This window comes from Lathyrus oleraceus, chromosome 3, assembly GCF_024323335.1.
Source record: "Lathyrus oleraceus cultivar Zhongwan6 chromosome 3, CAAS_Psat_ZW6_1.0, whole genome shotgun sequence".
Lineage (NCBI taxonomy): Eukaryota > Viridiplantae > Streptophyta > Magnoliopsida > Fabales > Fabaceae > Lathyrus > Lathyrus oleraceus.
Window position 1 is genome coordinate 110,701,710 of NC_066581.1, and position 72,089 is coordinate 110,773,798.

Here is a 72,089-nt window from a genome sequence, read left to right on the forward strand (position 1 = left end):
AGGCACCAAAGAAAACTCGACCCGACACTTACTGATGATTGGGAAGAAACTCGATGTTTACTGGACATCGGACAATGATGTTGACAGGACATCAAACAATGATGTTGACAGGACATCAAACAAGGATGTTGACAGGACATCAAACAATGATGTTGACAGGACATCAAACAATGATGTTGACAGGACATCAAACAAGGATGTTGACAGGACATCAAACAAGGATCGACCAGACATTAAACAATGACTGGGAAAAAACTCGACGTTTACTGGACATCGAATGATGATGTTTACTGACACCAAAGAAAGCTCGACCAGACACTTACTGATGACTGGGAAATACTGTTGCTCCAAAATCCCGATGCTGAACTCCTCGGAGTATCGTCTTCACTGTCCGGCAAAACCAATCCTCAAGCGGTAACCACGGCTCGAATCGCGCTGATCGTGTAACCTTTCCATCTCTGCCCGACGGAAAAACTCCTCCAGTATCGCACTACTGGGGAAATACCTTTGATCAAATCATGAGGCCAAACTCCTCGGAGTAACACCTCTACTTCTGGTAAAACCACCTCTCAAACAATAACCACAGCTTGAGACTAGCTTGTGCTTGCAATATGATGCATGATTGATTTTTCTGCGTAATGCTCCATAATTATGGAAATGCTACGCGATTTATTATATCTTCTATGCAACATGCTATGCTTACTCTACATGATGAATGCATAAAAAGTATCCCCCTCAAGGGATTCTGCTGGGGAGCACGAGACACTCTGCTGAGGAACTCGTCAATACTCCAATCTCCACCCCGCTGGGGAATAATACTGCTGCTGGGAAATAGGCAACCCTTGCTGGGGAAGAACCTCCTTTGCACCCAATCCGCTCAAGAAACTGCTGGGGATAAGAACCACCAACACTCTGTGGGGATACAACAGTCTTTGACTTGCTGGGGATATCAATCCCAACTCTGCTTCGGAAAACCCTCACAGATACCTGTTGACTTCATTGGGGAAATGCTCACAGATACTCCGCTGGGGAAATAGCGACCTCCAAGCCTGTCGACTGGGGGAAGCATCAATTCTAACACCTGCTGGGGATAACCATCCTGACCCTGCTAGGGAAACGAATGCTACTCCGCTGGGGACAACCCATGCAATCCATAGGTAGAATCAACTCAGCTGGGGATGCACATATCAGTCTGCTACGGAAACTCATCCAATCCACTGGTAGGATGAACACTGCTGGAGATATATTTCGTTGAAACCCGCTCCACTCGGGGAATAGCAACCTTCGGACCTGGCTGCTGAGGAAACACCGTTTTAAACCTACCGGGGATAACCATCGTGACTCGGCTGGGGAAGTCACAGATCTGGAATCTGCTGGGGAGTTTGGTCCTCATCACTCTGCTTAGGGACCTCGCTGGGGAAATGAGAAAAGTTGGTACAGAACACCCGTCGACTCGTCGAACCATGGTATCCACCTCCCAATCTCGTACCGACTTTCCACTTTTGAGAATTCCCAGACTCGTCTGGACCTTTTCTGCTCCATCATCTTGTATTCCCAATCGCCCCGCGCTCGACGAGAAACGTACTCCTGGGATTTATACATACTTTTCAATCTTCCGACTTTGAAGAGTCTTCTTGATTAATTCCATAGGTCGTCATACGTCTCGACGTCTTCTCATCGTCGCTTCATGCACTCGTCCTTGATTGGACTCTGCGGGGAATTACATACTTTCAAATCTTCCGACTTTGAAGAGTCTTCTTGATTATCATCAAGGATCGTCGTACGTCTCAACGTCTTCGTCATTCTTTCATATTCATTTGTTCCTGAGCGAACTCTCTGGGGATTTGCTACAAAGCTTCCACACCACAACCTGCAAGTGAATGGGAATACCTAACAGTTCCTGCAAAACAGATCGTTAGATAAAACCGTGCCCCAGGCGTGTCAAGATTTCAACACTCGGGTCACTCAACCTTCCAAATAAGATTTCAAGCTTTCAATCTTATAAACATGCATTGGAAGGAACCTGTATGTCTTAAAATGCCAGATTCTTTATCAAAATAATCAGATGTTTTTCAATCAAAGTGGTAATGAAAAACAAAAACAGAATTATTTGACTGAATATGCATTTTATTGATTGGAAAAGTGTGGCTCAAATTGAGCAATACAAAGGAAGCAATTCCTGAAAAGAGGTAATTGCGCACAAAAGGAAAAATCTATCCTAATGGCAATGTGAAACTCGTGATCTCATCGAGTTCCAACTCGGTTACACCCCATATGTCCTCAGACTCTCCGTGCTTTCTGCCTTCTGAACCAGACGCTTCTGACTGATCCCTACCGGGTATTATCCATGATGCTTTAACCAAAGCGCAAACGATCATGCTAGACGCAGTTATTCGTTTTAATCCCTCTTTTGCCTGGACCGCCCTCTCGGGTTTTCAGTCCACCAGGATACCCTTTTTTGCCCAAGTCGCCTTTTCAGGTTTTCGACTTGTCGGGTGTACATTTTTCTTTTCATATCCCTAACTTTTGCCCGAACCTCTCTTTCTGTTTTTTGGTTCGCCGGGATGCCCATTTTTGCCTGGACTATTTTGTTCTTTTCGTCCAGCGGGTCTCTTTATACGAAGTATTTTTTAACTGCGTCCGCATTCACAGGGGATGGAAAATCCTCGCCATCCATGGTCGTTAACAACAAGGCTCAATCAGAGAAAACCTTCTTGACCACGAACGGACCTTCATAATTCGGTGTCCATTTGCCCCTTCGATCGTTTTGAGGAGGAAGGATCCTTTTCAGCACCATATCACCTACGTGATATACCCGAGGTCGCACCTTTCTGTCGAAGGCACGCTTCATCCTTTGCTGGTATAACTGCCCATGACAGATGGCTGCCAGCCTCTTTTCTTCAATTAGGCTCAACTCCTCATACCGGGTCCTTATCCATTCAGCCTCTGGCTATTTCGCGCCCATCAGGACTCTCAAAGAGGGAATCTGAACCTCAACCGGTAACACAGCCTCCATTCCATATACCAATGAGAAAGGCGTTGCCCCAGTAGACGCACCGAGATCCGATACCCGGTATACAAGCTTCGTACTTGCCACATTGTCGGTGCATTCGAATACTAACCGGGAAACGAAAGCTCATTCACCTTAACCTCCCCATCAGACATCAAAACCCGTTCGGATTCGGGGTCCGGCCCCTCCTCCGGGATCGGTCACTCTCAATCTTTCGATTGGAGCACCTCGAGATGTCCTCATCAGGGACTCCAAACTTCATCGGTTGATAATCCTCAATGGGTTGCAGAGAGATGTAATCAGGCAATACACCCCTTGATTGCTTTCTGAGAGCATCACAAATCAGTCAACATTCTTTTGCACTCTCGCAACCTGTCCGGTCATTGCTGGCTCTTCAAACACATACTTGATTAGATCCATCTCGAAATCCACAAAGTGGTATGAATCAGCATACTGTCTCAGTCGGCGAGCAGCCTATGCCAAAGTACATCAAGTTTTCTCGAGCAGTGAATGTATTGTTTCACAGTCGATAAACTTTTTGCTAAGGTAAATTGCATGCTCTTTTCGACAAGACTCGTCATGCTGACCCAATACACCTCGTAGACCCCTCGAAGGTCGTTAAGTACAGATTAACAATTGTTCCTTTCACAGGAGGCATCAGAATCGGAGGCTCCTGCAACTTATTCTTTTATTCTTTCCATGCCCCTTGGCAATCATTATTTCACCTGACCGTTTGATCTTTCTTTTCAACATCCTGAATATGGGTTCACCCGTGGCTGCTAGATGAGATGTGAACCATGACAGGTAGTTCAATCTTTCTAAGAAACCACGAACCTCTTTTTTTCTTTCTCGGTTCAGACGTTTCTCTTATTGTTTTTTTTTTTTTTTGCAGGATCGACCTCGATTCCTCTCTTACTTACAATAAACCCCCAGCGGCTTACCGGCCCGCATTCTGATAGTGCACTTATCTGAATTCAACCTCAGTTTGAATTATCTCCACCAGATGCCCCACTCCTGTTTGGGACTTTGCTATCATGTCATAGCATAGCATTCAACTTCATGATGAATCATCTCATGAAACAAAGTCACCATGGCTCTCTGATAAGTAGCACTGGCGTTCTGCTTCTCTAGAGGACAGTCTCCTTTCCATGGTAGCTTGTGCCCAACGTCATCGGTATCCGACCCTGGCATATCCTGACACGACCAGGTGACGGTATCCATATGCTCTTTCAACAGGGCTACCATCCTGCTTTCGACTCGCCTCTGAAACGGCCCCAATTTTCCTTCTGACCTCGGCGGTATACAGGTTAACAATCTCAATCCGCTTCACGTGCGGCTGAATCACCTTTTCCTCTTGTTTTGACAACCTGGCTAATTCCAGCAGATCACAATCTTCTTCGCCTTCTTCTTCGGCATGATAGATCGGTTTGTCGAAGTCATATGAGGTGTAACAGAATTGTTATCAACGAGATTCGGAGAATTAATTTTGAATTCGGAACAAGACAAATCAAAAAGGAAAAAAACGAAAATAAACATTGTCATTTTTATTTGTTTTTAAACTGCAAAAATAAATGAAAAACAGGGAACACCGCTTTTTGACTGAAAAACATCCATTTATTACTGATGCAGAAATGTTGCAAATTATGAACATGAGGTGGGCCTTACAATGAACCATTACGTGTCGGGCAACACGTAAGGCTTTCATGCATATAAACTGAAAACAAGAAACATTACTCTTCAGGCTGAGTGTCAGTGCTGATCTTTTTAGGCCTTCCAGCTCCCTGGTACGCACGATTTTATCCATTGATCAATCCCCCAGTCACTGTCAGTTTCTTTACCCACTGTATAGACGTGATCTGAATCTAGCATTCCGGCACTGACAAAAGTGAACGACGGACGACGTCCTCTGTTCTGCTCAGACGAGTCTTGACCTGGATGATAACCAATCCCAAACATATCCGCCTTTACCACAATGCCCATGATCTGTCCCCAGCCTGGGATCCCTCCATTTCTCACCACTTCCAATGCCTGCTTGTAAGAAGAAATGGATGGCTTTTTCTCTTTCTCAACACCAATGGCATTTTCCACCTTGACGGTTTCAGCTGCCAGACTGAGTGCTTTACACCTTACATCGTCCATTTCTGCTTTCATCATTCTCTGGACCGTTTCCCCAATTACTACACACTCTTTTGTAGCGATAGCGGCACAACAATCATCAACACGAGGGAAAGCTTCATTTTTCTTCGGGCGTTTTGGGACCACGGATATTGGCATTTTTAACTGATCCTTCTCAGTCACCTCCATCCCTTTCTTGTCTTTCGACATCATTTTTGCTTTTACAGAACCATGCCTTGGCACAGGGTTAGCACTATCATTTGTCGTCGGTGCAAAGCTGATTGCCTTAGAATCCACTAAGTCCTGGACCACATGCTTAAAAGCTTTGCAATCCTCAACATGATGTCCGGGTGCCCCAGCATGGAACTCACACCTGACATTCTCATCGTAACTGGCAGGCCTCTGATCAGGTTTTAACAGAGTCAACATCCTTGGCTGCACCAATCCAAGATCCAACAACCTTCTAAACAGAGAGGCGTAAGTCACGGGCGGCTTATTGAAATGACGATCTGTCGTCCTCCTTCTCACTTGGCCCACAGCTCTTTGTGTCCTCTGTTGAGGTGACTGTTGCCGCTGTGGTGCAGATGAATCGCCAACAGGAATGGTTAGGGTGGCAGCATAAGGGTGGTAACGATCCTTACCGCATTCTCTTTTAGTCTGCGCACCACCTGATTCAACCTTCTTCTTGGGCTGACCACTGTCAAGGGATTTCTTCACCACAGAGCCAGAGGGATTTGTTACTTCGGATGACGGAGCCTTTTCCTGAACTTTCTCCTTGATCATCCAGCCCTCAATCCTTTCTAATCTCTCGGCCATGGCTTTCTGCCCCAAGGCAAGCCCTTGCACAACACTGAACAAATCCCTCACCATCTCTTTCAGTCCGAGGATGTCGGCGTTGGGAGGATCCATCAGTTTGGATTTGTTGCCCCCAGCAGGATATCTGAGCAAACGAGCTATGCGCACCGATTGACACCTACAAAACAGCAAATGGGTTAATATGCATGAACGCAACGTCTGTCCATATGAGGAAGATTCTGTCCTTCGATTCTGGTTTCATCGAGACAGATAATATTTCACCAATAACATTTTGACATCCAGATGTCTCTCAACCAGATTCTCAATCCATAATACTCCCCATATGGCTAGACGTAGGTTTAGTGCAGATGAATGCAAAATGAGAATGATGCAGATGTATGCAATGTACTGGGCCATCCTCCAAGTCATCTGATCATTTGTTGCTCTGAATCACAGCCCTGATCTCTGAACCGATCACAACCATCTGAGGTACTGATTAACCATAAGTCCGACTTGGGAGTTCCGAAATAAACGGAAGACAGATACATCATCATCATCGTCTAACAATCTCTGAACAGATACCCACAACCATCTGAATCGGCCCGGGGAATCCTGAAATAAACGGATCCCCACTGATAAAATCGGCCCGGGGAATCCTGAAATAAACGGATCCCCACTGATAAATAACTCGGACAGCACTCCGGCGTCTCGGAAATAAACGGCCATAAATCCGACTTATAAATATGACTCTGATCCACGGAACCAAAAGTCACCATCAAGGTCACCATCTGAACATGCATCTGAAAGAATGACCCTCCCCTCACAGGTAAATTCTAATCAAGTCACCCTAAGGCGGATAATGGTCTCGACAATCGGGCAGAGATACTCAATGGGTTTGCCCTTTCGGGTGTGCCATTGTAGCTCTCCTGAGATCGTCTAAACCAAAGATCCGGGAAATGATCGGTCACCAGAGTCAACAGCTCAAATGAAGTAACTCAACCAAAGTGGGGTACCCCACAGAGGAAAGCACTATCAAATGAACCTCGTCCGGCTTGTGGTACATCATGCTGCCAGGCACATATTGACTTAACATGAAGGAGGCAACATGAGACCACACTAATCCTAGGTGTATACTCGGGCCTGGGTTTTAGCCCCACTCAGAACACCCACCCCAACACAGAGGAATCACCTGCACAGAGGACGACAACATGATAGTATGATGCATGCAAATATTTATGCAAATATAGAGGGTTAGAATAATAAATGCAATAAATAATACAACACAAGCAACCTAAACTAATCCTAGAACGCTAGGAGAGACTCGCTTAGGGACGATGGACCAGCTCAGGTCAACATCAATTCATCCCCAGCAGAGTCGCCAGCTGTCGCATCCGCGAAAAAACAACCGGCGGGACTCAAACAAAAACACAACACAGAGCCGCCACTGCGCGTTATTTATCCCAAGATAGGGAAAGGAAACGCTCAGAGAAACCTGGAAAGGAAATGGTCTCGCGACCAAAGAGAAAGGGTAAGGGAGTCGGTTACGCAAGGGGAAGGTATTAGCACCCCTCACGTCCGTCGTACTCGACGGGATCCACGTTCTAAAAGAAAGAATAGGTTGCTAAAACATAACACACACACAGGGAACGCAGGTGGGGTTAACAGAAGGGAGCTCGATAGGACGTCGCATCCTATGCCTACATATCTCGTCTGGAACGAGAATCAGAGCCACTGTAGTTCGGCTTACGCACGCCAAACAACACAAAACGCACAAACAGATGGCAAACATGGAGCCCGACAACCACTCGATGGAATTACGTCAGCATCCGAACCAAAACACACGCCAAAGGGCAAACGTGGAGCCCGACTGCCAATCACTGGACTTACGTCGGCATCCGAACCAAACACGCACAAGAAGATAACAAGTAAACACACACAAAAAGAAAAAAAGTGCCCGGAGAGGTCTCGCACGAGCTCCTGCCTACATACCTCGTCTGGAACGAGGATCAGGGCGATGTAGTTCCCCCTCAAGGGAAAGAAAAACTAGCCAGAAACCCAGGGAAGACACACTACCAGGGAGCTGTACTCGAGCCTAGTGTTGTCATGCATCGTTACCCTATGTTCAGGTTTCTACCTACTTGCACAACTGCAAGCTAATCCTATCCAGGAAGAAAGCAAGCATACAAGCATACAGGCATCAATCAAAATAAAACAAGCATTTCAAACAAATATTCACATAGCACACACTATAACCAATCAAGTGAGGCTCAAACAATGGGTTTGACTGCCGAAGCAAGTCATCTGTACATGGGTAGTATTCGCTCTTAACCTTGCCATTACGAGGCTAAGGTGAAGCAGATGAAAGGTGAGTGAAGATTAGACTTCACAGCTCTTATCCCTAACCAGGGAGAGCTTCAGACAAAGGAGCGTGGGTCCAGAATGGAGGGACCCTTCTACGCTCAAAGACTCTGACTCGATTGTGCAACAGCACAAGATCTTGGGTTTGTGTCCCAATGCATCAACACACAGCCGTGTGAGCAGAGGGACGACTCACAGAATAGTGGGGGATAGATTACATATCCCTTTGATCCACCAATTGCCTCATAGAGGTCTTCACCTGCTTGGCACAAATGTAAACAACCACAAACATCGCCTCTTAAGGAGGACTTCAGACAGTTGCCTGGCCAAGTAACAGGCCAGGTCTTCCAGACTACATGAAGAATAGAAGTCCTACCTCAAGTGGTTTAAAAACCAAGCAGCAGCAAGCAAGTTCTTAAAGAACTGTAAGCGACTAAATGTACCTGAAATCAATCAAGTATCATCAGTACTCAGACAGACAAACAATAAACAGCAAATGTTAATCAGTCAGACTATACAGACTCAGCAACACAGGTTAATGCACATAAGTGCAAGCTATAAGCTCAAGCTCAAGCTTCACAACCTACAAAACAAATTCATGTTAGTTTCCAACACCCAACAATCTCAATTTAATTGACTTGAAGCATTCTCCTTAAGCATCATGCATTTCATCCTGAAAAGTCAATCCAAATGTGAGAAACAAGACCACTAGGCCAAGCCTAGGGTCCAAAAGGGAGAAAAAATTCTAAACAGCAAGCAATTCTCAACCAAAATCATCTTAAATCAAATAGAAAGCAAATGCAATTGATCCCATACTCATACCATTCACCATATTCATTTCATGACCAAAACAAGTCAAACTAGGCCAAATGCAACATCCAATGTCCAAACAGAATGAATTCAATCAAAAGCATACCAAAATAATTCCAAAAATCCTCAAATAATTCACACCTAAACAGGACATATTCAGGGTATAGCATGTCAATTTTCAGCTCAATTGGACAAAAGGAACTAGGCCAATGAAAATCAAGAAATCCAGACACAATTATTCAAGCCAAACCATAGCATCAACACAAGCATCCACTTCAAAAATTCATAAATCAGTGAGAACATTTAAGAAATGAATAGGACCAAAACAGGGATGTCCTACAATGTGTCTACAACCAGCATACCAAATTTCACATCCATCCAAAACCATATGAGAATTTCACACAAGATATACAAACATGTGTCACACAAGCTTGCACAATGAACATACAGTGAAGCAAATTATCAATCAAATGGAAAATGCCATAGAAAAATCCAGAAAAATTCACATGACATCTCAACATATCAATGATCATCCATGCAAAATTTCAATCCAATCCAACAATCATAGGTCATGCAAATAAATTCATGAATTTGACCTAGCTAGGTGTGACACAAATTGTCACACCTAGATTCAAAAAATCATATCTCAATCATCAGGTATCCAAAAATCACAAACTTTATATGTAAATCACCATCTACATGTCCAGAATGAGCACAAAAAATTTCAATCATTTATTTAAATGTATGAGCATTTCATGATGAATTTGGCAAAACATGTAAAAAATACACACAAGTCAAAGATCCATAGTCCAGGTCAACATTTTACCATGCACAACTTGTGAAACCATGCCTATAAAATCTAGGGAAAAATTGGAATCCATCAAAAAAATCCTCACTATTTTTGGACTAGTCAATATTTTTCTATGATTTTTTTAAGTTTTGTTAGTTTTTTGAAATAATTATTTAAAGTGTTAATTTGATTAAAATTAATTTGAAAGCTTCAGTGGCACTTTCGTTATTATCTCTCACCGGTCCAAAATTCATTAATGCGCTGGACGTGTTTCATTGGCTCTCCTTGGCGGTAAACAACTTTTTGAAATGCCTGGCGATTGAAATGGATCAAACACGGGATTCTTCTTCTTCACCGCGTGGCCTATGTTCTTCATCACCTTCCAAATTCGATTTTGCTCATTTCATCACCAAAATGCACAAACGGATATCCGTTGGAAAGGTCTAAGTGTGTAGATCTCAAATATGTAAACTAATTAAGCTAACTCTAACTGTATAAACCGGATCGATCGAATTAGGTTTTGCTCTCAAATCTTTGAATCAACATAACTTATCCTATGGTTCACCATTTCTAAAACTAAAAGCATCATGATAATCTATGTTAAGCAATCTACAAAACGCATATGAACATATAAAGAATGAAGAGATTCGAATCTGAGGCACCTTGAGATAGCAGTGTCGAATCTTGATGTTTCAAGGTGTGTTGATCCAAAACAGATGGAGAAGAATGATAGGTGAGTTGACTGGAACAGCTAGATCAATCCAACACGACTCCAATTGCAAGAAAAATCAAATCACCATTGTTAACCAACACTTGAACAGTCACGAATTTGGAGGTTTTAGGTGATGAATCAATGAAACAGTCCAAGAAGAAAATCCAAGGAGGAAGCATCAAAAAGAATTTTCGGATTTGATGAAGAATTGGAAGAGTTTTCTTCAATCTTGTTCTTGTGTGTTCTTGAGAAATTTGGAGAATTGGAGGGAAAAGTGGTTGGGACTCTTGTGAAATGTGATTGTAATTAGAAGTTTGTTATGATTAGGAATATATACTTCCAACTAATCAAGCTCTTAATCACCAAATTAGCAAAATGACATGTAATTAGCAAAATTGCACTTTACTAAGCAAGGGCAAAATGGACTTTTCATATAGGGCCCATGACAGCTGTATGACAGCTCACACACTCTCCAAATATCAGTTATGATGAGTTGGCATTGGTCCCACATCCATTGGCCATGTAATTTTCATTTTCACCATGTCATGCCACTTTGTACAATTTCAAAGGCAAGTTCAAAAATGACTTGGTCAAATATTGGACCTTGACATGTTATGACAATTCAAACAATTTCTATTTTGCATTTGTGAGGTGTTGCAAAAATCCCCATGCCAAAATTCTCATTATTTCTCAACTTGGACCATTTTGCCCTTGGATTTTTAACTGTACACTTGAAAAATGACTTTTTGCATTTACCATTTTTGATGAATTCCAATTATGCACCATGAAAGTACATGTCAAATGGAGTTTGTACATAAAAAGATCACTCAATTTGGACACTCCATGTGGAAGTTATGCCCCTCTGATTATGGGTCATTTTTGAAATTGAATGGACCATAACTTGCCAACCATACATGGGAATTTCAAGTTCTTGGACTTTTTGGAAAGGTGAGACCAAGATCTACAACTTTCATGTTGAACAAATTTTCATTTGAAGCTTCCTTGGACATGTAATTTTGAGGTCAAAAACTTTCCATTTTGGGAAACTTCCATTACAAGTCACTTTCTATTTTTGGCAGTTTTTGTCCTGACTTGATTTTCTCCATTCTTGAGCTTTGAAATGTCAAATAACACTTGTTTCAACATGAATGAAGTGTATCCAACTCTCTCCCACCTCCAAATCCATAAAATCAAGCATAGTTGACCACAGTTGACTTTTTAACTGATAGATGAATTTGGCAATGCATAGATCAAACTGAACCCCAATCTCCTGATGAAATGGCTCAAGGATGAAACCCTAGCCTCAATAAGCTCAATAAAAACATAAGATGATCCCCATATACATCATAGACCCCATCTCCTGATCATGCCCTGGTTGGCCTAATGCAACTGATTAGGGTTAACCAGTGGTCAAAACCCTAATCTCAAGGAATCTGCTTCAACACTTGATGATGACAAACCATGATGATGATAATGAATCATTGTAATCAATATGAAGACCAATCTCCTTTGAGAATCACCAAACCCTAAATTGGACCTCCACATCCTCAGATGATTGATGACCAGTCCAATGAAACCCTAGCTTGCACATGACCTCCCATCTTCTGATCAAGACTTGTGAGGATGACTTGCACAATGTAACCACATGATATGCAATATGCAATGCCTAATGACCTAAAAATGATATGCAATATGATATGCTAGTCCCAAGAGAAGAGGGCAAATTTTGAGGTGTTACAGCTGCCCCTATTCAATCCACTGTGAACCTGTCGATATGAATAGCCTCGGCTTTCAGATGATCAGGATGAAGAGTGATTGAATACCAAGAACAGACGAACAATTTGCACTCTGATGGGAGAATAATTAACAACGCCTGTCAGAATCGGCGAAGAAGCAGTCTTGAAGGAAAAATCCGTCTGGTACGGAGAAAGTCGACCTGAATACCGAAACAGCAACATCGACCTGGATACCAAAATAAATGGTAACGCAGGGATAACCATGGCCTGAACACCACGTCCGCTGGGGATTATTATTCCTTTCTTTTTATGCTTTTCTTGAACCCCAAAGTTTTCTCTATTTTTTCCATTTTCTTGGACCCCGAAATTTTTCTTTGCGCAAATGATCCTCGGATCTTTGCATTTGAACCCCATTCTCTTTTTTTTTTGCCAAAATAATGAACCCCAATCTCCGATTCGAACCCCAGTCGCCTGACGATAACTCGCGATCGCCATTGTGAACCCCGTTCTCTAGAAAATGCCGCAACATCTCCTTTTCTCCATTTGAACCCCATCTCCAGAAAATGCCTCAACATCTTCTTTTCTCCATTTGAACCCCATTCTCCAATCTCTCGTGATAATTCCGCTGGCAACGTCGGGAATAACACCAAACACCACTCTGAGGGCGACATGTCAGAGGGTATACCTTCACAAAGGAAGGTAGCATGTGTATCTCTTCCTCAGAAGACACCTATAACGACCTCCATTGGCCTCAGCCAGAGTCTAAGGTGACACGTGAACAGAAGATAATCCTAAGGACCTCATCCCGGATACAATCTTCAACTCCAATCTTCATTTGAACCCCAGAAAATGCCTCAGCATATACTCTTCTCTGATTGAACCCCGATCTCCAGAAAATGTCGCAACATCTCCTTTCTTCATTTGAACCCCAGAAAATGCCTCAACATCTCCTTTTCTCCATTTGAACCCCGGAATCGCGCTGATCGCGTAACGTCTTCTGATATTATTTCCATCTCTGCCCGACGGAAAAATTTCCTCCAGTATCGCACTACTAGGGAACATTGCTGATCTGACGTCATGATGCTAAACTCCTCAGAGTAACCCCTTCAACCAGACACTGACTGATGACTGGGAAGAAACTCGACGTTTACTGGACATCGAACAATGATGTTTACAGGCACCAAAGAAAACTCGACCCGACACTTACTGATGATTGGGAAGAAACTCGATGTTTACTGGACATCGGACAATGATGTTGACAGGACATCAAACAATGATGTTGACAGGACATCAAACAAGGATGTTGACAGGACATCAAACAATGATGTTGACAGGACATCAAACAATGATGTTGACAGGACATCAAACAAGGATGTTGACAGGACATCAAACAAGGATCGACCAGACATTAAACAATGACTGGGAAAAAACTCGACGTTTACTGGACATCGAATGATGATGTTTACTGACACCAAAGAAAGCTCGACCAGACACTTACCTAGACCCATCTTCTAAGGGTTATAATACACAACAAAGGATTCACTTGGAATCAATAGAATCAAAACTGGGGCAAATATCATCTCTTCTTGAGTTCTTGGAAACTCTCTTCACAATGCACATCCCAAACATAGGCTTGGCCCTTTTGAGTTAGATGAGGCAAATATTTCGGTATGAAATGAGACGATTTAGTCGGCCTATGAACAATCACCCAAATATAATCACATCCTTCCGTCGTATTCGGAAAACTTGTCACGAAATCCATGGAAATGCTATCCCATTTCCATTCTGAAATAATCAACTGTTGCATCAGAATCAATGGATTTTGATGTTCGATCTTCAACTTCTGACATGTCAAACAAGCATAGACAAACTCAACTACTTCTTTCTTAATTCTTAGCCACCAAAATAACTTCTTCGAGTCTTGATATATCTTTGTGGCACCGAGATGAATATTAAACCCACTTCTATGACCCTCGTCAAGAATACTCTTCTTAAACTCGGGTACATCTTATACACAAACATTGTCTCTAAACCTCATCACGCCATTCTCGACAATTCTGAAGTCACCATCCTTATTTTGATTGATTAATATAAGTCAGTCAACCAATCCCACATCAGTCTTCTGACCCTCTCCGATCTCTTCAAGAATACCACTTCTTAGTTTCGACATACCAAACTTCACACTATTAAGAGTCTCCTATCATACCAAACTCATGTCTCTGAATTGCTCGGTCAACTCTAACTCTCAAACCATTAACATTGACATATGCAAAGATTTCCTACTCAATGCATCATCTACAATATTAGCCTTCCCAAATGGCAACTCAAGTCGAAATTGTATTCTTTAAAAAACTCGAGCCATCTCCTCTGCCTCATATTCAATTCTTTCTAATCAAATAAATATTTCAAACTCTTGTGATCACTGAACACCTCAAATCTGGAGAAAAACATATAGTTCCTCCAAATCTTCAACAGGAATACCATTGTTGCCAACTCAAGTTCATGTGTAGGATAAATCCTCCCATGAACTCTCAACTGCCTAGAAGCGTAAGCCACAACCTGATCATTCTGCATCAACACCCTACCTAGACCCATCTTCGAAGGGTCATAATACACAACAAAGGATTCACTTGGATTCAACAGAATCAAAACTAGAGCAGACGTCAACTTCTTCTTGAGTTCTTGGAAACTTTCTTCACAATACACATCCCGAACATAGGCTTGACCCTTTCGAGTCAGTTGAGTCAAAGGCAACGTTAACTTTGAAAAACCTTCAATGAACTTCATGTCGTTACCCACCAGTGCAAGAAAACTTCTAATCTCAGTGACAAACTTCAAAGTTTCTCATTGTAACACAACATCTATCTTAGATGGATCCAAAACTATACCTCTATAGAAATCACATGACCAAGGAAACTCACTTGTCTTAACTAGAATTCGCGCTTGGACAACTTTGCGTACAACTACTTCTCTTTCAATGTCTTCAATATAATTCTCACATGTTCCACATGCTCTTCATCAGACTTCGATATGTCGTCGATGAATACAACCACAAACTGATCTATGTATGAATTGAATATCCTATTCATGTATTCCATGAATACTTCAGGTGCATTAGAGACACCAAACGACATTACCGAACACTCGTAATGTCCATAACTTGTTCTGAACACAATCTTCGAAATATCTTCAGGCTTCACATGAATCTGATGATAAGATGAATGCAAATCTATCTTGCTAAACACAGAAGCACCTATCAGTTGATCCATCAAATCAGCAGTCCTTGGAAGTTGATACTTGTTCTTGATAGTCACCTTATTCAGTCGTTGGTAGTCAACACATAGCCTTGTACTACCATCATTCTTCTTCACTAATAACACTGGCGCACCCCACAGTGAAACACTCAGATGAACAAACTTCTTTTCAAGTAGATCTTCCAGTTTCTTCTTCAATTCACTCAACTCTGAAGCAGACATCTAATAAGGAGCCATCAACATTGGACAAGTACCAAGTACTAAGTAGATAGTAATCTTACACCTCTGGAAAATCAAACACCACTGGAAACTCGCCCAACACATCTTTACGTTCTGCCTTCATAGAAGCTAATATCCTAAACATTGCAACATCATCCTTTACGAACTCATTCCCTTCCTTAGCTGACACGAACAACTCATTAATAGCATCAAACTCTGGAATTGATACCGTTTTGTCAGAACAGTTGATATGAACATGCTTGAACTCCAACTAGATCATTCCAAGGATAACATCAAGATTTCTCAAAGGGAGACATACTAAATCCATACCAAATCTCTTACCATAAATAGTAAGTGGACAATTCAAACAAACCCATGAAGTGGTTACTGAACCTAGAGTCGGGGTGTCAATAATCATATTCCTATCCATAGAAGACAATTTCAAATCCAACCTCTTAGCACACTTAAGTGAAATAGACGAATGTGTTGCACCCGTGTCAATAATAACAATAAAAGGAATACTATTTATAATACATGTACCTCGAATCAAATGGTCAACACAAGTAATATTTGTCATATTCAAAGCAAAGACTTTCCCTCCAGACTGTGCTTTCTTCGGCTTTTGACAATTTGTACTAATATGATCCTGCTCGTTGCAGTTATAATAAATCGTCCCATGTTACATACAATCTACATCATGGTGACCTGTCTTACCACACTTGAAACACCTCGGTACATTATTCTTGCATTCATTAGCATGGTGGCCTAAATCACCACACTTGAAACACTTAACAGAAGTAGGAGTCCCTCTCCCACTTGGATTTTTCTCATATGGAGCTCTCTGATTTCCTTTGTCAGCTAGAGCACTGTATGGTTTCCTCTAAACTGATTATTTCCCTTCCTCTCACTAACGCTCTTGTAGTGAGTGGAATGAGCCTTGTAGTCCTCATCATAAATTCTATACTTGTTCACTAGAGTAAGAAACCTACGAATCTCTTGGTATCTAATACCCTGCTTTATCTTAGTTCGTAGTCTGATCTCAAACTTAATGCATTTTGACCCATCCATAGTTGCACCATTGTAGTAAGGGTGGAACTTCACTAGTTCTCAAACTTGGTGGCATACTCAGCAACCGTCACGTTTCCTTGCTTAAGCTCAAGAAATTTTATTTCTTTCTTGCTACATACATCTTCAGGAAAATACTTCTTAAGGAATTGCACCATTAACACAACCCAAGTGATCTCAGCACCAACCAGTCTTCAGCTTCCTCAAACAACATGTGAGTACCAAACAAAACCTTATCTTTCAATACATGCCATCACTTGGAAACTTTTCTCGATCTTTCGGAGCCACACCTGAGCACCCCCCAGATCATACCTACTCTTGAACATCGGCGAATTATTTCTCTAAAATTTTCCCAAACCATAAAACTCACCACCTTCCTAATTTTGTTATCTATGTAGTTCATGAGCCATTCACTCTAAAGCATCAACAATAGCATGATCATTTTTTCCAGCCATTCTTCACATCATAAAACTAATATTATAAAAAATAATGGATCGACAATGTACACACACATGTCGCAAACTAGAGGCTCGATCACATTACAAAACCTGGCTGGACGGATCGACCTGCTCAAATACCACTATGTAACACCCTACACCCCGTAACAAATCAATCATAGAATAATTCAAGCATTGAACATAATGCACACATTTAGGATGCCACTTGTCAAAAAACAACACTTGTCCTAACTAAGGTAAAACATTCTAATACACTTATCATTGCATGCTGTCGTACCTCAAAAAATGATGAGAACACGACTTTAAGCGAAGCGCCATCACACGCTCGCAATGATGGACTGAACAGAGTCGCCACCGAACTTTATTTATTCCTAAAAAGGAAAGGGGAAATATCGATAAAACCCAAGACAAAACGATAATGATTATTGATCGTCGCAACCAAATCAGGGTTCGGGACTCGGTTACGCAAGGGGAAGGTATTATCACCCCTCACGTCCGTTGTACTCAACGGGAACCGTTTAGTTAGTTTCATTTTGACTGTTAGCTTATGTTAGTCTTCCCAAGTTATAATGAGGGAGAGAATGAATAGAAGAGAGAAGAAATGTTTTTTGGATTTTTGACGAAGGACTAAACCTAAGTTTTTTATTAGTGGGCCTGACAAGATTTACAAATCCTACTCCTACGTATCTCAATAGAGAAATCAAGGCTTACGTAGTTCTGGGTAGAAAAATGTTTGTTTGTTGGTCAATTTTAGCGAAAGCTATATTGTATTAATCGATGAAAACATTGTTTTACCCAAAACAGATGAGGAGCGGACGTATACCACACATCGAATGGATTTACAAATCTACATTCGGAAAAGCGTCACTTATCTCGACTCAATAATCATGGCCGAAATATTATTTTGCATCACCTTAAGACAATATATCTTTCGTTTATGAAAAAGGGTTTTTCTAATTAATCGCACGGCGGCGAGAAAGAGTTTGATTGGTTGGATTTATTTTGAGTAATGGCGAGAACTTGGATGAGCGACATATCCATCTCGAATCCTAGTCTCAGGAATGCACGGTATACACCATGTTCCATTTCCATCTTTATTGAAAAAAATGTTTAATAAAGATTAAGTATTTTTAGGTTTGATTGAGAAAGGATTTGAAGAAACCGCATTGACAATTTTAGACGATGGCGAGAGCTAAGATAAGCAAGGCATCCACCTTGAATCTTAATCTCAGGAGTGCACGGTATACACCATGTTCCATTTCCATCTTTATTGAAAAGGTGTTAAGGTAGGAATTAAGTATATATTTTTTGGGTTTGGAAAGACGGATATTTAAGAACAAGACATAAGCCTTGAGATTGATAGTTCAGGGTTCCACCGGAATGCTAGATTCCAATGGTCCTTTTTCATTTGAATTATTTAAGAAAATTATTTAATGGACAACGAACACTTGATGAGAATCAAATATTCAAAGGGTTACGCCAGAATGCTTGATCCCAACGGCCCTTTATTTTTGTCCAAGTTAATTATTAAGTATTTTAAGAATGAAAGAAAAGAATGAACGGTTAATCCAAAACGCGTGGCTCAGGACTGATTATTCGAGGGTTCCCACCGGAATGCAAGATTCGAATGGTCCTCTTCTTTTGTTTTTTAAAAAGGAATTTAATCGGGTTGTAAAGATAGTTTAAAAATAAAATTGTAGGAATAAAATTAATTTTACAATTTTATATGTATATCGAATTAATTTTATATATATAATCGAGTTAATTTTATATATATAATCGAGTTCCCATCAAAATGCTAGATCCAAATGGGAGGAAAAGAAATTAAATGTTGAAACTATGGAAAGTTAGTGAAATTTAAATCAAAAGCTAGTGAATTTGAATATGATTATTTACATGTGTAAAGGTATGAACATAGATGTTAATAACCGAATTAAATTAAGGGTAATGCTAACTTGTGCCCCTAGGGCACAAGTTAAGAAAACCACTTATAGAAAATTTGTATTGGAAAAAAAAGTTAAAAAATTAATTTAATATTTTTATTAAAATCAATACACAATTTCCAAGATAACATTTCTTCATTTGGTTCTTAACTTGTGCCCCTAGGGCACGAGTTAACATTACCTTTAAATTAATTAACGCATGGAAATCAATTAACCGTACCAAATCCCAAATCAAAAAAAATCAATAATTAAGAAAAATCTAAAAAACTAAACATTCAAAATCTAACAACTAATTAACAATTAAGTTAAATTAATCCAATAAATATATTAAAAGTAAAATAAATAGTAGAAGTTATAAAAAATTTAAATGAAATAGCAAGCATAAAAATATGAAAGATATGCTACTCCTAAGTATCGAACCCATCCCACTAAAGAAAATGAAACTGCTCTCTCTCCACTAGGCCACTTATGGTCATTTGTTATCTTAATAACAACTGGAATATATAAACCAGAATAGATTAAAATAAAAATAAAAATAAAAAACTAAAATGAGGTGGTCTGTTAATGGACGACTAATTAAAACAATGGAGGAATCCCAAAGGACAGACCCTAGCCGCCTGGCTGTTGGGTGGAAAATAACCATGCATTAATACCAGCACACAAAAATTAATAAAGGAAATGCCAAGAAAAACCAAAGGGTAGGTGGTTTTTAATTAGGTTTTAAATACTATTCTTTGAAAATAAATAAAAGAAACAAAAACAGAGACTAGTGAAACAAAACAAAACTCATTCGTCTTCCTCACGAAGACCCACTCTCGTTCCCTCAATCTCACCCGCCCTCATTCGATCTCTCTCACCCTCGACATCATTCAAACTCCCAATCTCTCATCATCTCTCAATCGCTTGCACCAACCTCACAATACCCTACTCTTACCCCAAATGCACAAATCCATGACTTTAAAGAGAATCAAATAAGAAGGCTCACCTTCGGCAGTGGTTCGGCGACGACGGAGAGCTTGTGTCTTCCTCTCTTCGCTAGGTTTTTCACACCGTTTCTGAAAATTAGGGTTTTCGTGGTTTGGAAAATTAGGGTTTTCTTCGTGGCCGCCAAGGTTTAGGGTTTTTTTCCCGTCCCCCCTTTCTCGCCTCCGCTTCCCTCCTTTTATATCCATAACTTAGGGTTTTTTGAGTTGTCTTATGGAGATCCAAAAGGGCATCTCCTGTATTGCTTTAAGGCGCTCAGACTTTGGTCTGCCTCATTTGGCGCTCGACCTGAAAACGGTAATGTGAACCTACGCTTTCTCGCTCTATTTCATCTTGATTCTCTTTTGGGTTACTTTTCGAATTTTTACAGCCTTGCTAATTACTTGTGTTTTACTGCAGTGAAAACATGGTGAAAATTCATGAGTGGTTTGATGTCTTGTTGAAGATTTTTGCGGAATTAGGCTTCCTACAGGTTATGTTGATTGTGGAATTCTGTTATGAATGTTGAAAACAGTTAAAATTCTTGTATTTTTGATATTTCATCAGCCTGTGAGGAAGGGTACAAATGGTGGTGTGACAAAAGCAGGACTTCTAGCTGCTGCAGCCGGTGGAAGTGTCATTGGATTATCATATGTTCTTTTAGAATTTTCGACAATCAAGTGCGGGTCTGATAGAGTTCTCAAGCAACTACTGGTAATACCCATCGCTACCACGGCAGGACTAGGTGGGAGTATCATTGACTCTCTATTGGGTGCAACCTTACAATTTAGCGGATTCTGCTCTATTCGCCAGAAGGTAAATTCTGATACACATTTCTCTCCTATGAAAGATCAATGAAAGATCCAATGACATTGGGTATTTGATTATTGAAATTGAAATTTCTCACTCTATGTTGTAGGTTGTTGGGAAGCCAGGACCAACCATTAAAAAGATTTCAGGATTCAGCATTCTTGACAACAATGCAGTGAACTTTGTGTTAATACTGTTAACCACGGTTTTAACTTCAATAGCTTGTTTGTGCATATTCTAGTTTCGTCACGAGCAGCAGTTCTATGGAAGATTCATGGGCTGATAGCTCTGGTTTGATGATCGTGTATTTTCCAATCAGTTTGCAACCCTTGAACGTGGTGATGGGCGGTAGAGATTCTTCATTTGTTGGTATACCCTCACCAGCGGGTTCAAGATTTTGGAAAATACAATTTGGTGCTTCACAATGGGTTGTCTCTACATTGGAAGCCTGTAGCCCACCCTTTTCACCACCAACAATAAGCGAGAGCGGGTCATCCATCGACTTTTTTTCTTCTTCAGCAAACCAATTGAGCAAGCTTCGAAGATAGGAAGGCATGTGGACTCCATGCCTCGTCTTCTTTATGATCAGACTACTCAATAATACTAGTAGATATGCCACTGTTTAGCGTTATCAAGAAGCTTGTATAGGATAAACTCAGAACTCTCAGGATTGAAAGCTGACTCTATGGCCTCCTTTCCTTTTACTTCAGCCTTAAGTTGAACAAATGTATTGTCGTTTGATGCTTCCAAGGCTTCCGAAAGAGCAAATCTCTTTCTTAGTTGATCATTAATTCCAATTTTAACGTTGGGGATATCCACAGAAGGTGATAACTTAAAAGTTTTTTTCTTTCTCATTGTTGATTGAAACATTTATCTCTGCCCCTTTGAAGATTCTGTTGATTGTTATCCACTTGCATGATTGATAAGTTTTCTTTATTAATTTCAGGATTTATACTGAATACATGGCTATCTCAGGTATCTCCGGGTTCAGGTTTCCCAGCCTCTGCTACATGAGTGTTAGAGGATATTTTGGTACTCATATTCCTTTCCAATATTGCATTTGCGAAACCAAGGGCGATATTTGTAATAGTTAGAATTAACTCTTCATTTTTCATTTCCTGCTGAAATTAATATGCACCAGGTATGATATTGATGATGATGATGCATTGGTTTAAATGCAAAGATCTATTGCTGATGAAATTGTTATGTTGCTGTTATGGCAGTGCATGTTTCTTGTGTATCAACTGAAAGTGTCAGTGTTTTTGGAAGGTGGTTAGAAGCTGTTATGAGAGTTTGTTATTTTTATTGTGGATTTGGAGTCCGTTATAGGTTTGTTAAGTTTGGAATTCTGCACGAAAATGCATTGGCCGCTGGTTGATTTTAATAGCATGTGCTTTCTATTCCATCCACAAGTTTCCGTTATTTAGAAATTCAAGTTACCGTCCCCTAAAGGTTTTCTATTCCATTTACAATTTGTTAACGGTATGATGGCTTTAATGTTGCAGCAACAAGTCTGAATCCATTCACGGTTGACAAGGACAAGATGTACTCTGCTGTAAGCGGCACGAATTGGTGCGAGCTCCAAAACCTGGTGCTACAAGGCTTCACTTGGTCTATGCTTCTGTTTCGGCACGATGATGCAACATGTTCGGTTACATCATAATGCTTGTTCAGGATCTTTCCATCAAGGTCAAGAGAGAACAAATCCGAATGACAAATCTTGAATCTCTTCATTGGCAGCGGTAACCGTGTTGTCGGGACAGAAGTTGCTATTTGGACTTGATAATGATGTGATGAGGATTAAAACTTCCATTTGCACTGTTATGTTTGTAAGATGCAGGTAATGTGAATTGTGTCGTTTTCCACATCAGCGACAAAGCTGTCCAGTTCTCTTGCTGCTGCAATCTTGACCAAAGGATCTTATTTACAGCACTCGGTACAATCCATGCCAACGCTACACAAGCACCAAATAAATGGAATTGCAAATCCGTCACTATAGCCACAACAACGCCAACCGATACCACTGTCAATGCTAACACCTTGGGAAGAGATACTTTCTTCCTATACAATACAAATTCTGCAAAAACTATCGATGGTGTCACTGCAATCTTTGCCATCTGATAGAAACCAATGCTATTATACTTCAAGCTAACATTAGCGAAGCCAGTAGATAGAGACATAACAAATCCAAGGGTAAATAAAGTTGACATTCGAGTTGATTTAGAGGAAGGAGATGGAGGAAGGAGATGGAGGAAGGAGAGAAAATGCTTTTAGTACTGCCATTAAAAACCAGCTCACTACATAGTGAATTAGTGTGAGAAGTATAGGGAATTTGAATTTAACAGTTTGAAGCACCATTTTGTTTACGAAAATAATACCAACTACAACCACAAAATTGAAGGTGAGTGCAGTAGCTGGACCACATAGACGCCGCTGTTGACATTTTGCACCGTCGGAGAAATTAAATTGATTAAAGATAGAGGCCCTCAAGTCTTCCAAAGCCCTTCCTTTTTCACCAGCATCGCTATCTTTGCGCTTGAGAATCTTTCTAGCGTCTTTTCCGGTTAAGAAACTGAACATTGTATTTGTTTGTTGTATAATTATGAGTGTAATGGGATGTAACGTTAAATGTAGAAATAATCATGAATAAATGTGGATTTTATGGAATTGAGATTTAATTAGCTTGTGATTGACTTTGAAAACTATTGGATTTAATCAAATGGTTTTAAGTTCGTGATAGACTCAAAGTTTAGAATGAATTTTAAATAGAATTTTGGATGCTAGCAAAGGTTTTCTTAAAGTATTAATTGAATGGATTTAAGAAAGTTAATTAAAATTTTCACAAATGTCAATTTGGAAAGTTTCTCTTTGAAAATCAATTGAAAATGTTTTGATTAAAATGTTCACAAATGTTAGTTGAAAAGTTCCCAAAAATGGATTTGAAATGATCAATGTGGAAATGCACTTGAAAAACAAACAAATGAAACCTTTTTATGTGTATGTAATGTTTTGAATTAAATTGGATTAAATTCTACATGAATGGATTAATGAATTAAAGTTGAATGGTTTGTGGAAAATTAATAGATGAAGAAAAAGATGGTTTATAGAAAATGGAAAAAAATGTCTTAAAATTGTTAATGAACGGTTGACAAAGAAATTAAAAACGTTATGGAAATTCTTTGAATTATGAATGAATGAGAAAATGAATATGAATGGAGAGATATGGATGGAATCTCCGAACCTCGAATATATGAGAAAAAGAAAAATGAATGACGGATGGGAAAAAATTTTAGGGCCAAAATCGGGGTATGACACATGCTCACCTTGACTTAGGGTATCATCACAGCAGAAATCATCAAATAAGCATGCTTCACAATAATTAAGTCTCAATAAAATTCCGTATTTGAATTAAAACAATGTGGAAAAAATCTACATTATAACACAAGCTCAAAACTCCAAGAGCATAACATACAACTCTCAATTAGAAAAACACAAACTGAATAAAACAATCAAACATTCCCAACCCCGATGTTACAGGATCAGAGCGAGAATTCTAAAACAGCGAAGAACTAAACGAAGTAACTCCGAGAGCTAACTTCCACTTACTACAACAAACGCTACTCCCGCGTATCTGCAAGATTTCCATTATGGATAATATCAAAGCAAAGGGGGTGAAAAACAACAAACCAATATAAATAGTGTAAAGAATGCTAAGTTAGAGAATACACAACAAACACATATTTATTACACATCCATCAATAACAAGTTCTCACATCCAAATTATGATAACATTTACATATTCACATAAAATCAACAACATCATGAACAATCGACTACATATGCATTCATGTATACAAATATACTCCACAACTGACTCCTTATGCATGTGGTACGATTCATGAACACTCAAGTTCATCTCGCTCCTGATCCCCATCATAGGACCATAGGACCAGAGGACACCAAATCGTTACCATCACCATTGATAATGTGTCACCAACTCCCAGCTGAAACCGGCTACTCGCTTCGATCCCCAACATAGGACTAGAACACACCAAAACTGGACCTAAGCTCGTACACCATGATGCATGACTCTCAATCAGCATGCATTATCATAAAAGGTTCACCAAAAGGATCCCCATACACATCTTACCATTTATATACCACATCATTCATCATACACAACAACCAATCCATGACACAACATCAATAAACAATAACAAACAGTAGCAGCTCAACAAATGTAAATTCATAAGCATTCATTCATGTTACTTCACCAAAACAATAACACATCATCATATAATCATAAAGATTCGCTAACCGATCATACAAGTCAGCATAAACATTACCATAATAGGTATATAATTATAATTCAAACAGTTCACCAAGAATCACCATGTGATAGCTTTTCGTGTTAGCTTTCCAATTCTTCAAATTGCGCCTCAATCCGAGTCACGAAACTCAAGTTACGATGAAAACAATTGGAAACAAAAAATCAGCATTTCCGCACTGTGCCTCCTTGATGAGCGAAGCCTTTTCTCCCCAAAAGCGACACATCTCTCGCTAAGAGAAAGTTATAGAAAACCAGAAGCATTCCCTATCACGTTCGCTTCAGCGAACACAGTAGCTCGCTGAGCGAACTCTCGCTAAAAGAAATCACCCTCGCTAAGCAAACACATCTAGACCTACAAAAATGTAGAACACAATTTTCCTTTGCAGCAACCCCAAAAAATCCCAATTCAGCCCCAAACATCCCCAGAAGCCCAAAAAATTATATCACATGTTATAACACCATTAGGACATGTTAAATCACAAATTTAGGTTTGGTGAAATAAGCAATCCACATTAGATTTAATAAACTCAAAATTGTTTTATCCCTCGATTTTATTATATAACCGAGGTGAAAATGTGGTATATTCGTCGGTAAGATTACAAAACCGAGGGGACATATGTTTTCGCCATTTCAGAATTCCAAAAACGTACCTCAAAGCAAACCGGTTGAAGAACCAGAAAAAGCCGACTCTAAGGTACTTCTCGATTCACCCCTTATTCTCCTCTTTGTACCTTAGGCTTCAACTCATTATTCTTTCCTCTTTTCAGGGAACAACATAAACGAACCAAAATGAGGCAGAAAATCCACCAGGTATCCCTAGTTCAATTCCTTCTGATATAATATCTCATATCCATTGGTCAGATTCCCTTGATTCTATCACTTCTTCTATTCATCCAGACAACCAACCCATCAATAAGACAACAGACGCTTCTCCACAACCTGAAGTGGAATTCAACATCGACCAACATTCTCCACAAGGCAACATATTTGTGTGAATTTAAACCTTTGAACACCATGTTATGATTGAAATCGAAAATACAATGTGAAACTTTGACAAGACTTGGAATGTAAAAGATTTTGAAGATAGAGATAACTGAAATCAAAATGTAAAAATGAAGATAAAATGATAAATGATCGAAATGTAAATGAATGCAAAAAAAGGCTTGAATGTAAAAGTGCTTAGAAGTTATAAATGTGGAACGCATACATACATTTTCTTCACTCGTTTCTCAATTACGGACCCCTATAATATAAACATGTGTCCCCTTATATATTAATCTAAAATAACCACCTACAGATGGTCGACTAAACAAATCACGACACGTTTTACTTTCATACAACCTTTATCTTCGACGAGCCTCCACGTGTTTTTGAGTAACCACATGTTCTAATCCAATTCCCGCTCTTTCAATCAAACCAAATAGCCAACTTAGAGCATTTGAAATTTTCACTAAGTCCACAGATGCTACCAACGCTCCTCGACCTTCAGTTGCTTCGACCGCACTTGCCACACGCATCGTTTCGACATGTTCAATAGCTTTCATCATGACACACTTTTTCTTACTTGTCATTTATAGTCAGGTCAAAAAATTTAAGGTAATAGTTTACCGACCACAAAACATCCATTTTTTGGACCTTTCGAACCGCGAACATTCTTGAACTTGTTATGTTCCTTCCTTGGGCCAAGATGGCTCTTCATGTCATCATGTTTTTTTATTCCTTTAGTGATAAAAACATTGACTTTGGAAAATCCAGCAGACTCTGATTTCTCCCTGTCCTTTGATTCCTCCTTGATTCGATGGTGTTTTTGGATTTTCTCCAGAGAGAAGTCCTGATAGCTATGCATCAATTTTTTTCTATAGCCTTTCCACGAAGGTGGCAATACTTTGCAATGATTGCAATGACTTGAAAAGTTTTAAGAATGTCTATTTTCACAGTTTTTATTTTATTCACGAGAAAGTGTAACTCGTGCACTTGGGAAAGAATGAGCTTGGAGTCTATCATTTTAAAGTCAAAATATTTAGAAATTAAAAACTTCTTCGTACCTTCCTCTTTGGCCTTCAATTTAAATTCAAATGCTTTCTAAATTTCTGTTGCAGATTAAGTATCCGTATAGAGGTTGTAGAGACGATCAATTAGCGTATTCATAATATATCCACGGAATAACAATTCTATTAATATTCTATTGGTATGCCATGGAAATGAAGAACTTGCATCCTATTGGTAATAAATATGGAGACTGAATAGTTTTCTGACACATGTTCTATATTCCTAACTAAAGTCAACGAAATATCAAACAATGAACAGAAATTCAACGAAATATCAATCGAGCAAGAGAAATTTTAGAGCGTGTATTGATATCTAGCATACAATCTGCTAAGAATAGTTCATCAAAAGTGGCACTTAGTTAGTATATTTTTCCTATAAATAAAAGTTTTTAGAATACGTAAATGGTCGATATTTTAAATTTGAACTATATGATCATTTAAATTTCTTTTAAAAACTCTATGCATACTCAAAGTGAAACTAATGTCAAGGGTCGCAAGTCAAGCTCACTTGCTATTTCCATGAACCTTCCTGCTTGGCATCAACGAGACAGAGACTAATCGATTTTTCTCTGAAGTAATTCAACTCGATTCACACGAAGCTAGGGAGTGTTACTCTAAAGTAATTCAACTCGATTCACACGAATTCGTTGAAATGATGGTTCTTGATGGTTATTTCATCATTGAACTTTTTCGTAAAGTTTCGAGATTAGTACCTTTTGAAGATGGTGACCCATTAGTTCACATGGAATGGATTCTACCGTATTTTTACAGGGATTTTCTTAAGCTTGAAAATCAAATACCTTTCTTTGTACTTCAACGCTTGTTCGAAATTTCAAAACCACCCCATGAAAACTCAACGTTTACACTTTCAAGTCTTGCTATGGAATTCTTCAACAACTCGTTACAAAGACCAGAAGAAGTAATCGCAACGGTATCAAAGCAAAATGAAGTACCAAAACATTAACTTGATTTCGTTCGTTCGAGTTTTATTCCAATTAGCGAAAAAGAAAAAGAGCACAAGAGAATAAAAACACCTACACACGTGATTCATTGCGTCTCAAAGCTTCGTCACGCAGGGATTACGATAAATCCAGGGAAGAAAAGCGAGAGAGAAAGCTTCTTGCAGGTGAAATTCAAACACGGTGTGATAGAAATGCCAACAATTACTATGGGCGATTTCATGAGTTCGGTTTTACTAAACTGTGTTGCTTTTTATTAGAAGTAATTCATATTTATTAGTTGTACTATTTTCTTAGCCCCTAAGTTTGTTAGAGGGTATTTTAGTATTTTATCCTATTCTAGTAACCCTAGTTTTAGCTTATAAATAGGGTGGCAATCATTGTAACTTTTATCATGTTTTGTAGCCGTCATTCTCTTAATAGAATATTTCCGTTCATCATTTATTCTACCTTTGCACCAACAATTGGTATCTAGAGCCCCGGTTCGGATTCATTGGGAAACAAGGGAAACACGAGTGAACGTGAGGTCTTGTGTGTTTGATTTTGATTCTTAGATTCGTGTTGAATCTTGAACAAAATCTGATCAGAATTTTAATTCTGTGGGTTGGGAAACACTGTGAGAAATCTGAGTGTACTGTGCAAGGTAGAAAGATGAATGGAAACGGCAACATGAACACCAAACTTCCAGTATTTGACGGTAAAAACTGGAATCGTTGGATGATCCAAATGCGTGTACTGTTCGGTGCTCAAGATGTTCTAGATCTTGTCACTGATGGTTATGTTCCGGTAGCAGCAGATGCGACGGATGAACATAAAAACACGCAGAAGGAAGTAAGGAAGAAGGATCAGAAAGCATTGTTCTTCATTCATCAATGTGTTGATGTAAATGTGTTTGAGAAGATTGCAGATTCAACGACAGCAAAGGCTGCGTGGGACACACTGGTTAGATGTTATGGTGGTGACGCATCAGTGAAGAAGGTGAAGCTTCAGTCCTTGAGAAAGCAATATGAGAATCTCAATATGAAGAATAATGAGAAAGTTTCTGAATACATCTCCAGAGTGATTCTGATCACTAATGAGATGAAAGCGTGTGGAGAAACTCTTTCTGAAGAAACAATCATGGAGAAGGTATTGAGATCCCTTACTTTTCAATTTGATTACATTGTGGTAGCAATAGAACATTCCAAAGATCTGAGCACCATGAGAATTGAAGAGCTGCAGAGCAGTCTAGAAGCGCAAGAGTTGCGTTTGACTGAGAGAACTTCTGAAAGGGAAGTAGAGCAGCAGGCTTTAAAAGCAACTTCTGATAGGAGGTATCAGAAGCAGTCAGAAGCCAGGAGAAGATCTGATGGTGGTCAGAAGTCAGAAAGCTCAACCTCTGATAGACAAAAGAATGCTCAGAAGGGAAAAGAGAAGTATGACAAGAAGAAGATCCAATGTTACTGTTGTAAGAAGTTTGGTCACTTTGCTAGAGACTGTTGGTCAAACAAGGAGAGAAAATCAGAAGAAGCAAATATATCCAGAAGTTTTGATGACGAATCTGTGCTATTGATGGCCTCTGAATCTGATGATATGGATCTGATAGACTGGTGGTATATGGACACTGGTTGTTCAAATCATCTTACTGGAAACAAGAAATGGCTGGTTGACTTTGACTCTGAAAAGAGGACAAAGATCAGATGTGCTGATGACAAATATCTTAATGCAGAAGGTATGGGAAATGTCAGAGTGATTCTGAACAATGGGAAAATAGCATTGATTCAGAACGTGTGGTATGTACCTGGCATCAGAAGCAATCTGATGACTGTGGGACAATTAATTGAGAAAGGTTTTTCAGTTACCATGAAGGACAATCTTCTGAAGTTGTATGACTGCAATCAGAAGTTGATTATGGAGTCAGAACAGGGAAGGAATAGAACATTCAAGGTGAATGTCAGAACTGCAGACTCAGAATGTCTTAGTGCAACAAGTGCTGAGAAGGAGAGTGAGTTGTGGCACAGAAGATTTGGTCATTTGAATTTCAGAAGCTTAAAACATCTGAATTCAAAGAAGTTGGTACATGGAATTCCTGCAATTAAGAAGTCTGAAAAGTCATGCAAAGTTTGCATGGAAGGAAAACAACCACGATTTCCATTTGCGTCAGAAACGGCTCCAAGAGCAAAACATGCCTTGGGAGTTGTACATTCTGATGTGTGTGGTCCATTTCCAGTAGCATCGATTGGAGGGAATAAATACTTTGTGTTATTTGTTGATGAATTCACAAGAATGACATGGGTATCCCTTATTAAGTTTAAACACGAGGTGTTTGATGAATTCAAGAAGTTCAAAATGAAGGCTGAGAATCAGAGTGGTCAGAAGTTGAAGATTCTTAGAACTGACAGTGGAGGTGAGTATAACTCCAAAGAGTTCCAGAAGTTCTGTGAGGAGAATGGAATTGAGCATGAGGTTACTGCTCCTTATACCCCTCAACACAATGGTCTTGCTGAAAGAAGAAACCGCACTTTGCTTGATATGGTGAGAAGCATGCTAAAGGAGAAGAAACTTCCTCAGAAGCTCTGGGGAGAAGCTGTTGCCACTGCATCGTATGTACTCAACCGATGTCCTACGAAGAAGTTGAAGGAAATAGTTCCAATACAGAAGTGGACTGGAGATAAGCAAAGTGTTAGTCATATGAAGGTGTTTGGTTCTGTTTACTATAAACATGTTCCAGAAGCCAAAAGACAGAAGCTGGATGATAGAAGCAAAGTGATGATTCTGATAGGGTACCACAGTACAGGTGCATACAAGCTCTATTGTCCAGAAACCAACAAAATTGAATTCAGCAGAGATGTGATTGTGAAGGAATCAGAACTTTGGAATTGGGATAAGTCTCAATCTGGTTCTGATGTTAGAACTTCTGAAGAAAGGTCAGAGTTAAGAATTTCTGATGTTGGAGTAAACTCTGACGTTGATTCTGATTCTGATAGTGATTCTAACTCTGGAGAAGACTCAGAAGATGAAGGTGACTCTGATGATCCAGACTCTGATGACCCAGACTCTGATGGTAATCCAGATTCTGGTGGCAATTCAGACTCTGGAAATATGCCAGCCCCTGAAGATGGTCAAAGCTCTGGAGGAAGTCAACCATCTGAAGCTAGAAACTCTGAAGCTCAAGACTCTGAACAAGTTCAGAGACCACAAAGAATCAGAAACATCCCCAGAAGATATGCAGAATTTGACATGCTGCAAGACATTGAAGTAGACTCTGAAGGAGAAGTTATTCAGTGTGCCATGTTAGTAGACTCTGAACCCATAAGTACAGAAGAGGCTCTTAAGCAGAAGCTCTGGCTGAAGGCCATCAAAAAAGAACTTGATGCTATAGAGAGAAACAAGACTTGGAAGCTGACAGAACTTCCAAAAGACAAGAAAGCCATCAGCATCAGATGGGTTTTCAAGCAGAAGTTAAAGCCAGATGGTTCAATTGGCAAACATAAAGCAAGGTTGGTAGCCAGAGGATTTCTACAGAAACCTGGGCTGGATTACTCTGAAGTGTTTGCACCTGTAGCAAGACATGAAACAATCAGAATGGTGATTGCAATAGCTGCTAACATGAATTGGCCCCTGATGCATTTAGATATAAAATCTGCATTTCTGAACGGTCCATTAGAAGAAGAAGTTTACGTGTCACAACCTCCTGGATTTGTGAAAAAGAATCAGGAAGGGATGGTGTACAGATTATACAAAGCTCTATATGGATTGAAACAAGCGCCCAGAGCTTGGAATCAGAAGATTGATTCATTTTTCAAGACGCAAGGCTTTCGAAAATGTGAGATGGAGTACGGTGTCTATGTTCAGCATACCTCTGAAGGAAATATGACTCTGGTATGTTTATATTTTGATGATATACTGCTGACTGGAAGTTCTGAACAGGAGATAGCCAAGTTCAAGAAAGTTCTGATGAATGAATTCGAAATGACTGATCTAGGCAAAATGACATACTTTCTAGGGATGGAATTCAGATACTCTGAGAAAGGTATTATTTTGCATCAGCTCAAGTATGAATTAGAAATTCTGAAGAGATTTAATCTGAAGAATTGTAAGATTGCTGTCACACCTTCTGATACAAATCAGAAATTGGATTCTGACTCTGATGGAAAGGATGTGGACGCTACAACCTTCAAACAGTTGGGATGGTTAGTAGGTTCATGAGTAAACCTAAGTGGTCCCATTACCAAGCTGCTGTCAGGATTCTGAGGTATATCAAGGGAACTCTGAAGTATGGAGTATTATTTCCTTCTGGAAGAAAGGATGAGTCAGAACTTCTGAGTTATTCAGATTCTGATTGGTGTGGAGACAGAGTTGACAGAAGAAGTACGTCTGGGTACTTATTCAAATTTCTGGGAGGTCCCATTTCTTGGTGTTCCAAGAAGCAACCTGTTGTGGCGTTGTCAACTTGTGAAGCTGAATACATTGTGTCGCAACCTGAAAAATACAGTGTGCGAAAAAACAACCGGCGAAAGAAAATGACAGAAGAGTCGCCACCGTGCGTTATTCATCCCAAAGGAGGGAAAGGAAACGCTCGAAGTAAACCTAAAAAAGGGAAAGGACAAGACGGGGTCTCGCAACCAAATCTTGGGTTCGGGAGTCGGTTATGCGAAGGGAAGGTATTAGCACCCCTACGCATCCGTAGTACTCTACGGGATCCACTTTTGTGGCTTTTTGTCTAAAGGGTGTGGGTTTGCCTAATGTACTATTTACTAAAAGGTTAAGAGAAATGACTCGCGTGGATGTCGCATCCACTGCATACGTATCTCATCTGAATATGAGAATCAGAGTCTTCGTAGCTCGGCTGACCTATGGGTTGGGGGATGTGTGCTCGCTAAGACATCGCGTCTTATGCCTACGTATCTCATATGGAATGAGAATCAGAGCAAGCCGTAGTTCGGCTAACTACGGGGTTATGGATTGGGTTTTGGACGAACGACGTCACTACGCAATCTACCGGATGCTCGACCTTCGGAGACTTACTCGCCTGTAGTAGAAGGAGTAAACGTGTGTTATGGGTTTTAGGGTTTGGGATGCTCGAGGGCAAACGGGCAGTCCTTGACGAAGGAATCGCGCTACATGTGGGGATACGAATACAAAACACAAAACATGTATCTCAAAGTAAAATGCCACCAAGGGGCTCAAACATTGCCTCCTATCGAGGTCTTCCAGCTAAGAAAGCGATAAAGTATGAGAAAGGGAAAAAATTACCACACGGATAAAGATCCGAAGCTATAGCAGTTAAAGGGGCAAGAAACCCTGAAATGTCTCCAGCTGATTGGAGAGCTTGATTGAAATTGAGTTGCACCCGTGAGGTTTACAAGTTGAGTTCCCTTCAGGGTTTGGAGGCTGCTCTGAACTCTGTTAGTTCTTCTCTCACTATCTTTTTCCTCGGGGTTTTGTTCCAAGGAAACCTCAGAGTATTTTGCTTCTCTCCCTTTTTCTCAAGTGAATCTCCCAGTGTAACTCCAAGTGTCACTCCTCTACTGAAACTTCAGTATTTATAGACTGATTTTCGTGGGTAGTGGGCTCAAATGAGGGAGACCCAAGTCCAAAATAATTTGTTATATTTTATTTATTTATTTTATTTAATTAATTAATTAATTAATTTTTTTTTCTTTTTTCTTTTCTCTTTTTTTTTCGTTTTTTTTTTTCGTTTTTTTTTGTTTTTTTTTCTTTTTTTTCGTTTTTTTTAAGGAAAAATGAAGGGTAAATTTTGGGGTATTACAGCTGCCCCTATTCAATCAACTGGAGACCCGGAAAGAAGATGGCAACTGCTTTCGTGCTTTCGAGGTATCAAGGGATTGAATACAATAAAAGCTCAAAAATTTGCACTGAAGTGAACTGAAGTAACAATGTCTGTCAGAATCGGCAAAGAGGTGGTCTTGAAAGAAGAATCCGTCTGGTACGGTGAGAGTTAGTCTGAATATCGAAAAAGAATGTTAAACTGGATACCAAAATAAATGGTAACACAGAAATAACCATGGCCTGAATGCCGCTCATCAGTCTGAATACTGGAAAGGATTTCGATCTGAACATCGGAAAATGGGCCTGAATGCCACAAGTGCATCGACCTGAACGTCGAAAACTTCTTCGATCTGAACATCGTAAAATTGGCTTGAATGCCACTTCGATCTGAATATCGGAAAATTGGCCTGAATGCCACTTCGATCTGAATATCGGAAAATTGGCCTGAATGCCACTTCGGTCTGAATATCGGAAAATTGGCCTGAATGCCACAAGTCGCATCGACCTGAACGTCGAAAACTTCTTTGATCTGAACATCGGAAAGACTTGGCCTGAATGCCACTTCGATCTGAATATCGGAAAATTGGCCTGAATGCCACAAGCTGCATCGACCTGAACGTCGGAAACTTCTTCGATCTGAACATCGGAAAGACTTGGCCTGAATGCCACTTCGATCTGGATACCGGAAAACTTCATGCCTGTCAGCATTGGCAGAAATAGGGAATGATAATAGAGGCGGCGCATGGGCCAATGACACTTGCTGGGGATAACAAAGGTAAGTCATGAACAATCTTCAGTCTGAGTACTGGAAACAACTTCTAGCTTATCACTTGGGATACCGAGAATGTTTTATGCTTACATGCGTATGTTTGAATTTTTCAATGGCGTAATGCTCCATGAAAATGGAAATGCTACGTGATTTGGAAGGATGCAATGCAATATGATTCTACATGCAGGGATGCGAAATGCTGGGTAAAATGCCAAGCCGAGGCAAGGGGATCTGCTGGGGAAATGATTACCATCCTCTGGGCTCTGGCCAGGCTGCTGGAGATACACACCACAATGAACTCTGTGGGGAGATGACTAGCCATGCGGTGTTCTGGCCATACCGAGACTCTGATCGGGGAAAGAATGGCATTGGAAGCCTGCTGCTGAGGAAAGCTGCAATGATTCTGGCAACCACGGTTTGCGAGAGATGACTCAGCAGGGGGAGCAAACACTGATACGGTACCGAGGTTCTGCTTAAAGGAAAGAAACCATGGATCTGACATTGGGATTATCGATCTGGCATCAAACTCTAAGGAGCAGCCACTTCTGCTGGGAAGATACAGTCTGGCACTGTCAACTCCGCTGGGGATATATAGTCTGGCACTGTCAACTCTACTAGGGAGTGTATGTCCTGAAACAAATGCTTGGGGAAGTACAGTGGTGAGAACCTGCTGGGGATTGAAGAATCCAACACTCTGATCAGCTCTGCAGGGATAAGACACCAGATTCGTCTGTTGGCGACTTCACTGGGGAAGATATTCACGATCGTCCGCAGGGGATTTTAATGGAATGCCCCGAGGGTATCTGTTCTGAATAGACGATCCAAAGCACTTAAAATTTACAGCAATTTTAAATGTTTATTAAGCATGTACCTGTAAAGCCCTTATGTGTCATGATGCAATGTTTATCAAAAATTCGGACGTCATTTTTGCAAACAAAACAGTAAAATGAAAATGAAAACAGAGATATACTGAATAACATGATTTTATTGATTGAATGGCCTCTGAATAGGCATTTACACTAAGAAGCAATCCCTGGAAAGAGGTAATCGCACAATAGATAAAAACAGAAATTAATCTAATGGCAATGTGAAATGGATTTCTATTGGGTTCCAATTCTGCTATGACTTGCCCGTCTTCAAGATCCTCCAAATGATCAGCTTTCTGAAAGAGTGATTGGACTGTTTCCTATCCTTCAAAAATTTCCAGTCATTGGCACGAGATGAGATTCAGAACTACTCAGAACGCAGTCATTCGCTTAATCCCTAACTTTTGCCTGGATCGCCCTTTTCGGGTTTTCAATCCACCGGGATACCCATTTTTGCCTAAGTTGCCTTTTCAGGTTTTCAACTTACCGGGTGTACAATCTTTTTTTTTTATTTTTGTCCCTAATTTTTGCCCGAACCTTTTCATTTTCTTGGTTCGCCGGGATGCCCATTTTTGCATGGACTATTCTTTTTACTATCCAGCGGGTCTATTTTATGCGAAGTATTTTTTAACTGCGTCTGAGTTCACAGGGGAAGTGAAGTTTTCACCATCCATAGTTGCAAGCATTAAGGCCCCACCATCAAAAACCTTGGTGACAATATACGGTCCATCATAGTTAGGAGTCCACTTGCCCCTGTGATCTGTCTGAGGAGGAAGGATCCTTTTCAAAACTAGATCTCCAACTTGGAAACAACGAGGACACACTTTCTGATCAAAGGCTCTCTTCATCCGACTCTGATACAACTGCCCACGACAAATGGCTGCCATTCGCTTCTCTTCGATAAGACTCAACTCATTGAACCTTGTCCGAATCCATTCAGCTTCGTCTAGCTTGACATCCAACAAGACTCTTAGAGAAGGAATCTCCACTTCAACAGGTAGGACTGCTTCCATACCATACACAAGGGAGTAAGGGGTTGCCCCGGTCGATGTACGTACTGAAGTGCGGTACCCATGCAAGGCGAAAGGTAGCATCTCATGCCAATCTCTGTACGTGACGACCATCTTCTGCACAATCTTCTTTATGTTCTTATTTGCCGCCTCAACAGCGCCGTTCATCTTAGGGAGGTAAGGGGAAGAATTGTGATGCTGAATGTTGAAGTTCTGACACAACTCCTTCATCATTTTGTTGTTGAGATTAGAACCATTATCAGTAATGATTCTTTCGGGAATCCCATAGCGACAAATGATTTCTTTCTTGATGAAACGGGCAACCACATGTCTGGTGACATTCGCGAACGACGCTGCCTCGACCCACTTGGTGAAATAGTCGATGGCAACAAGGATGAAGCGATGCCCATTGGAAGCAGTCGGCTCAATCTTTCCAATCATGTCAATGCCCCACATGGCAAACGGCCACGGCGAAGACATCACATTCAGAGGATTCGGCGGTACATGCACCTTATCAGCATAAATCTGGCATTTATGACACTTCCGAGCATACTTGAAACAATCTGATTCCATGGTCATCCAATAATAACCCGCTCTCAACAATTTCTTAGCCATTGCATGTCCGCCGGCATGAGTACCGAAGGAACCTTCATGAACTTCCTGTATTAATATGTCCGCCTCGTGTTTGTCCACACATCTGAGCAAAACCATGTCGAAGTTCCTCTTATACAACACATCGTCTTTGTTCAAGAAGAAACTGCCTGCCAATCTCCTCAAAGTCTTTTTGTCATTGTTGGATGCCCCTGCAGGGTACTCTTGATTCTTCAGAAAGCACTTGATATCGTGATATCAGGGCTTGTCATCGACTACCAGTTCAGCAACAAACACATGCGCGGCCCTGTCAAGGCGCATCACATCGATCCTGGGAGCATGGTTCCAACGAATTACCTTGATCATGGAGGATAGAGTAGCAAGTGCGTCTGCCATCTGGTTCTCATCACGAGGTATATGATACAATTTTACTGTTGTGAAGAAAGTCAACAGTCTTCTCGTGTAATCTCTGTAGGGGACCAGAGTGGGCTGGAGAGTATTCCAATCACCATTTACTTGATTGATCACCAGAGCTGAATCTCCGAAGATGTCCAGAGTTTTGATTCTTAGATCGATGGCTTGCTCAATACCCAAGATACAGGCCTCGTACTCAGCTTCATTATTTGTGCACTCAAAAGTCAAACGAGCGGTGAAAGGTATGTGGGCACCTTTCGGAGTAGTAATAACAGCGCCAATTCCACTTCCTCTAGCATTGACAGCCCCATCAAACAACAAAGTCCACTTTTCGTTTGGATCAGGTCCCTCCTCAACAACTGGCTCTTCACAGTCTTTTATCTTGAGGAACATGATGTCTTCATCAGGGAATTCAAACTTCATCGGTTCATAATCATCAATCGGTTGCTCGGCAAGGTAGTCTGACAGAATACTACCTTTGATGGCTTTCTGGGATGTATACTGGATATCATACTCTGTTAAAATCATCTGCCAACGGGCAACACGTCCGGTGAGAGCCGGCTTCTCAAAGATGTACTTCACTGGATCCATCTTAGAAATCAACAAGGTAGTATGGTTCAACATATACTGCCTCAGTCGTCGAGCAGCCCAGGCCAAAGCACAGCAAGTTTTCTCAAGTTGCGAATATTTGATTTCACAGTCGGTAAACTTTTTGCTAAGGTAGTATATGGCATGCTCTTTTCGACCAGACTCGTCATGCTGTCCCAATACACACCCCATCGAGTTCTCGGTCACTGACAGGTACATTATGAGAGGTCTCCCAGGAACTGGAGGTATAAGGATTGGAGGTTTCTGTAGATACTCTTTTATCTTCTCGAAAGCCCTTTAACAATCTTCATTCCACCTGATAGCCTGATCTTTCCTCAGCAATTTGAAAATTGGCTCACACGTGGTTGTTAGGTGAGAGATGAACCTTGCAATGTAGTTCAACCTCCCTAAGAAACTACGGACTTGCTTCTCTGTTCTTGGCTCTGGCATTTCCTGTATCGCTTTTACTTTGTCGGGATCCACCTCAATCCCTTTCCCGCTAACGATAAAACCCAGCAATTTTCCCGATCTCACCCCGAAAGTGCACTTGTTCGGGTTAAGTCTCAGTTTGAATTTCCTCAAACGCTCAAACAGTTTCTGCAAATTCAATAAATGTTCTTCTTCTGTCTGAGATTTGGCAATCATATCATCCACATAAACCTCGATTTCATGATGAATCATATCATGGAACAGAGTCACCATTGCTCGCTGATATGTTGCTCCGGCATTTTTCAGACCAAACGGTATCACCTTGTAGCAGAAGGTGCCCCATGGAGTTATGAAAGTTGTCTTTTCCATGTCTTCTGGTGCCATCTTGATTTGGTTATAGCCAGAAAAGCCATCCATGAAGGAGAATACCGAGAACTGAGCTGTATTATCCACCAAAACATCGATGTGAGGTAATGGGAAATCATCTTTAGGGCTAGCTCTGTTCAGATCCCGGTAGTCGACACACATCCGTACCTTTCCATCCTTCTTAGGTACTGGGACGATGTTTGCAACCCATGGCGGATAATTGGTGACTGCTAGAAACCCTGCATCCAACTGCTTTTGCACTTCTTCCTTTATCTTGACAGCCATCTCTGGTCTTGTTCTTCTGAGCTTCTGCTTGACCGGAGGACAACCTTCTTTGAGAGGCAAGCGGTGCACCACGATGTCTGTGTCCAGCCCAGGCATGTCCTGATAAGACCAGGCGAAGATGTCAACGTATTCTTGCAGCAATTCAATCAGCCCTTTCTTCACATCATCTCCCAAAGCAGCCCCTATCTTGATTTTTCTCTTGGCGTCCTCGGTGCCGAGATTAATCACTTCAACAGACTCTTGATGCGGTTGAATGACCCGTTCTTCCTGTTTTAATAACCTGGTAAGTTCTTCAGGGAGTTCACAGTCTTCATCACCCTCTTCTTCAGCTTGAAAGATTGGATTTTCAAAGTCGAAGCGAGTCGTAGCAGAAACGTTATCAATAGGATCCGGTGATGTGCATCTGCATGAGTGATGGTATGTGCTTATGAGTGTGAACAAGAAGTGAAAACTAAACAAAACATTGCCATTTTTTTATTTTGAAAAACTGCAAAAATAGAAAGACAGGGAACGAAATATTTGAATGCAAAAATACGTCCTTTATTTATGATAAAAAATGCAAGTGTCACATAGATGGGCCCTACAATGAGTCATTACGCCCTGGGCGGAACATAAGACTTGGATATGCATGAATAAACAAAGAAAATTACTCTTCAAGAAGAGTGACTTGGATAATCTCCTCAGAAGACCAATTGTTGAGAACTTCACCCGGGATCCTCGGACGCACCCAGTTGTCAATGTCACAATCCCTATCCCCATCTTCTTCGTCGACTGCAGAGACTTGACCATACTGAATGATGCTAGCACTGGAGAAAGTGATCGGCCCCTGAAGTGTTGTAGAAGTCAGAGCTGGCTGATATCCAATCCCGAACTTATCTTCTTTCACTGGTAATTCCAACAGACGCCCCCAACCGGGAGCAACACCTGAATCCACCACGGCCCGTGCCTGCTTAAAGGATGAGATAGAGGCACCCGCTTTAACCTCTTCCACCGGAGCTGCATCCTTGATTTGAACTGATTCAAAAGCCTGACACAGAGTCTCATGAATTTCACCTTCTACTTCTACATACTTGAACGTAGACAGGTTACTGACCAGGATGTCTTCCTCACCACAGACGGTGATAATTCGTCCGTTGACCGGAAACTTAATCTTCTGGTGTAGAGTTGAAGAGACTGCCCCAGCATTATGGATCCAAGGACGACCCAGCAGGCAACTGTAGGAAGGACTGATATCCATCACGTAGAAGACAGTGTTGAAGGTTTGTGATCCAATCAGAATTGGCAATTCTACCTCTCCAAACACCGATCTCTTAGAACCATCGAAGGCTCTCACAATAAGATCTGAAGGTTTCAAGACCAAACCCTCTACTTCTAACCTCGACAGGGCTCTCTTGGGTAGCACATTGAGAGAGGAGTCTGTATCCACCAGAACATGCGATAGCACGGTGTCTCTGCATTCCATCGAGATGTGCAGAGCCTTGTTATGATTGCGTCCGGCTGGTGTTAAGTCAGAATCAGTAAAACCTAACCCGTTGCTTGTATGCACATTGGCAACGATCCCTTCTAGTTGGTTTACCGAGATCTCTTGAGGTACATAAGCAACATTAAGAACCTTCAGAAGTGCCTCCCTGTGTGCCTCCGAACACAATAGGAGTGAGAGAATGGATATCTTGGACGGAGTCTGAATCAACTGATCGACTACCTTGTAATCGCTTTTCTTTATGATTCTCAGAAGCTCGTCCACATCCTTTGCAAAAGTGGGCTCAGAACCTCCCTGGGGTGCAGAGGTACCCCCATTCACGGCTTGCTTGCCCTTGGCTTTCGCCACAGCATCAGCATTATCAGCTTGGGTAATCGGTGGTGAGAACAGTCTACCACTCCTGGTGAATCGCCCAATTCCACCGACATTATCCACTGCGGGACCTTTAAGTTCAGGCTTCTGACCCTCTTCTACTTTCAGTGGCCGTTCCACCCTATGATCGTGCGTATACACGCTTCCCCCATAATGCCACGGAATGGCCCTTTCACTGGTGAAGGGTAAAGGACCAGGGGTTGTGATGGTCATAGTAGATCGTCGCACTGGTGGCACGGGTTGCGCTTCTGGCGCACTGATCTGATTAGTTGGGTAGAAAATGGTGATAGTAGCAACATCATAGTCATACTCTGAAATCTCATTCATTGAAAAGTAAGCATCCGAAACATCGGAATCAAGTTCAATTACATCAGAATCATCCACATTGGAAAAAATAACTACATCATCACGGATTACAGAATCAGTAGGAACAACATCTGCGAATTCATCAGTAGCGTCTTCAAACACTTCTTCCTCAACCCCTTCCACAGACTCTTGGACAGACAAACCCTCAACCTGGAGGATACCTTTGTCGAGCAAGGCCTGGATACCCTGCTGTAACTTCAAACAACCTCCGCCCTGAGTGGCACAATCCAAACAACCCTTCCCACAACCGGGGAAAACGTCGGCGTTCAGCAAGCATCCTTTGACATCCGACAATGGAGTCTTCAGCTTCAACACATCCTTAATGGACTTGGCTTCTCCCTCTACCAAATTAACATTTGCACCACCATGCTGGGGCATGGGATTGTTGACGATATTCGGAGCCGGTGCAAGGTCGATGGCCTTTGAATCTATGAGGTCTTGAACTACGTGCTTAAAGCTTTGCAGTTCTCAATATCATGGCCAGGTGCCCCAGAGTGGAAGCTACACCTAGCGTTGGCGTCGTAACCCACCAGAAGTCTACCAACAGGAGGAGCCAGAGTGCGTAATTGCACAAGTTGTAGTTGTTGAAGACTAGAAAGCAACTGAGCGTACGACATTGGAAGGGTGTCGAAACGCCGGTCCATCATCCTTTGCCTCTGTTGATAAGCGGGTCTGTTACCCGGTTGTTGCTGCTGTTGATACTGAGCTGGTTGACGTTGTGATTGTTGTTGTTGTAGTGGTGCTGCAGCTGGAATGGTCACAGCCGCAACATACGGTTGCTGATGATAATTATTCCTCCGGTTATCCCTGTTCTGATAAGAAGATATGGCATTTGCATCCCCTTCTCTCCTCTTCTGTCCCTGAATGAACGGCTTCTTCACCCCTGATGAGGATCCACCTCCACTCTGGCTCTTATAGGTCTTTAGGTAATTCTCCACCCTTTCTCCAGTAGAGACCACATCAGCAAAGTTGGAAGCATTGCACCCCACCAGACGCTCCAGATAAGGTCCAGGCAGAGTATTCATGAACATGTTGGCCATTTCCTTTTCCAACATAGGAGGCTGAACACGGGAAGCTGTATCCCTCCAGCGTTGAGCGTATTCCCTGAAGCACTCATTGCTTTTAAGAGACAGATTCTGAAGTTGAGTTCTGTCCGGAGCCATGTCTGCATTATACTGATACTGCTTCACGAAAGCCTCTGCCAAATCCCTCCAGCAACGGATGTGGGCTCTGTCCAGCCTCATATACCATTCCAAGGATGCCCCAGCTAGGCTATCCTGGAAGAAGTACATAAGTAGCTTCTCGTCATCAGAGTATGCAACCATTTTACGGAAATAGGCTTGCACGTGAGTTTTGGGGCAAGAGCTGCCATTGTATTTGTCGAATATCGGGACCTTGAATTTCGGTGGCACCCTCACACCTGGGACCAGCCCCAAGTCAGCAACATCTACTCCCAGAGGATTCTGTCCTTCCACTGCCTTCAACCTTTCTTCCAATCTTCTAAACATGGGGTCCATGCCAAAGTCTTCCTGAAGCAAGGGGAACTGATCATCCTGACCATCCTGAATGGGTTGTTGACCGGAGGTGACATGTAGGATTGGGATAGGCCCCGGTCCATTGGGTCCATTAGCCTCTCCAGCTAGAGGATCAGCTAACGTCTCCGGTTGAGTAATAGGGGGATCCCTCTGCACCAATAATCTAAGCTCCTGCTGTCCTTGAGCCACCCCTTGAACCAAATCCATGAATTGATTCATGCGAATCTTCATCTCGGCGAGCTCTGCCTGTAGGCTTTCCATTACTCTCTGTTGATTCCTGCGGGTACCGTATCGGTGAATGCCTGAGTCAGCTATCCTGCTGATGGAACACCAAACAAACTGAGAACATTGTGGCGGTACCTGTTATGCAAGACATGCGGATGACTATGCCAATGTAATGACATGTTTATCAATTCCAAAAGTATTCTACCCCCTTGATTCCAGTCTCACATTTGATAAACAGTGTAAAAAGAAAACCCCGACTAAGCCGTTGATGAGAACCAAGAAAATTCCGACTAGAATCAAGTAGAAGATATAAACCCCACAGAAATGGATAAACATGTGTTAAATGATATGAATGCAAATGGTGTGATGATGTGAATGCAATGCAATGGCATGCCAATCAGGATTGCTGTATCTGCTTGAACATCTGTCAGGTTGCACTGTCTGGAGAGAAATTAAGAGCACACCAAACAAAGGTCATGGGATGGATCATGTTATCCTTAATATCAACCACCCATTTCGGCGGATTATGGTTTACACCTTATCAACACCCGAGTTTCATTGATATTAAGGATACCTGATCGGATCAACCATGAATCAAGGGTTTGTCGCAAGTCACGAGCATGGAGTTTAGGTTAAGAACCACCCAAAAGGAGTGTACTAAGGTTTAAACCTGCCAAACATGTTCTACAAAAGGTTCCCATAGTCATAATCCCATCTTTCGGATATTATCAGAGGAACGACTACTCGTATTCCAACAATATTCTCAAGAGAGACTCTTATGAGTGTAGTATCGCGTAACAATCGTATCAAATCTTACATTTGAACGACTTTCGCACTACGTCCTACGAATAGGCCAAGATGGGTTAGGTAAACTAAGGTCCTTGGCTTCTTAGGTCTATATTGGAACAAGTAATGTCTAACCACAACTTACTTATGTGACATTATTGATCTCAACATGACCTCCACCAAGTGAATGGGCTTGCAAGTCAACTCGCTAAGGAATACTCCACACAAGTTGACAGGACTATGCCATTCTCCTATCTTAAGTGCACTCGAGTTCGGGTATAGAACTCATCTCACAAAGATCACCAAGCAGCCATAGCCAGCCAACAGATACAACAATGATACGTACACAATGCAATAAGGTAAAGCAGGTAAATAAATAACTGTACAAAAGCATGAACACCCAATAAACAAACAAACTACAAAAGCTAGGAGGGACTCGCTTAGGGAAGATGGACCAGCAAGAGGTCAACTTCTTAGACTCCCCAACAGAGTCGCTGTAACACCCCGATTAAAATAAGAGAATTATTTAATTGAGTTAATATTATTTTATTAATTTAATTAAATAAAGTTGAATTATTGGATTATTTTTATTATTATTATAGATGTTATTTATTTAATAATAATTAAATAAATAAAATAAATGGAATATGAAGAGTGGAAGGGTAAAAGTGGAAATTGGATAAAAGAGGCCAAAGTGAGGACTCAGGTTGTTTCACGTGTTTTGCCTCAGAGTCAGAGAAAGGGGGAAGAAACGCTGAAGAGAAAGAGAAGGAAGAGGAAAAGGCCAAAGATTGCTCAGAGCTTCCTTCAATCCAAAGAGGTAAGGGGTCTGAACCTTATTAAACAATAATATGCTGAAAATGGTGAAATATTGGATGAACGAAATTAGGATTTTAATCGAAGGAATTCGTAGAAATTATATGCAATGATGTTAGGACTTGTGAAATTGAATAGGGGACTATTGTATTAGATGATATGAGTGATTTTGTGTGAAATTTGGACTGTGGAGGGATGAATTTGGATAGATCTCGTAGTAGAGGGAGCCATTGCAGATCTGGAAATCTGGTTTCTGGTCATACGCGTATGGCACTAGGCAATACGCGTATGAGATTGCTGGTACGCGTATGGCACTAGGCAATACGCGTATGAGATTGCTGGTACGCGTATGGCACTAGGCAATACGCGTATGGATGAGGAAGATGATGTTTTGAACGTGTTTTGGTCTCTGTTGGTACGCGTATGGAAAAGTGATACGCGTAGCATACGCGTATGGACATGGGCAATACGCGTATGGATTTGGTCAGGCGTGGGTAATACGCGTATGAGCATAGGCAATACGCGTATGGGCAGACTGTGGTCTTTCCGGGGCTGTTGTTGTGCAGTTTTGGTTGTTTAGGCTGAGCGGGGTAACTTAGCTGATGCATGGTATATGAGGGATCATTTCCCGTTGCTTTGAGTGGTATAGATATTAATAGAGTATGATAATACTGTGTTTGATTATGTGGCATGATGTGATATGCTTTTGGTGATAGGATGTGTTAATGATGATGATAACATGACTATATGATGCTGTTGTTGCTATGTTGATTATGATGCATGCTTGGTGTGCATGCATTCATGAAAGGCCGATGCCTAGTGATGAACGGACTGAGTTCCAATGATGTTGTTGACTCCGGGCTTGTTGAGAGGCTTGGTTCCTTGCGGGGAACTCGGATTCTATGGTGATGAATCTGGGAGTGGTGATCCTGTAGTTGGTCACAAAATGGGTATACCGAGTCGTGTTGAGTCATGCATGGGTGTGTGCATTGCATTTGATATGTTGTTTTGTTGATGTTCATGAATATGTTGATTATGAGGATTATGATGAGCTGTGTTGGCATATGTGAAATATTTATGTTTATATTTCTGTCGTTATATTATTATTTAATAATGTAATTCTCACCCCTTCTGCATGTGTTTATGTTCATCTATGATGAGCAATGTGCAGATAAAGAGGAGTAGCTATTGTTGAGGTTTGAAGAATAAGTGTAGAGTTATTCTACAGAGTCGAGTCAAATGCTCTGGTCATGTGACACCGGGGTTATGGGGTTCGATAGATAATTGATTATTATTTACGTTGTTTATGATGACTAACATGTTGAGATGTTTTGTTGAGATAATGTTGAACCATTATTATGAATTGTTATATGATGAAAAATAATATTAATGTTGTTGTCCGCTGCGAAGTTTTAATAAAATAACTAATATGTTTTATGTTGTGATGCGATAATTGTTACGTTGTAAGAAATGTAAACTCTTCTACATGTTGTACTCTGATAATCTATTTAAATATGTCGTTTGGGTAGAAGGGTGTTACATTAGTGGTATCAGAGCATGGTCAGTCCAGTCGAGTCATAATGTGATGTTTTCCCTGTTGGTCGATTAATGTAAATGACACTATCGATATTTAACGGTTGTAGTTGTGTCATGCAGAGTATGGCTGGAGAAAATGACCGTGCGATTGCTGAGGCTTTGGCTGCTATGGCGCAGGCTATGCAGGCGCAGCAGAATCCGCCGGTCGACGAGTTTAGGAATTTGGGAAGGTTTCTGAAGAATAACCCTCCTACATTCAAGGGGCGCTATGATACAGATGGTGCTCAGATTTGGCTGAAGGAAATTGAGAAGATTTTCCGGGTGATGATGTGTACTGAAGCACAGAAGGTGCAGTTTGGTACGCATATGTTATCTGAAGAGGCTGAAAACTGGTGGGATAACACTCGACAGAGGATTGAAGTACCAGGTGCTGAGATGACTTGGGAAAGGTTCAAGACGGCCTTTCTGGAGAAATATTTTCCTGCTGATGTGCGATGTAAGAAGGAGATGGAATTTCTGGGACTGAAGCAGGGTAACATGTCTGTTGCTGATTACGCTTCGAAGTTTGAGGAGCTGGTACAGTATTGTCCTCATTATAATAATGCTGATGCTGAGGAATCCAAGTGTGTCAAGTTTGAGAACGGGTTGCGTCCCGAGATCAAACAAGGCATTGGTTACCAGGAGATTCGTAGGTTTCCTACACTGGTTAACAAGTGCAGGATATTTGATGAAGATAGCAAGGCTAGGACTGCTCACTACAAGAGTCTTAGTGAGAAGAAGAATAAGGATCGTGGTAGTCCTTATGCATCTCCGAATGGTAAAGGTAAGCAGAAAGTGGTAGATGCGAAGAAGCCAAGTGGGGGAGGATCTCCCGTAGCTGGTAAATGTTTCAAGTGTGGCGAGCCAGGCCACCGTGCTGATAACTGTACCAAGAAAGTGCTGAGATGTTTCCGATGCGGTCAGGCTGGTCATAGAGTTACGGAATGTAAGGATGCTGGTCCGACATGTTTTAATTGTGGCGAGAAAGGCCATATCAGTTTGCAGTGCTCGAAACCGAAGAAGGCGGCTACTGCAGCTCATACTACTGGTAGGGTGTTTGCTCTGAGTGGGGCTGAAGCTCCTAAAGAAGATAATCTGATTAAAGGTACTTGCTTGATTAATAATGTTGAATTGCTTGCTATTGTTGACACTGGTGCTACTCATTCGTTTATTTCGTATGAGTGTGCGACCAGGATTGGTGTGATTATGTCGTCCCTAGGCGGAAGTATGGTGATAGATACTCCTGCTAATGGTTCTGTGAAGACTTCTGTTGTCTGTCGAGGTTGTCGTTTGACGATCTTTGAGAGAGAGTTCGTAGTTGATTTGGTGTGCTTACCCTTGCACCAAATTGATATTATTCTGGGAATGAATTGGCTAGAATTCTATGGCGTGTTTATCAACTGCTATAGGAAGACGGTGCGGTTTTCTGAAGTTGGTGAGAATGATGAGGCAAGATTTCTATCTGCTAGGCAGGTGGGGGATTTTGTGAAAGATGAAGCTCATATATTCGCTTTATTTGCGTCTCTGCAAGCGAATAAGAAAGTGGTGAGTGTAGATTTGCCTGTTGTCTGTGAATTTCAGGATGTGTTTCCGGAGGATGTAAGTGAATTACCTCCAGAACGTGAAGTCGAATTTGCCATTGACTTAGTACCAGGTACGAGTCCAGTGTCGATGTCTCCTTATAGAATGTCGGCAACTGAATTAGTTGAATTGAAGAAGCAACTTGAAGAATTGCTTGAGAAGAAGTTTGTGCGTCCAAGTGTTTCTCCTTGGGGTGCACCAGTATTGTTAGTGAAGAAGAAAGAAGGTACGATGAGGTTGTGTGTCGATTATCGGCAGTTGAATAAGGTGACTATCAAGAATCGGTATCCATTGCCGAGGATTGATGATTTGATGGACCAGTTGGTTGGAGCTCATGTTTTCAGTAAGATTGATTTGCGGTCGGGTTATCATCAGATCCGAGTGAAGTCAGATGATATTGCGAAGACTGCTTTCCGTACGAGGTATGGTCATTATGAATACACTGTGATGCCGTTCGGTGTGTCTAATGCCCCAGGTGTGTTTATGGAATATATGAATCGTATATTTCATCCGTACCTTGATAATTTTGTTGTGGTGTTCATATATGATATATTGATATATTCTAAGACGGAAGAAGAGCATGCAGGACATCTGAGAATTGTTTTACAGGTGTTAAGAGAAAAGAAATTATATGCAAAGTTATCTAAATGTGAGTTCTGGTTGAAGGAAGTGAGTTTCCTTGGCCATGTGATTTCGAGTGGTGGGATTTCTGTTGATCCGGCTAAAGTTGATGCTGTATTACAGTGGGAGACTCCGAAGTCTGCTACTGAGATACGCAGCTTTCTGGGGTTAGCTGGTTATTATCGCAGATTTATTGAGGGCTTCTCTAAGTTGGCATTGCCGTTGACGCAGTTGACTAAGAAGGGTCAAGTGTATGTGTGGGATACAGCTTGTGAAGCGAGTTTTGTGGAGTTGAAGAGGCGGTTGACCAGTGCTCCAGTGTTGATCTTGCCTAATCCTGGTGAGTCCTTCGTTGTCTATTGTGATGCTTCTTTGATGGGTCTTGGTGGTGTTTTGATGCAGAATGGTAAAGTTGTAGCTTATGCTTCTAGACAGTTGAAAGTTCATGAGAGGAATTATCCTACGCATGATCTAGAACTTGCAGCTGTTGTATTTGTGTTGAAAATGTGGAGGCATTATCTGTATGGTTCCAGATTCGAAGTGTTCAGTGATCACAAGAGTCTGAAGTATCTGTTTGATCAGAAAGAGTTAAATATGAGGCAGAGAAGGTGGTTAGAATTACTGAAGGATTTTGACTTTGAATTGAGTTATCATCCCGGTAAGGCTAATGTAGTTGCAGATGCGCTGAGTAGAAAGTCTCTACATATGTCTATGATGATGGTTCGGGAGCTTGAGTTAATTGAACAGTTCCGTGATATGAGTTTGGGTTGTGAAGTTTCCGCTGATAGTGTAAAGTTGGGTATGCTGAAGTTGACTAGTGGAATTCTGGAAGATATTCGGAATGGTCAGCAAGTTGATGTCGCTCTAGTTGATCATATTACTATGGTTAACCAGGGTAATGGTGGTAATTTTGAGATTGATGAGAATGGCATCCTGCGATTTAAAGGTAGAGTTTGTGTTCCTGAGGTGTCTGAATTGAAGAAGAGTATTCTTGAAGAGGGCCACAGGAGTGGATTGAGTATCCATCCAGGTGCAACTAAAATGTATCAGGATTTGAAGAAGTTGTTTTGGTGGGCTGGTATGAAAAGAGATGTTGCTAAGTTTGTGTATGCCTGTTTGACTTGTCAGAAGTCAAAGATTGAACATCAGAAACCGGCAGGTATGATGCAACCTTTGAAGATTCCTGAATGGAAGTGGGATAGCATTTCCATGGATTTTGTGACGGGATTGCCGAGGACGGTGAAAGGTAATGATTCTATTTGGGTGATTGTGGATCGGTTGACTAAGTCGGCGCATTTCTTACCGATGAAGATTAATCACTCTTTAGAGAAGTTGGCAGAGTTGTATATTGAGGAGATAGTGAGGCTGCATGGTATTCCATCCAGTATTGTGTCTGATAGAGATCCTAGATTTACTTCTAGATTTTGGGAAAGTTTGCAGAAAGCGTTGGGAACTAAGTTGAGGTTGAGTTCAGCTTATCATCCTCAGACTGATGGTCAGACTGAAAGAACTATCCAATCCTTGGAGGATTTGTTGAGAGCTTGTGTGTTGGAGCAGAGTGGTTCTTGGGATAGTTATTTGCCGTTGGTGGAGTTTACTTATAATAATAGTTTTCATGCTAGTATCGGTATGGCTCCATATGAAGCATTGTATGGTAGGAGGTGTAGAACTCCATTGTGTTGGTATGAATCAGGTGAGAGTGTTGTACTCGGACCTGAGATTGTGCAGCAGACGACTGAAAGGGTTAAGATGATTCAGGAGAAAATGAAGATTTCTCAGAGTCGTCAGAAGAGTTATCATGATAACAGGAGAAAGGCACTTGAGTTCCAAGAGGGAGATCATGTGTTCTTGAGAGTTACTCCGACGACAGGTGTGGGTAGAGCTTTAAAGTCTAAAAAGCTTACTCCGAGGTTTGTGGGTCCGTATCAGATTTTGAAGAGGGTTGGGGAAGTGGCGTATCGGATAGCTTTACCGCCGTCGCTTTCTAATCTGCATGATGTGTTTCATGTATCTCAGTTGAGAAAATATATTGCGGATCCTTCGCATGTTGTTCAGTTGGATGATATCCAGGTGAGGGATAATTTGACCGTTGATGTGTTGCCAATTCGGATAGATGACCGAGAAGAGAAGACCCTGAGAGGTAAGAAGATTGCTCTAGTGAAAGTTGTTTGGGGAGGTCCAGCTGGTGAGAGCTTGACTTGGGAGCGTGAAGATCAGATGAAGGAGTCGTATCCGGCTCTATTTACTTGAGGTATGTTTTCGAGGACGAAAACTCTTTTAGTGGGGGAGAGTTGTAACACCCCGATTAAAATAAGAGAATTATTTAATTGAGTTAATATTATTTTATTAATTTAATTAAATAAAGTTGAATTATTGGATTATTTTTATTATTATTATAGATGTTATTTATTTAATAATAATTAAATAAATAAAATAAATGGAATATGAAGAGTGGAAGGGTAAAAGTGGAAATTGGATAAAAGAGGCCAAAGTGAGGACTCAGGTTGTTTCACGTGTTTTGCCTCAGAGTCAGAGAAAGGGGGAAGAAACGCTGAAGAGAAAGAGAAGGAAGAGGAAAAGGCCAAAGATTGCTCAGAGCTTCCTTCAATCCAAAGAGGTAAGGGGTCTGAACCTTATTAAACAATAATATGCTGAAAATGGTGAAATATTGGATGAACGAAATTAGGATTTTAATCGAAGGAATTCGTAGAAATTATATGCAATGATGTTAGGACTTGTGAAATTGAATAGGGGACTATTGTATTAGATGATATGAGTGATTTTGTGTGAAATTTGGACTGTGGAGGGATGAATTTGGATAGATCTCGTAGTAGAGGGAGCCATTGCAGATCTGGAAATCTGGTTTCTGGTCATACGCGTATGGCACTAGGCAATACGCGTATGAGATTGCTGGTACGCGTATGGCACTAGGCAATACGCGTATGAGATTGCTGGTACGCGTATGACACTAGGCAATACGCGTATGGATGAGGAAGATGATGTTTTGAACGTGTTTTGGTCTCTGTTGGTACGCGTATGGAAAAGTGATACGCGTAGCATACGCGTATGGACATGGGCAATACGCGTATGGATTTGGTCAGGCGTGGGTAATACGCGTATGAGCATAGGCAATACGCGTATGGGCAGACTGTGGTCTTTCCGGGGCTGTTGTTGTGCAGTTTTGGTTGTTTAGGCTGAGCGGGGTAACTTAGCTGATGCATGGTATATGAGGGATCATTTCCCGTTGCTTTGAGTGGTATAGATATTAATAGAGTATGATAATACTGTGTTTGATTATGTGGCATGATGTGATATGCTTTTGGTGATAGGATGTGTTAATGATGATGATAACATGACTATATGATGTTGTTGTTGCTATGTTGATTATGATGCATGCTTGGTGTGCATGCATTCATGAAAGGCCGATGCCTAGTGATGAACGGACTGAGTTCCAATGATGTTGTTGACTCCGGGCTTGTTGAGAGGCTTGGTTCCTTGCGGGGAACTCGGATTCTATGGTGATGAATCTGGGAGTGGTGATCCTGTAGTTGGTCACAAAATGGGTATACCGAGTCGTGTTGAGTCATGCATGGGTGTGTGCATTGCATTTGATATGTTGTTTTGTTGATGTTCATGAATATGTTGATTATGAGGATTATGATGAGCTGTGTTGGCATATGTGAAATATATTTATGTTTATATTTCTGTCGTTATATTATTATTTAATAATGTAATTCTCACCCCTTCTGCATGTGTTTATGTTCATCTATGATGAGCAATGTGCAGATAAAGAGGAGTAGCTATTGTTGAGGTTTGAAGAATAAGTGTAGAGTTATTCTACAGAGTCGAGTCAAATGCTCTGGTCATGTGACACCGGGGTTATGGGGTTCGATAGATAATTGATTATTATTTACGTTGTTTATGATGACTAACATGTTGAGATGTTTTGTTGAGATAATGTTGAACCATTATTATGAATTGTTATATGATGAAAAATAATATTAATGTTGTTGTCCGCTGCGAAGTTTTAATAAAATAACTAATATGTTTTATGTTGTGATGCGATAATTGTTACGTTGTAAGAAATGTAAACTCTTCTACATGTTGTACTCTGATAATCTATTTAAATATGTCGTTTGGGTAGAAGGGTGTTACAGTCGCCAGCTGTCGCAACCTGAAAAATACAGTGTGCGAAAAAACAACCGGCGAAAGAAAATGACAGAAGAGTCGCCACCGTGCGTTATTCATCCCAAAGGAGGGAAAGGAAACGCTCGAAGTAAACCTAAAAAAGGGAAAGGACAAGACGGGGTCTCGCAACCAAATCTTGGGTTCGGGAGTCGGTTATGCGAAGGGAAGGTATTAGCACCCCTACGCATCCATAGTACTCTACGGGATCCACTTTTGTGGCTTTTTGTCTAAAGGGTGTGGGTTTGCCTAATGTACTATTTACTAAAAGGTTAAGAGAAATGACTCGCGTGGATGTCGCATCCACTGCATACGTATCTCATCTGAATATGAGAATCAGAGTCTTCGTAGCTCGGCTGACCTATGGGTTGGGGGATGTGTGCTCGCTAAGACATCGCGTCTTATGCCTACGTATCTCATATGGAATGAGAATCAGAGCAAGCCGTAGTTCGGCTAACTACGGGGTTATGGATTGGGTTTTGGACGAACGACGTCACTACGCAATCTACCGGATGCTCGACCTTCGGAGACTTACTCGCCTGTAGTAGAAGGAGTAAACGTGTGGTATGGGTTTTAGGGTTTGGGATGCTCGAGGGCAAACGGGCAGTCTTTGACGAAGGAACCGCGCTACATGTGGGGATACGAATACAAAACACAAAACATGTATCTCAAAGTAAAATGCCACCAAGGGGCTCAAACATTGCCTCCTATCGAGGTCTTCCAGCTAAGAAAGCGATAAAGTATGAGAAAGGGAAAAAATTACCACACGGATAAAGATCCGAAGCTATAGCAGTTAAAGGGGCAAGAAACCCTGAAATGTCTCCAGCTGATTGGAGAGCTTGATTGAAATTGAGTTGCACCCGTGAGGTTTACAAGTTGAGTTCCCTTCAGGGTTTGGAGGCTGCTCTGAACTCTGTTAGTTCTTCTCTCACTATCTTTTTCCTCGGGGTTTTGTTCCAAGGAAACCTTAGAGTATTTTGCTTCTCTCCCTTTTTCTCAAGTGAATCTCCCAGTGTAACTCCAAGTGTCACTCCTCTACTGAAACTTCAGTATTTATAGACTGATTTTCGTGGGTAGTGGGCTCAAATGAGGGAGACCCAAGTCCAAAATAATTTGTTATATTTTATTTATTTAATTAATTAATTAATTAATTAATTAATTAAATTTTTTTTTTCGTTTTTTTTTTTTATTTTTTATTTTTAAGGAAAAATGAAGGGTAAATTTTGGGGTATTACACATTGCAGGTGATGTTACTGCATGCCAAGCTGTGTGGATTCTGAATCTATTGCAGGATCTGAAGATTAAAGTAAACAAACCTCTAAAGCTGATGATTGACAACAAGTCTGCAATCAATCTTGCCAGAAACCCAATGTTGCATGGGAGAAGCAAGCACATTGAGACCAAGTATCATTTTCTGAGACATCAAGTTCAGAGGGGAGTGTTAGAAGTTGTACACTGCAGCACTCAGAAACAGTTGGCAGATGTTCTGACGAAAGCTATCAAGACTGATCAATTTCTCAGATTAAGGGATGGAATTGGTGTTACAAGTTTTGATGGAATATGAATTAAGGGATGGTATTAGAAGTAATTCATATTTATTAGTTGTACTATTTTCTTAGCCCCTAAGTTTGTTAGAGGGTATTTTAGTATTTCATCCTATTCTAGTAACCCTAGTTTTAGCTTATAAATAGGGTGGCAATCATTGTAACTTTTATCATGTTTTGTAGCCGTCATTCTCTTAATAGAATATTTCCGTTCATCATTTATTCTACCTTTGCACCAACACTTTTGAACAATGTTACAGTGGTTGTTCTATGAGGTATTTCACAACCTATTAACATTATTGGATTGTTTGATAAATACTTATAGGGATGTTGAGTATTTATGTGAGAGGAACATAATTGAGAACCATTTTGGAGTAGAAGGTGAAGTGGCACATTTTTTTTAATAATGCTGGAAAAGATGTTGTGGTTGATTTGGATTTGAGTTATTTGTCTGGTTTGTTCAATGAGGTTCATCATTATTATGGAAATAGTTTGCATGTTCAATGGGCTAGTTTTAAGAACACTTATTTTGATACACCTTGGTCTTTTATATCTGCTTTTGCTGCATTAGTGTTGTTGGTTCTTACTATTGCTCAGACTTACTTTGCAGCTTATCCGTATTTTGATAATTAAATCTGTTCGATTAGAGGATTGTGCTATCAGTTTTTGGTATAAATTGCAGAGACTAATTCTTCGAGCAAAGGAGGACAACAGCAAGCGATAAAGTTCTTCTTCTAAAGATTTGACACTCTGTGCAAAGGATTAGATCGAACCCAATTTTTTTGGTTAAGTTGGAAGAGTCTCTTACCACCTCATCTAAGTGTTCTTGGCTATTAGTTATTGTGGTATTGGTTTTGTATCATGTAACCAAATTTATGGGTGTAAGTGAAGATTTTTGATTTTATTCCAAAGTTCAAATTATAATTACTCTATTTGTTATGATGACATGAGTCTTCTGATTCATAATTGCTCTGGTTCTCAAAGGTCTTACTTTATTTATTAAGCAAGTGTTAGTTTAATTTTAAAAAATGGAGTGATAGATGGACACTTAATATATTAGGTACATATCCATTTGACATTCAATGTAAATGAAATGGTTAAGAACAACTAACTAATCTAATTATTTAGATTATATCCTTAATAGGGAGCAAGGCTTATATGAACACATAAAATATTTTTGGATTTGGGCACACACCTATCATATAAACTAAAAAGAGAAAAATTATTATATCAATAATAATGATCATATAGTAATTTTTTTACTAAAGCATTTTTTGTCCGTATGTTTAGCTTGGGGTTCATATTAATGCTTTAACTTCAAAAAAAATGTTTATATTTGTCCTTTAAAGAATTTCAGGTTAGTTCTTTTAATTCATTCCGTTAGTCAAAGTTAATAATTAAGTATATTTTTCAATGACATCAATTTACTTATGCCAATGGGCAATATGTAATTATAATCCGGTAGTGGTGGTCTTCCAAACAACAAATTAAAACCACCATCTTAAGTCTAATGCAAAGTTGATGTTGAATATAGAAATGAAATTACGAGATTCTCAAACACCAATCCAAATCGAAGGCAAATGCATTAAGAACCCTAGATAATTTAGGTTAAATTAAATGGTTGTTATGAGGAATCAAGACCCAGGACGTTAGGGCTTTGATTCCTCTCCTCAAACCCTATATTCTGGTATGAAGAAAATGAAGAAACAAGGGAAGTTCAAAATTACCTAGCCGGAGAAGAAGCTCGGAAGAAACTCTCAGGTAAGCATTTTATCTTCCTTTCTCTGCTTTGTTGTTGCAAAAATCTCCTCTTCTCCTTCTACTCCTTATTTTGCTTTAATTCGTGAGTGAAAATGAGTGAACTCATAGTTTGTGGCAACAAAGGGAAAGTGGGGATTGTTTTATGCCTTTGGTCATGTGTATGTTGTAATGTATGTTTGAATTGTTTTAGTCCTGCATTGTTGGATCTGTTTGCATCGTGGCTTGGTTATGGTTAAGTTGTAATGTAGGCTAATGGTAATGAGCATGTATGCTAACTTGGATTTTTTAAATGTGTTTGTTAGGTTTTGATGGCATGATGAAAATGAACATGGCCAAGGTGACTTGTAAATGAAGAAACCATGATAAAATGAAGAAACCATGATAAAAGCAAGCAACATGGATTTGAATGATGAATCAAGACAAAATGGATTAGGTTAGGTCTTAGGATAGTCAAGGGGGGTCAATTGACTTTGGTCAACTGGTTGACCAAAAAGTCAATTGTTGACCAAAAGTCAACTATTGTAAAAAATTATCAAACTTATAATTTTTTTGTATGTATGGACTTTTGATGAACAATGTATAAATGAAATGGATATTTGAATGAATGGAAATGATATTGAATGTTTGAAATAAATTGAATTGAATTGAAATTGGACTTGAATTGAAAGTGGACTTGAATTGAATTGGATTGAATGTGGACTTGATTTGAATTGGATTGAATGTGGACTAGAATTGAATTGAAAATGAACCAATAAAAATCCCTAGATACACACACTCAAATCTAAAACCTAACAACCTTGAATGAATGATAAAGGGAATTGAATGACAAGATTTGAATGAACCAAAGACTAATGGATAATCCATCATGACATTGAGAATGAAATGAATGGGGATGAAGTGGACTTGAATGACCAATCCCCTATTGCACCAATGATCAATGAATCAAGGACACTAGCATGGACCAAAGGCAATGAGACTTGAATGAAGCATCAAGGGACACTTGAACAACTAGACACGAACAAACCAAGAACTAGCAATGATCAGATGAAATGATAATGTCTGGAACAAGTGGAAGTTGTGGTGCCATGAGAATGAGCTTTGGACCAAAGGATGCCCTCAGACAATAGATGACCATGTAATGACTTGAAATAAATTCAATTCAATCAATCAAACCTCCTAATGAACCAAGAACAAATGGCTTTGAATGTATCTTGACCAAGCAAATGAAGCATGCACAATGAATGATAGCGAATCATATGAAATTAGGGTTAGATTCACATACATTGAATGATATCCACAATTAGGGTTTTGGTGTACCATGATGATACAAATGAATTTCCAAGGTAAGATGCATCACAAAGAATCAAAGATGCAACCAATTTGGGTTTAGCTTGATTGAGCAACCTCAAGTTACTAGAAAACCCGAGCTTTCACTAGGTACACATAACTATACCTTGAATCCAAGATACATGTCCTCTTGTCTTGAACAATGTCAATGCAAGTGAAATAATTGAACATGAAGACATGCATATGAATTAGGGTTATGGACCTAGGTGAACATTGTGAAGGGTAGGGTAAATTTTGGGGTATGTCATATATACCCAATTATTCGACGCCTTGCTAAATCTTATCCCAAATATGGTCAACAGGATCAAGTAGATGTTTGAGTGTGGAAACCAGATTTGTTTAGCTCTAATAGTTTAAGGTGCATCTTGTGTGTCAGGCAGGTGGAATCGACTGATCATATCTTCATGTTATGTGATGTTATTTTTGCCATCTTTTATAAAGTTCTTATGTTGGTGGGGCGGCCAAGGCCTTTGAAATCTCATACTTAAAAGAAGAGTTATATATATATATATATATATATATATATATATATATATATATATATATATATATATATATATATATGAGAAAAGTGCTAAAATATTTTAATATAATTGTGGCGCAATCGAATGATAATATTTCAATAAAAAACTCCTTTAATATTTCGATTTAAATATTCCATGGAGAAATCATCCAAGAAATTTATGAAGTCTCTTATAGACTTAGGAAAACAAATTGCCACCAAATATATTACTATGCCCTTTTTTCTTTTGTTTCTTATTATGACACGTTGAATTTTTAAAGGACTTTTAAAAAATTTTATTAACATTAAATTTATTAGTTTAATAATGTTAGGGTGTTATGTTAAACTAATTTAATAATACTAATAAGAAAGTGCACTCAATTTCTATCCTAACATAACATGTTAAACTTTTGGAGACCTTTTTTTTCTCTCTCAATCTAACATTAAATTGGTTAGTTTCATAATACCAATTTATTGTACTATATTAATTTAATAGTATCTATACTAATATATAAAGGAAAAATATAAGTTTGATGTAACTTTTTTTCTTCTAAATATACCCTTTTCAATTTTATTTTAAATCTTAACTTCTCTTCCCCACAAACGACTCTCTTCCCCACAAACGACGGTTATACAACGATTTATTATTTTTCACACTATTATCTTTAAATATTTTATAAATAATTAAAAATAAAAATAACAATAAATAAAAATATAATACGATTTATATTTTACGTGCATCAGTATTTGAGAAAGCGGACAGACGGGCACGTGATTCATGGGAAGCGGGTGGTATGACGCCACTTAGCGGAACATGATATCACGAGCAGTTCAGATTCTGATGGGGTATTATCATTGCACACACCTGGTGTGTACATGATGATATTCTTGAAAGGATCGTTTATCCTGCGTTTCTCTTGACCTTACCCTGGCCTAGATGATACCTGTGAGTGGGGTGGGAATGAATCATTACAGGTACTGTTGGTGACTTGATCTGTTGGTGACCTGATCTGTTGGTGACTGTATTCTGTTGGTGACTTCTGTTTGGTTCTTGTCGGTGACTTGGTTCAGAAGTATGGGTTTCAAATGACTTTGATTTGTGGTTTCCGGTTCCGATGCCGAAGTTCTGATCCTGTGCTCCGTGATACACAGCCAACCAGTGAAAATATGATGCATGCAAACATAGATGCAAACATATATGCAAACATATACAATCACAGCATGATAATCATAAATGCAATAAATAAAACAGTAAAAGCAACCAAAATCTATCCTAAAGAGCGCTAGGATTGACTCGCTTAGGGAAGATGGACCAGCAAGAGGTCAACTTCTCTGTTTCCCCAGCAGAGTCGCCAGCTGTCGCATTACGCGAAAAACCGGCGGGAAAAACAAACAGAGCCGCCACCGTGCGTTATTTATCCCAAAGGAGGGAAAGGAAACGCTCGAAGTAAACCTGGAAAGGAAATGGTCTTACGACCAGAGATTGATAGGATCGGAAGTCGGTTATGCGAAGGGAAGGTATTAGCACCCCTACGCATCCATCGTGTGAAAGTAGTATACCTTGACCTCTTGAGTTATCATCTAACAAATCAGTCTCCAAGAGATCCATGCAAATTGAATTCCCATAGTTGGTTTTACCATTAATAGCCTTACCTTCAATGGGTAGTGTAGCGGGGTATTCGTTACCATTAGAGATATTGACTAAATCCAAGGTAAACCATACAAGTCGAGTGTCCACCGCACTTCTATTTATCCAAAGGAATGGTTAGAAAGCGAACAAAAACCTAAAAGTTTTATCGAATCAAAAACTAGTAAAAATGTCAGAGATCCGGGTAAGGGGGTTGGTTATGCAATGGGAAGGTTTTAAGCACCCAAAACATCCTAGGTACTTCTAGGGAGCCCTTTTCACATTTGTTGTAAGGTTGGTATTTTGTGAAAAATTGTTTGTGCAAACATGATTGAAGAGATGAGAAGAGAATATACAAGTTATTTATATTTTGTGTTTGGATGGATAAACCCATTGCCTACGTACCATCTTAAAAAGATTAGGATCAAAACCTCGTAGTTCGGGGTAAACATCTCAAAAATGAGTTGGTGAATTGATTGGTCCAAAAGCCTTAAGGTCTTTTGTTATCCAAGGGAGAAAACTCAACCTAAAACCACAAATCCACCATGTGAGGATAACTTCAACATGCTAGTGAGGGGTTAACCCTATAATAAGCATGGAAAACTCATTGTCCATCACTAAGGATATAGGTGAGTATTACATCTACCTCAAGGATAACTCAAACCTAATAGCTAAAGGCTATGAAAACTTTTGATTAAGAAAGTGGCCATTGAAACCACAAAAAAGTATTTGAATGAGTGGTATTTACCAATGAAGAGTATTTACAAAATATGGTCAAAGTTGACTTAAAAGTTCAATTCAAAATAAGTGTTATGAAAAGAAAGTTTGAAAATCAAAAGCATAAGGCTTAGGTTTCTAATGTTTGAAAACAAATGTTAATGTTTGCACAAATTTTTTGGCTTGGGTTAGAGTGGAGGGAAGAAGAAGAAGAAGAAGGGCTAAAGTCCTAATCATAAAAGAGATGAGGGATAAGAAACAAGACCACAAATGGAGTTCCTCTCTTGAGATCATATTGATGATCCAAGTAGCTCCCATCCTTTGGAATATGCAAGCAAAATAAGTGTAAGCTCAAGCAATCAAATAAATCAAGCAAGCTCTTAGAAGATCCCCAATGCCTCTTGTATCTTTCACTTTTGGATGAACATGGCAATGGTTCTTCAATTTGAACTTTCATAGAATCCCCTAGCACAAAAGCACACACACATCAAAGAGTCTTATGAAGCAAATCAAGAATGGACAAGGGTGAGTTTAGAGGTTTGGTCCTTCTAATCCATCTTCAACATTAAAGTCCTTGTACTCCAATTTTACATAGGGGGTGTCCTAGAAACTAAGTTCATTTGTCCATTTCTTTGCATTTGGTCCACAACAATCAAAACAAAACACAAGCACAATAATATATACACAATTATGTGCTCAAGTGAGCAAAAGGCAAATTGCATTAACATAAACATGTGCTCAAGTGAGCAAAGGGGGAAAAGCAAATGAATAATATGTACAAGAATAGTAAATTGCATAAATGTAAAGAGCAAGAATTAAATATTAGTGGTTAATGGTTAATGTTAGTAGTTAGTGTGTCATAAGGCAAATTTAGTGTTATGTTAAGCAATCGTAATTGGACTTATGTAGAAGTCACAACTATCTGAGGCCGGTCAATAATAATGTAGGCAACAACACAAGTTAGAGGTCTTGATTAGTGAATCAAACTCCAACAACTTGCCATGCCAAAAAGAAGATGAGAAATGATCTTGTATTGATTTAGGTTCTTTGCATGATTTAGGAAGCAATCTATCCTTAATGCAAAGTCATTCACTTGATCCATGATCAAGATGAATTAGATTTGAATCAAGGAAGATTAAACCTCCATGTATCAATGCTAACCATCAATCTTTAACTCATTGATCAAAAAAAGAAAAAAAAAGAAGTAGAAGAAGAAGATGAAGAATTAAAGTGCATTAATGGAAATGGTATGTACTAATCAACAAGCATTGACCAAAGATAGAGAAGATCAAGGTCAAATAATAGAAAACAGAAGCAAAGTGAGAATTGGAAGTCAAGAAACAAATAAAATACTTTTGACATTTTTTAATATTAAAATAAAACTTGAATTAAAATAATAAAGAAAGGTCAAACTTCAAACTCACTTCAAATCAACTTTGAAAAGTCCAAGTGAATTATCCCAAGTTCAACAAGGTCAAACAAAGTTTGACAAAAAATTTCAGCATTTTTAAAAGTCAGAAACTATTTTAAATCAATTAAAAATGCATAAAAATAACCTAATTGAACTAAAATCTCAAATAAATCTCAAATTAATTAATAAATTAATGAGAATATTTTTCATAGATCTATCATCATTAAAAGAGGTTGGAAAAATATTTTTAAACTTTTTGAATATCAAAAACTATTTTAAATGAATTAAAAATAACCAGAAAAGATAAAATTACTAAAAAATATCAAATGATAAAATAAAAAATATTAAAAATCAATTTTAGAAAGTAGAAATTAAAAGGAGAAGAATGAAATTGGTCCCTAATTTTTGGACCAATAATGAGAGAGATATGAATTTTAGAAATAAAATGGAATAAAAGAAATAAATTGAAAATTAAAATCAGAATTAAAAAATGGAAAAAACGTGAGGCATTGGATGGAGCTCATTAATTGAGCTGGCATATCATGTGGATCATATGCGCGTGTCCAAGGTGCAGTAAAGTCAATGCGTAACATATAGCATTAAAAAAAGTCATAAAAGAGAGTGGTCCAGATTAGATCTGGAAACAAGATCATGTGTCCAGGATTCGATCTGGAAACCAGACGGTGGTGTACACCACCGTCTTCTCCGGCTAAACTTCCGGCGCCGGTGAAAGTTGCAGAGATCAAAACTTCACCAAATGCCACGATCCATATATCAAATGAAAGCTGGGGTGATGTACATCACCCTTGTACCAACCAATTCCACTCTAGACTTCCATGGAGAAAGAAATCAGAGTTTGAAATTTGGGGTGTTCAACTGAAACTTGATGGAATTTAAAAATTCAAAGCACAAAATAATTGCCTCTATTGAGAGGACTTCAGGCAACCCAGCAAATGCAAGAAATAAGCTACATACAAAGAGATTCGAAGAAAATAAGTTCTGATGTAAACCTCTGAAATGAGGATCTTGAGAGTGCAATTCTCCTTTGCTAATGCTTGCAGTGTAATCTCAGGATCAAGGTGAGCAAGGTTTAGGAACTATAGATCTAGAAAATCAATCAATGCAATTGAAATTCAGATCTGAAATTTTTGAAAGAAAGAGAAAGTTCCTTTGAGTATGGTTATGGAGGGATTCGTGCAACATAACAGGTTCCTTTAGGTTGTGAAATTATGAAGCTATGCACTCTTATTTATAGCCAAAGGAAGTTGCAAGCATGAGCAAAGTGTGTGCATGAATGAAGAGGGCCTCCATGCATGGGCCTGTACAGGCGCATGGAGGGCCCAATTCTGATTGGAATGGCAAGCTAAACATCACCAAATATGCTTTGAACGTGCAGATGAGGTGTATTTGGCTCATGCATAAAGTTTGAATCAAGTTTCCAAAAATGCACTAAAAAGTTCCCCTCTTTGAAAATGGTACTTCCAAAAATAAAACTTAGCCTCATGGGTAATGGTTGGAAAGCTTATTGCATAAGGAACAAATGATATGTTGATCAAAACTCCATTTGGACCTTGGAAATTAATGAAATTTGAACTTGAAGTGTAGGGTGCAAAACATGCATATGTGAAATTTTCAAAATTGGCCAAAGTTCAAGCCCTTTTGTCTCAATGATGAAAGCTCCAAATGACAAAATATTCAACATGAAAGTTGTAGGTCTTTTCAAGGCAATCAATTTGGACTTAAATTTTGCATCATTTGGATTTTGTCTGAAGACGTTATGGGCACTTGAAGTTGGACATTTTCACATTTCAATGCATTTGGTCCAAAGTGACCTATAATGTTTTGCATTATCACATGTATTTCTTTTGAGATTTTGCAATTTTGTTTAACATAACATTTGAATTATACATCTTAACCTTTCCAATTCATTTGATCTCACCTCAAAATCATGAAAAATGAATGAGTTATGTCCTTGGGAAGTTGACCCTAAATTAGGGTTTCAGTCAAAATGACCTATAATGTCTTGGAATGCATGACGACCTTCCAAGCTTAAAATAAATTTTTTATGAACATGAAAGTTTTTCATATGGTCCTTAAGAACATTTTTTCTCTTTGGGTAATCTCCATTTGACCAACACATAAAAAGTTAGGTCTCAATGTACTTCAAAATAATTAGATGAATTGACTGATCAACTTCTCAAGTCCATACCTCAAATCTTGATGAATTGATGATTGAGGACACTCAAATAAGCTCAAATATGAATTAAATGATGAATTAAAGAACTTCCCTTGATTGTATTTGACCATGGGTTGAGGTTGCTTCAAGAGCAAGGCATAGTTGATGACATATGAATTAGGGTTTCCTTGGGAAACAAGCCTCAAGCCCCTTTGATTTGCTTTGATCAAAATGATGAATTGAGATACTTGGGAGGCATATTTGATAGATGAGAGCTTTGGGAACCATAGCCATGCTTGCTTTCATCTTATCTTGACCATATCAATGCACATAGTATCTCTTAGAAGCTTTAGACCTTGTGACTGCTCAAGCTACAAACAAGAGATGTTAGTGACATATTTTTGTGCTTTTGGTTAGTGAATAAAATGAGAAAAGCAATGATATACAATTCAAGTATGCTTGGTGATCTCAAAGTAACTCACAAGAGGTCCCACCCAAAGGTAAGGAGCCAAGATGCTTATGATCCTTGAGGCAATGTCAATGCAAATGTTATGATGCCATGAGGGATCTTAGGGTCAAAATTAGGGTCTTACAGGTAGTCCCAAAAGCATGTAAACATATTCTAACATCACGGTACACTCACTGGTTGGGAACCAAAATGTGTGTGTCTCTGGTCTCTATTTTTCGCATAAAGCTAGAATGAATTTGTTATCTACGGACCAAGATAAAATCTTGCTTATATGACCAAAACCGGCGAGTTCAACATAAGGTTGAATCATCGGGTCCATATGGACATATTCGTGGACCCGAGTTCGGAACCTTGATACATCCTATAAAAGAAAGAACAAAAAACTTGACTAAGTTGGTATGTTAAAATAAAAGGGGGGTTGTGAAGATGAAAGTTAAAAAGTTAACAAAAGAAAAAACTTACATATGTTGCAATGTTTGCAATCGTTCCTCTATGTGATTCGCCCATTGTGAGGATGGACATTTTGTCGAGGGGTTGGTGTAGATGAAACTACAAGAAGTTGTTGCAGATGAAATTGTAGAAGAAGTATTGTAGAAGAAGTAGTGAGAGTGATAGTGTGGAAGAAGTGTTAATGAAGTGGATGTATTTATAGACAAATGGATGGGAGCATGAAAAGTTGTGCTTGCATGGTGTCTCCACTTGAATTTGCGACCATGTACAACCTTTAAGAGGGGTCTCCATTCAAATTGGCGGCTCCATAGGGACATGCAAGCAAGACCTAGGTCTGATTGCTTGGTTTCGAGGTCTGAATGCATGCTTTGACAAGGTGTCTCCACTTGAATTGGCGCCCATGTGCAAGGAATGAGTGGGGGCGCTAATTCATTTGGAGTGTGTGTTTGCATGTCTGACATGTGGCTGTCCTCTCTCTTGCATACTGAACATGTCACTTCTTAGTAGCTTGCATGGTTGACACATCATTTCGGAGTAGCTTGCATGTGCGACACGTCACTTCGGAGTAGCTTGCATGTGCGACACGTCACTTCGAACTAGCTAGCATGTGAGACACGTCACTCCTCTATTTAAGTGTCTTACTATCAACATCCAAGACACTTCACTCACATTCATCTGCAGTAAGAAAATAGTTTTCATCTGCACAATGTCATCTTCATCATTATACAGTGTCAACGTTCACTGCAACGGTGAAACATACGAGTATGAGCTATATGGTTTTTGTTTTCGAAACACCGATACCATTAGATTCACGATCAAGAGAAATGCAACCTTCTTGCATTTGAAAAAAAGAATATAATCCTGTATAGGATCGGGTATTGTGTCAAAGATCACATATCAAAATCCAATATTTTTTGAGAATAGTCAATGCAAGTATTTCCCCCTTAAGGTACGAGACGATGAAGATGTTAAATACATGTTTGTTAGTCATGAACATTTAGGCTGCAACTGTATTGAGTTGTACATTACTCTTCAACCATGTATACCATCTCAATAGTCTCAACTAACCAGTCAGGATGAATCTGGTGAATTTAATCCACAATGGTCAGATGACGTCAATCCAGAAGCAGAAGCAGAAGTGGACGTCGTTGATGAAGAAGAAGATGAGACTGAGATACAGGTTGATCACATGCTGAACAACGACGATGAAGATGATGATCAACCACCACCAATACCTCTTAGTCATGTCTACGACCCGCCTCAACATATGACAAATATGGATCTGCACGACGATGAAACATCCAACAGTGTTTTCTATAATCCGTATCCGAGATCAGAAGGCGAATTAAAGGTGGGAGACATGTTTCGTACCAAAGAAGAATGTGTTTTGGCTATCAAAATATTCCACATGAACAACTCTGCTGATTTTACAGTGAAACACACTGATTCTAGAAGGTATATTATCGAATGTTGTAACATGCTTTGTAAGTTTCATTTGGCTGCGTCTTACAAGAAGAAAAACGACTCTTGGGAGATCGCTTCAATAGACCCACCTCACAATTGCATTGCAACTAACGTTGAACAAGATCACCGTAAACTAAGCTCAGTGATGATATGTCAAGACATTCTGCCGTTGGTTAATAAAGACCCATCAGTGAAGGTGAGTATAATTATATCCCATATCAGAACAACATATAATTATACTCCATCTTACAAGAAAGCATGGATTGCGAGGACAAAGGTTGTTGAACAAGTTTTCGACAACTAGGAGGATTCATACAAGAAATTGCCACGGTTTTTATGGGTACTAAAAACATATGTCCCAAGAACTGTGGCAATTATAGAGACATTGCCAGCGATGATGCCAGACGGAACCTGTGCTACAGGTAATAGAATCTTTCACCGTCTCTTTTGGGCATTTGACCCATGCATCAAAGGTTTCGCATTCTGCAAACATATTATTCAAATTGATGGCACTTGGTTATACGGAAAATACAAGGGTACTTTTCTCATGGAGGTTGCACAAGACGACAACAACAATGTCTTTCCCATTGCCTTTGCTCTTGTTGAAGGTGAAACGGCTGGTGGATGGGGTTTCTTTCTTCGACATCTCAGAACGCATGTGGCTCCATAAGCCAATCTCTGTTTGATTTCTGATAGACATGCTGCCATTGAGAGTGCCTACAACAACCATGACAACAGATGGCATGATCCTCCTTCTACCCATGTCTATTGCATTAGACATATTGCACAAAACTTCATGCGAGTTATACAAGATAAGAATCTTCGCAAGAAGGTGGTGAATGATGGGTATGCTCTAACTCAGCCATCATTTCAATATTATCGTGATGAAATTAGACTGTATAAAGAAGACGCAGAGAGATGGCTAAATAACATACCAGTAGAGCAGTGGACAAGGGCATTTGATAGAGGTTGTCGATGGGACCACATGACAACAAACCTTGTGGAATGCATGAACGGGGTATTCAAAGGAATTTGAAATCTGCCGATAAACGCCTTGGTAAGATCAACCTATTATAGGTTGGCTTCTACGTTTGCAACCAGAGGTGAAAGATGGAGTGCGGTGTTAATGTCCGGGAAAGTATTCAGTGAGTGTTGCATGAAGGTCATGAAAGAGGAGAGCATCAAAGCTAGCACATACGATGTAACAGTCTTTGACCGTAATAGGCAAAATTTCAGCGTCCAGGAAACAATGGACCACAACGAGGGGAAACCAAATTTAGCCTACGATGTTAGACTAAACAGAAGTTGGTGCGATTGTGGAAAATTCCAGGCCTTCCGCATACCTTGCTCCCATGTCATTGCAGCATGCGCTTATACTCGTCAAGATGCTTACAGCTATTTATCTGATGTGTACAAGACTGACACCGTCATGAATGTATATAATCAAAGTTTCTCGGTACTACCAATAGAGGATTACTGGCCTCCATATGAAGGTGATATTGTTTGGCACAATGACGAGATGCGTAGAAAGAAAAAAGGAAGGCCAAACAACACACGTATTAGAACAGAGATGGATTCCATAGATAAAATGATAAGATTATGTAGTATCTGTCGTCAACCAGGACACAACAAGAACAACTGTCCCAATCGAGGAGCATCATCTAGGTCTTAAGATTTTTGTATCATTGTATTTCTATAACCTTCAATCATTATATATCATTAAGTTTTTGTTACAACGAGGTTCACAACAAACATCAGTACAAAATAAGCTATCTGAAAACAGAAATATTTCTAACTGATTACAACAATCAAATTGATGTCGTCTCGACCGAACATCATTTCCCTAGCATCCTTATCAATCTTCATTCGCACCCAACCAAAGATATTGTCAAGTCTCTCAATACTTCTAATTTTTTTCCCTACTGGTATTTTCCCATCTAACCAACGAACCAGCTCCCTCTTCAGTTGATTGAACGTAGTGATGTTCCAGAACAACATCAGCATCTGAGGTTTGTCTCTCGCATAAATCACCTTACCATATCGGCGACGAACACTAAACATGATTGCCAAATGATTGTATGAGATGTGGAACAATTACTCACACAACGCATCTATTTATAACACAAAAATAGCATTTTAGGAGGAGTCTCCAATTGAATTGGCGCCTCCTCTTAAACCCTACACAGGGGAGCCAATTGGATTGACTAGGGCACCTGCCCTAGCCAATCCAATTGGCGCCTCCATTCAATTTTTAAGAGGAGTCTCCAATTCAATTGGCGACTCCTCCTAAAAGTGTGGTAGTTTGAGAGTTTTTTTGAAACCATGGGTATTTTGGGAATTTCCTTAAAAAAGTGGATTATTTTCGTAAAAATTTCACAAATATTTGTCACTAATTTATTAATTAAACTTAATATTTTATTGATTATCTTCCAAATAAAAATGACAATATGTAATTGTAAGACTTAGTTCAATTGAAAAATATCAATATTGTTAGACGAATATTTGTTCCAAATTCAAACCTGAACCTCATAGTAATGTATGAGATTTTGGTGATTATTGTCATTTTGTCTAAAAAAAAAAAGTAAAAAGTAAAAATAATATTTATATTAACCTAATTATAACTTATTATAAATAAAAACAAGTCTTCATGATTGATTTGTTATTTCTTTAATATTAAAAAAAAGAATAATTATATTACCCTGACTATTTTTTACCATACTTTTTTTCAATTTATTTTTAAAAAAATAAGTAAACTAAGAAGATATTGGAATGAAGAGTTTATCCACGAGACAAATACTTTATTCCAAATCAATTATTTAAATTTAATAATTTTTCAATATTTTATAAAGAAGAATGAGAATAGATTTTGTATATGAAGTATACTCTCTTATAAAAATCATACATGATGCATTGATGTAATTTCTAACTTTAAATAAACATTGATATATGTTTCTGCCTCGACTTAGACTATACTCGTGACCTAAAAATGCATGCAGTCTAATAAATGATTGCTCTATAACATATGTAGTCTAATAACACATGATCCAATAACGAGCCATTAAAATCAAGATGTCGTTCAACTTAACACACCATTATGATGTAAGACTATTGAGTTAAGGTAATAGATTTTCTACGTTCAACTATAGACTCAAAGAAGGTTCTAGGACCTCGGGAATAAGCATAAATATATCATATGAAATAACTTGATTCGAGCAAATGAATGAAGAAGCACCTTTGATGAAAGAACCAATTATACTCTAATAAATGTCTGTTTAGACAACGATCTTACATCGGGAGATTCTAGGCTCCCCAAAACACTAAAAACCTCTAATAAAATAAGCAACTCAAGATACAAACATATTATACATATAGTATCTCTGACAACGATAAAAATTTACATGGACGTCTAAGTGTTTTCATATACCGCGAATAACGCCAAACTTGTCTGTATCTCACAAACTTCACTACTACATTAACAGTTCCTTACAAACATAAACAATATATTTCAAAAGATAACTAACATTTATATTTCTCATACAAATAATTTACCAAAAATCAATTTGTTAGACTTAATATTATTTTTATTTAAAAAAAAGAATAGTTATAATATATGAGTTATAGTTCTTATAAAAAGCATACATGAGACATGGAGTTATTCTATAAATTTAAAAATGCATTGATATATTTTGAAAAATAATTGACACTGATTAATATTGAAATAATAAGAGACATGTATTTATTATTGATAATTATGTGAAAACATACTAGATAAAAATTTTAAGATCAAGATATTGAAAATATACCAAGGAAATATTTTTCATTGATAAGTATAAAAATAAACATGGGACATACATTTTCAATGAAACATAAAAAAAGTGTAAGGCAAATATTTGTAAATGAATAATATTTTTAAAAAGTATAAGACAACAAATTTATCTGTTGGGGGTGTGTTTTTCTCTAGGGACGTTGAACATTGTGAAACTTCTTTTTATATAGCGACACCTTTCTGTGAGACACACCACATATTCACTCAAAACCCTAACGTGATATGTGAGTGGGTTCTATCATTTTTAAATGCTCAAGTCTCTACATTTCCAACAAATACATAACTATTACACACACTTGCTACATTCTTAACACTTCCCCTCAAATGTGAGTCCACAATACTCCTCCTCAATAGAATAAAAATATAAAAGAGAAGAAAAATAGCGAAAACGTTGTTGTTTGAAAGTGGATGAATGTAGTTCAACTCCCGCAAGTTCTTTCATATCTCTTTTCTCTCTTTGAATCTTAGCCTAGTATCCCTTAGAATTTATCTCACCCATACTCTGGCCAAGTTACAACCTAATAAAAGTCATTTTTATCTTTATGTGCATGTAATTCAATTGTGGATGTTAAAGTATTTTTAAGCTTATGGTAGTACTAGCTTTCATGTTGTGCTTTGAGTGTAAACAGTTAACCTAAACACTTGAGAGTTGAGTGAATTTTATCTTGTGATGATCTTGCTACTTATGATGTACTCTTTGGTAAATTGTTCTCTTATCTGCTTTGACTGTCACAAAATGGTACTCACTAACATCATTTTTCATGAAGCTTAGACTTAGGATTTTACTTACACTTTTGTCATCTTTAAAATCTTTGGAAATGCATGCTCTATTTTGTTTTTGTTTTTAAGTTTTTCGATTTTGAATTTATAGTTTTGCTCGGAGTGCAAAAATTCAAGTGTGGGGGAATTTGATCAGTGCATTTTGATGCACATTCATCTACTGTTGTACTTAGGCATTTCTCAAGTTTGTTTTATTAATTTTACTACTTTATTGTGTTTTTAGATTTAAGTTTTTTTTGCCTTTATTTTAGTTTCGTATTTTATTTTCAACATTAATAGTTATTCGATACATGTTCACTGTGTTGGCCATAACTTGAGCTACAAGAATCAGATCGACGCGTTCTTATAGGCGTTGGAAAGATAAGAGAAAGAGCTACAAGTTTTATATTGAAGTTAAAAACTGATTCAGAGTAAAGCAGGATCGAATAAATCATTAAAGTTTCAGACTTAAGAAATATTTAGTTCTGGGTCGGGTTTTTTATATTTTTCGACCCGGTTGGGTTAGAACCCGAATGCTATGTTTTTCCTATACCTAGTGGTCACTGCTACTATTCACTGATATTCACTATTCACGAAATATTTCTGAAGCTTTGTACGAAAACCTATGAAGAACTAACCACTTTTGTTGATCTTTTGTATTTAGGTTCCTATACTTGAGATTAATCTAACTTTGCAATTTAATTTTTATTCTTTCAATTCTGCTATGTGTTTATCGTTTGCTTAATCTGATTTATCACATAGTAGTTTTGTTTGGTTCGATTGATTTATTGTTTCCTAATTTTGATTCCGTGTTACCGTATGTTTGATCCGTTAATTCACTTTATTCTTAACCAATGGCTTAATTCGGAAAATAGGAAACATAATTCTTATAATTTCATTCGCGCTTGTTGATTGATATTGTGATCGAACAGGGATAGAATCCGCTTAGGACAATGAAGTTATAATAATCGATGACAGGTAGGAACCGAATTAGTATATCAACTTAGTTTTATAATCATTTTTCATAAT

General features: G+C 39.4%; 2 protein-coding genes and 2 pseudogenes across 2 annotated transcripts; 2 read left to right on the plus strand and 2 right to left on the minus strand.

The window, feature by feature from the left end:
- Window positions 1–15,857: 15,857 nt before the first annotated feature.
- Window positions 15,858–16,867, minus strand: LOC127129952 (uncharacterized). Its single transcript, XM_051059051.1, has 4 exons — window positions 16,667–16,867; window positions 16,514–16,564; window positions 16,173–16,445; window positions 15,858–16,070 (listed from the first exon to the last, which is right to left on the minus strand). Exons 1-4 carry the CDS (start codon window positions 16,865–16,867, stop codon window positions 15,858–15,860), a joined length of 738 nt encoding a protein of 245 aa, XP_050915008.1.
- Window positions 16,868–20,655: 3,788 nt separating this feature from the next.
- LOC127129953 (protein PGR) lies at window positions 20,656–21,279 on the plus strand. Its single transcript, XM_051059052.1, has 3 exons — window positions 20,656–20,721; window positions 20,796–21,044; window positions 21,148–21,279. The coding sequence occupies exons 1-3, from the start codon at window positions 20,656–20,658 to the stop codon at window positions 21,277–21,279; spliced, it is 447 nt and encodes a 148-aa protein (XP_050915009.1).
- Window positions 21,280–22,807: 1,528 nt separating this feature from the next.
- LOC127129954 (nucleotide-sugar uncharacterized transporter 1-like) lies at window positions 22,808–23,645 on the minus strand (annotated as a pseudogene).
- A 3,918-nt stretch (window positions 23,646–27,563) lies between these two features.
- LOC127129955 (UPF0481 protein At3g47200-like) lies at window positions 27,564–55,184 on the plus strand (annotated as a pseudogene).
- The last annotated feature ends 16,905 nt before the right edge of the window (window positions 55,185–72,089 follow it).

What these genes read in the sequence shown, in the direction of transcription:
- LOC127129952 (XM_051059051.1), bottom strand. Translation starts at nt 16,867, where the DNA reads ATGGATGGGTCAAAATGCATTAAGTTTGAGATCAGACTACGAACTAAG. An exon ending in AGTTTAGAGGAAACCATACA is followed by an intron (nt 16,565 to 16,666) that starts GTGCTCTAGCTG and finishes GTGGTGATTTAG; the next exon opens with GCCACCATGCTAATGAATGC. An exon ending in ACCGAGGTGTTTCAAGTGTG is followed by an intron (nt 16,446 to 16,513) that starts GTAAGACAGGTC and finishes TGCAACGAGCAG; the next exon opens with GATCATATTAGTACAAATTG.
- LOC127129953 (XM_051059052.1), top strand. Translation starts at nt 20,656, where the DNA reads ATGGTGAAAATTCATGAGTGGTTTGATGTCTTGTTGAAGATTTTTGCG. An exon ending in CGGAATTAGGCTTCCTACAG is followed by an intron (nt 20,722 to 20,795) that starts GTTATGTTGATT and finishes ATATTTCATCAG; the next exon opens with CCTGTGAGGAAGGGTACAAA. An exon ending in TCTGCTCTATTCGCCAGAAG is followed by an intron (nt 21,045 to 21,147) that starts GTAAATTCTGAT and finishes TCTATGTTGTAG; the next exon opens with GTTGTTGGGAAGCCAGGACC.